Here is a 72,089-nt window from a genome sequence, read left to right on the forward strand (position 1 = left end):
AGTTCAAAGCCAGCCTCGGCTACTTAGTGAAGCCTTTTGCAACTTATTGATACTTTTTTAAAAAAACAAATAATATGGCTGGGGTATAGCTCAAAGGTAGAATGCCCCTGGGTTCCATCCTCAGTACCACAAAAAAAGAAAGAAAATTAGAGAAGCATGAGCAGTCACATAACTAAAGCAATGAGTACAGTCATTTAACTTATCAGAAAGAATGTGAGCAAACAGAATTGAAGTTAAAAAAAAAAAGCTAAAAGAAAAAGTTACCAATGAAGAATTCTGTATCTAGTGAAATTGTCCTGCAAAGATGAAGGAAGGTCATAAGAAACGTGTTAGGACATTATTTTGACATTCCATCCTGGCTTGGGTATGTCCACTGAGAAGGCCACATATTACTGCAAATGCCACAAGTCAAGGTGAAAGGATTATGAATTAAAGAATTTTTTTTTGGTGGTGCTGGGGGTGGAAGCTAGGGGCTTTCTACCTCCGGGCTATACTCCCAGACCTATTTTATATTTTATTTGGAAACAGTTTCTCACTAAGTTGCTGACAGCCTCACTAAGTAGCTGAAGCTTGCTTCAAACCTGTGCAATCCCCCTGTCTCGGCCTCCAAAGCGTGGGGATTACAAGCATACAGCACAATGCCTGGCGAGTTAAGAATTTTTAACCTACTCTAGTGGAGATGTGTCTCTTTAGCACTTGCCTAACATGCATTAATCCTGTGTTCTCCACACTAAAAAATTCACTTTTTTATTATTTCATGCCATGTTCATCTTTCATTCAAATAACCAGACTTATCTTAAGCTCTGGTAATATGCCGAGTACTATGTTAGTCCAAGGCTCTGTCTTACTCTGGTCAGGCTGCCATAACAAAATACTACAGACTGGATGGCTTCAACTACAGAAATTTATTTTCTCATCGTTCCATCAGCTAGAAATCCAAGCTCAAGGTGTTAAATAATTGGTTTCTGGTATGGAATTTCTTCCTGGCTTTCAGACAGTTGCCTTCTTGCTCTGTCCTCACGACAGTGAGACCGAGCTCTCTGGTGTCCCTTCTTGGATGGGTGTTAATCCTATTGCATCAAGGGCCATCCTTATGACCTCATTAAACTTTAATTTCTTTCCAAAAGGGCCCTGTCTCCAAATGTACTTTGGGGATTGGGGCTTTACCAGATGAATTGTAGTAGGACAAAAACATTCAATCTACATAGGCTCCAAATTGGATACAACAAATGAATCAATGTTCTATGAAATCTTGATGTGTCCAACAGAAAATGGATAGTATGCCTTGGTGAAGAAAGCTATGATCTATTAATTTTAACTTTAAATTTTGATAAAATAAGTGGGAAGAGAGAGAACATGGACCACATTTTGAAGTTTTCATTTATTCACTATAGACCATAATTTAGGAGCAATGAATGTAAAGGATAAAGAATTTCATGTCAACTCTTATTTGATATATGGTTGCTATCATTTCTATATGAAAATCAGTCTGTTTAAATTATAATTACAGGAGTAGAATATAAAGAAGATCCTAATATTGGCATCCTTTATCCTTGCAAGATGCTACCTGTAATATTTTCCTCACTTCTGGATGCCAGAATACATGAGGATTTTACATAAACTAGCATGTACAAGATGAGTGATCAGGCAGGGTAAGGTATGCAAAATTATATCATATAAGATAGAAGGAACTGAGAAATTATGCTATACACACACACACACACACACACACACACACACACACACACACACAATGGAATTCTACTCATCCAGTAAGAAGAACAAGATTATGTCATTTGCAGGAAAATAAATGGAATATGAGAATATTATCAGCCAGTTACAGAAAATGAAGGAGCATATGTTTTTATTTATATGTGGAAGCTAAAAAGAAACTGGAAAGCAAAAAGTATCTCACATAAATGAAAGGAGATCTGAGTAGAATAATGGAAGAGGAAATGGAAAGAAAAGTGGGGAGGTGAAAAGGGAGATCTGATAATAGAAGCAGTTTAAAAATCCTTTATTTGTACATGAAGTTATATCAATATTAATATTATATAAGGACAGGAAAAGAGAGTGGGATGGGACACAGAGGGAAGCACACAACTAATGCTGTGTATATGTATGTTTCTATCATTCTGAACCACACTATGATGTATAATTACAACACACCAATAAAATTTTAAAAATAAAGAATTGAAGAAACTGTAGATTTGACCCAAAGAATGGAAAAAATTAAAAATGATATAATCTCTGCTTCTAAATATCCAAGTGTTCAAACTACACAAATAAAAATAAATAAATTTCAAATACATAAATGAAGCAGTCCCCATTTGGAGACATAATCAGGTTAGTTATTAGGAAAAACACTTTGTCTGAAGATGGGATGGGTTGAGTGAGTTTCATGTTTATAAGAGTATGTAAGTACCAACTGGATGATTCCAACAGGAATGTTGTAGAAGAAATTCTAGTGTCAAGGGAAGGTTGGACTAGGAAACTTTTCAGGTTTCTTTCAACTTAAACATTCATAAAGGGTATAATTCTTAAGATTATCTCTTTTAAAAACTTCATTTATTATTTGTTACTGAGGACTTATTTTTTAATTTTGAAACAGGATCTCATAAAGTTGCTAAAGGTCTCAATAAATTACCAAGGTTGGCCTTGAACCTGCGATCCTCTCATCTCAGCCTCTCATGTACTAGGATTACAGGTTTGTGCAACCATACCTAGATAAGGATTATCTCTTCTACAAAATAATTTATTACTGATCCTTACCTGAATGTTAAATAATTCTGGTGATTTTCATGTGAATTTTAATTTTCTAATTGGATAACTAACAGAAGATGAGTAAAACTTTCCTACTGTGTTTATTCTTTGGACTTGATCTATTCTTTATCACTAACCATCTCCAACAGAGAAATTAAAGTTAGAACTGGATAAAGTGATATACACCTGTAATTCCAGCAGCTGGGAAGCTGGGACAGGTGGATCACAGTTTTGAGGGCAGCCTCAACAACTTAGTGAGGCCCTGATGCAAAACAAACCTGAAAAAGGCTAGGGGTTTAGGTTGGAGGTAGACTGCCCCTGAGTTCACTCCTCAACACCACAAAAACAAAAACAAAAAAGAAAAGGAAAGGAAAAAGTAAAAATAAGTATATGTATGCTATGGGGAGTAGGTTGAAAGGGCCTTTATGATGTGGAAAGAACTGTCTGGTCGTGATCAAGGGAAATGTTGGCAAAAAGGGTTGGAGGGACAGAGCAGGGCAGATTATGGAGGATCTTGAATGCCAGTATGAGGATGATTGGACAATGAGAGATTCCATGAACTAACATCTTTAAAAATCTGCTTTGGCCCCCTCAGATAACTTCTTCCTACCCTTCTCTTCTTGGAGCATAAGGAGAAAGGATTCAAGGAAGCCCACTATTAGGAGGTTGACCTTGGGCCAATTATTACTCAATAAATTGGTTTCTATATCTCAAGATTATTTAGAATTCACCAATTCTAAACATATAGCTTTATGAGCTATGACAAATTTACCCAGGCATGTGACCACCTCCACAGTCAAGATAAAGAACATTTTCTTTATCTCCAAAAGTTCTCTCATTCTTCTTTGCAAAAATCCTGTATTCCAAATCCTGACCTGTGGCAGTCACCAATCTGTTCTCAATCCCTGCAGTTTGCCTTTTCTAGAAGACCATATAAATAAAATTATAAAATAGACTTTGGCATATATAGCCTTTGGGTTTTCTCATTTAACTTAATATTTCTTTGAGATTCATTGATGTTAAATTTATCTGTACTTGACTCCCTGTTTTGGCTGAGTAGTATTCTTTGGTATGAACATAACACAATTCATCCATTTACCAACTGATGGGCAGTTGGAGTGTTCCAGTTTGAGTCTGTTATGAATAAAGTTACTGTGAACATTTAAGTAGTGGTGGTTGTATGCTCACTTAGTCCCTCAGTGTGGAACAAAGATATCTGTCAAGAAATGAGTAGGTCCTGAGAGAAACTATTGGACCAAGAACACATCAAGAACCACACCCTTCTCCCCCTCCACGAGATCTAATTCATCACTAATATAAGAATATTGTTATTCTTAATTACAAGTTGTGAAACCTGTGATTTTTCACTCTTGAAGATTTTGTAAGCTGGGCATGGTGGTACTCATCTGTAATCCCAGTACTTGGGAGGCTGAGACAAGAGAATCTCAGGTTTGTGGCCAACCTGAGCAACATATGGAAGACCCTGTTTCAAAATAACATAGGGCTGGGGGTGAATAGCTTGGAGATATAATTTCCCTGTATTCAATCCCCAATACCTTCACACATAAAGATGTTTGTAAACAAATATGCACTGTCTTCACTCAAATATCTGCTTCTTCTCTCTCCCTCTCCTGTTTTTCTACTTAAATATATTTTATCTCTGTGCCACTTGTTTCCTTTTTTTCTCCCCTTTCTTTTCATCTGATATTTTCCATTTATCCTTCCCTTTCTTTTTGGCTTCTTCTTTTCTATTTCCCCTTCTCTTCTGTCTGTTATATGCTATGATAGAGGTTTATATTTACAAAATGTAAACACATCAAAATTGTGGCCAATTTTCATGAGCTTCAAGGCAACATAAGCATTCTCTGCACTGCCAGTGCATTTTATTTACTTGTTTTAACTATGAGGATTCTAAGCACTCGGCCCCATTTCTATTACATGAGATCACATCAGTCAATTAAAGCTAATTTCCTATAGTGATTCTGAGAATTTCAGCCGGATAGAGCATTTATGTTTTGCTTTAAAGAACGCAGTTGTTGATTCCTATGCTGCATACCATTGCCAACCCTCACTGCCCCCATTAAAACTCCTATGTTTTGACAAATTGGAGTCATTAGTATTTTAGCCTTCTAAAATAGGTTTAATCATTCAGATGGCAATGTTCTATGTTCAAACTTTTGTAGTAGCAAACTCTTCTTTTCTTTTTCTTGTTAAATAGGAACCTGATATTTAAGCATCCTAGATTAGCATTCCAGGTGCAGTTCCAGCCCACCCATGAGAAGTGGCACTCACATTCCCATGTCTAATGCTACAGAGCATTAGGAGGACTAAGGAAGTTCATTTTATAGCTTTATTAGAATTGCTCTTTTTGTACGTAGACCGTTTTTCACAGGGCCTTGGCTTAGTGGTCTTAGCTGGTTAATTCATATTTTGTTTCCTTTCCCATGGACATGAAGCTATACCTAAAAGAGAAATGTGGAGTGTGGCAGTAGCAAGACAGGGAGGTATTTACTGTGATTCAATCTTGCTCATTATGAGGAGGCATAATGACAGGAGAAATTAAATAGGACTGCAGGAAAGCATGACATTTCAGATATGTGTGAAAATAATGCAGGGATCAAGGAACCAAACTGGAATTTCACTATTTGGGTAGATTTATTTATAAAGGAAGAAAAAAAAAGAGAAGGAAAGAAAAAGGAAGGGACAAGGAGAGAAAATGGTAGGAGAAAGAGAAAATGGCCAAAACAGTTTCGAAGACAACTTTGCCTCCCATTCCTCCTCCAGAATTCTTATTTCCTAGCCAGGTGCAGTGGCCCATGTGTTTAATTCCAGTATGTGGGTGGGTGAGACAGCAGGAACACAGGTTTAAGGAGAGCCTCAGCCTTTTACCAAGAGCCTCAGCAATTTAGCAAGATCTTTTTTCAAAATAAAAACTTTAGCCAGGCATGGTGGAGCAGGCTTGTAATCCCCGCGCTTGGGAGGCGGAGACAGGAGGATCGCACAGATTCGAAGCTGGCCTCACTGGCATAATAAACCCTGTTTCCAAATAAAAATATAAAATAGGTGTCTGGGAGTGTATCCCAGAGGTAGAAGTGTTTCCAGGGACCCTAGTACCACCAAAAACATTTTTTTTTACTTTAAAATAGGCTAAGGGTATGGCCCAGAGGTAGAATGTCCCTGGAACCAATCCCTAGTACTAAACAAAAAACAAAAGACAAACAAACAAAGAAATTCTCATTTCTAGGCTAAGCCTAAGATTATCAGCAGCCTTCATCAATCTGGTTTCCAAACTATTCTTATCAATGCACCATAGCTTGTGGCCACTACCAAAGTGTTCTTCCCAATCCTTCTGTTCTCACTGAATTATTTAAGTGTAGGTTTGCTAAGTGAAGAGCTGGGCTGTGCTACCACTCCCTTGTTTCTACTCTATATTAATGCAGATGAAGATGAATTTAGTTTTTGTGCAGACACAACACACAACTAAATTATATTGAACTTGCAGTCCCTTGAATGGCCCTAAATCTTTCTTACGTATATTGCTACTTAGCCTCATCTCATCCTCTGCTTGTGTGGCTGGTTATTTTGGACCCCAATGTAAGAGTTTACATTTATATTCCACATTGTGAACAAGTGAATTTTGAGGCATTCTTAAGCTTATTTGTGAATACTTTGAAAACAGCTTTCATTAATTTTGTAGTCAAATAAAGGTCTTTATTTTGTTCTCATTTTGAAATTTATTTTTTCAGAATGAAGAGACAGATAATTAAGTATTCAAGAACATTTAGATTCTTCATAATTCATCATTAAAATGTAAATGTCTTTAATTAATTTGTTGACAAATAATAGATTTAAAATTGTTTTGCTGTCTGTTTCAGCCTAAGGTGGAAAAACAAAAAGTGGCATATGTTGAGATGGTCCTCAGACTCCTAAAATGGTGTAATGCTGTAAAAACAACCATAGTCCCTTGTTGTTGGGCAATGGACAACATCACAAACAAAACACCCTTCATTTTTGCATCTACTTATCTATGTTCATATTGAGGCAGTCATAAACAAACAAGGTATTTGCTATATAAATGAGATGGTTAATGTATTTCAGAAAACTTTTATTTATTTTTATTTGTTTATTTATTTATTGTGGTACTGGGATGGAACCCAGGAGCATTCTAACTCTAAGCTACAATGCCAGCCCTATTTTTTAGTCTTTACTTTTAAACAGGGTCTCTCTAAATTGCTGAGAGCCTCACTAAGTAGCAGAGGTTGGCTTCGAACCTGTGCAATCCTCCTGTCTCAGCCTCCCAAGTACTGAGATTACAAGCATGCACCACCATGCCCGGCCCATCAGGAAATTTTTAGATCTTACTTAGTGTTTAATGTGTACTTTCTGTGTCTTAAACCTTAGAAAATATACAAATTATTTAGAGCCCAAATTAAAATTATCTTAAAAGAACTCAGACCAACCTAATTACCTTTAGATAAACAAGACGAGTCTTAGAAAACCCTCTTATTTTCCATTTGAATTCTTCCCAGAAGCTGCCATCAAATTATAAGGTGACAGATTTGTAAAAATCACAGAATGGTCTTCTCATTTTAAAAGAAAAAATTGGTTGTTGTTACCTTTTATTTCTCTTCCCAAATTCTGAGGGAACACAAATTCAAAGAAAACTTTATCACTGTAGGACAGATAATTATAGATAATTAGTATATTTTCAGTTCTCCTCAGTTTATGCCTAGTCCTTTATAACTGCTAAGAACATTATTCAATAGAATTTTTCTGAAGTATCATAAGCTATTATGTCCATTACCAATTATAATGGCTATATTATGTATGGCATATCAACATCCAGTCCAAAAGCACCATTACCTCTGAACAGATTGTTTTCCTGCAATTAGATACTGTATACTAAGCTAGCTAAGAAAACAAGCATCAGTTCTTGGTACCCAAGCTCTATTTAACAGAATTGTTGCAAAGGTAAATGAGCAAAAAAGGATCTACAAATCTACAAGCACTGTGTGTGGAAATAAGCAATGATATTACACATAGATAAGGAATTATAATTAAAATAATAATAGTCATTACATCTGAGCTAATTAAAACTGAACAGCAGAACCAGAAACAAATTCACAAGCTCTTCAAAACTTTCTTCTCTTCTTCCAGCTTCTCCTCCTTCATTTGTTGTTTGTTCCCATAGCAATCAGCATTTACATAAAAGGCTCAGCATGTGGATTAATTACCACCATTAATCCAGCCATTCTTTTCACCTCACTCTCCAAACGCCCCTTACTAACCAACCAACTGGGTGCTTAACCAAACACCTAAGTTGATTAAACTATCCAGCTAGTTAGTGCAGTAAAATAAGTGAGCAACATTAAGACAACTATTTTAGATGGAATCTAAGAGGCTGATCAGAAGCTAGCATTTGAAATAATTTTGTAGGTAACAGGACCAATTATGCAAAGTAGTAATGGTTTTCTTTGGTACAATGGCAACTTTAGGAAGAATGGGAAGATTGACAGAAATAAGTACTATGAGAAGATTAAGCATTTTATCATTCCAAAGATATATTTTAAAGTTATATATGACACACATGAAATAATTATACAACCATTTTCTTATGGCTTTTTTTTTTGCTTTACCTGTTAAAACTAGTGTGGGTCTTTTGCTAAATTTTACATAATTTGGACTTAAAAATGTTGGGCCGGACGTGGTGGCACACGTTTGTAATCCCTGCACTTGGGAGGCAGAGTCAGGAGGATCGTGTATGTTTGAAGCCAGCCGTGCACACTGACTCATGAGACCCTGTTTCCAAATAAAAATGTAAAAATAGGTCTGGGAGTGTAGCTCTGAGGTAGAAGGGCTTCCAGGAACCCCAGTACCACCAAAAAAATTTTTGTAATATTTTTCACATTCCTTTCTCTCTCTAACATATATATTATATATAATCACATTTCCCCTATATATTTCTTTATGATATATATTTTGAACCTCTTAAAAATAAATTAAGGCCAGGCATGGTGGCACATGATTGTAATCCCAGCATTTGGGAGGAGGCAGAGACCAGAAGAACATAGTTTGTGAACAGCCTCAGCTACTTAGTGAGGCCCTTCACAACTCAGTGAAACCGTTTCAAAAAAATAAAATGACTAAACAAGAGGACCAGGGGTGTAGCTTGGAGAGAGAATGCCCCTGGGTTTCATCCCCAGTACCACAAAAAATAAATTAAAATGTAATATCCATGTTACCCCTAAATATTTAAATGTGTATTTTCTGACAAAGACAGAATTCTATTTATTTTAAAATCTTCCCTAAATTATTACCCACCTTTTAAAAAGTTGTTTCTTAAATTATAAAGTATTTATTGTCACAGTAGAAAATGCAAGGAATGAAGAAGATAGACCATCACCAACCATTCTCCATCACATAAAAATAAACACTTTATGTGTTTTATTTGAAAAATTTTAAGGACACCTTTATGATGTATTACTCTATATCCTTTAAAACACCATAATGATTCTCTAATGGCTCATAAAATAATTTTTAAAGTCCAGAACATAATAGTTTATCATTTACAGAAGAAAAACTTTAACATCTCAGCTTAGACTGGAAATACAGTGATAGTTTGTTACCCCTCATCCCCCACTACCTTGCTCTGAGCCTTGTTCTTTCTCCTCTAGTGCAGTAATTTCTAGCTTCACTATATCTCTCTTCCTTCCTCATTCTATTTTCATTCACTTATTTGCAAGAAGTCATTGTAACACAAGTTTGGGAGTCAGATGACCTGGGTGCAAGTCATAGCTGGCCCTGTAACTTGTATGATCTTGGTGAAGTTGCTTCCCTTATATTAGACTCAGTATTCTCAACTGCAAGAAAAGAGTGCTAACAATGAAAGAAAGTTCTTCAAAATAGTCCGTGGTTCATAGTCAGCATGTAATAAATATTGTTGCTGTTGTTTTTGCAGTTGCTGTTGTAAGTATGACACAGGGATATTTTGAAGGTAGGTATGACAATGTGTGGAAAATACTTAACAATGGTACCAGTGAATATGAGCATGTAACAAATAGTAGCTGTTGTTAGAGTTATTTCAGTATTAGTAGCAGGAGAAACATAGATGTATAAATCACTCTCTTTTCTCTTGGCAAACTAACTACATAGTATGTACAGTTGCCAGATTGATCCAACCCCATACTTCAAAGTTCAGTTCATTTGTGACCTTAACTACAGGCTTTCAGGAACTAACCCTCACAGCTAGCTAGAATATTAGCCTTCACTAAACTTCCATGACCTGGAAAGATAGTAGCCTTCACTAAATTTTCATGACTTGTTTGTTCTTCATTTTTCTTATAAAATTTTAGCATATTGAACTTTTTATTTTTGTTTACCAGTCTGACAAGGGCAATGGAAGTATTCATAACATAGAAATTAATAAAATGATTAACTTTTAATTATCAGTGGACTAATTTGTTCTATTTTTTTACAGTGCTGGAGATGGAACCCAGAGTCTTGCAACATGTTAAGCAAGTGCTCCCCTACTGAGCTATATCCTATATCCCTAGCCCTTCTTCCATTTTTTATTCATTTTATTTCACTAAATGAGGAATCCTTGTTTAAAATTGCCATTCAATAAAAGTTGGTTATGTGAATGAGGAGTGGAGTTAACCTTTGAAATCCCAGAAAGCATGTAATGTTAAGTTTTTCATATATTTTCCAGAGAGAATAAAATTTCAACTGCTTTTAATTTAGCTAGAAGTTATAAGCATAATTGGGCACTTCATTCCAAGTTTGTGCTAAGTTCAACTTGGTAACTTTTTGGCACCATCTTACAACTATTTCAAGTGGGAGTCTTTCATGGTGCACATATTTTTAAAATATTGTCATGCTGTGCCCAGGATAGTCACAGAACTTCCACAGCAAGTGCTCCTTGTTGAAATCCAGGGTTATTAATAATGACAAGTCATTTGGATACTTTAATTAGTGCCTAGCAGTATTTCCATTAGTTAATATGTATTTTTAACATCACAGTGCCTAACAACAATTGTGTAGATTTCCTTTGCATTGCAATTTCCTAACTGGATTATGCCATCCTGTCTTTGGAGCTCTTGTTAAAAATATTGAGAAGAAAACTTCTGTAGATAAAAGTCACATAGTTAATCAAAAGGATCTTTTTTGTCGTGGCCAAACCTTTTCCTCTATCCCTGTATTTAAATTTTATTTATATGTGGAACATATTGAAAATGGTATACATTTAGACTGTGCTTGGTGAACTCTTTCCCCCCATTCCTCTTCCCCCCTCCCAATAATGAGTGTCCAGGTAAACCAAGCTACATTCATACTCTTACACATATTCGTATGTAGCTCCTCAATTAATCAACCTCAGCTTTCTTCCTCTCCTATCCTTCCATTCTAGCTTTGCTGAGATTTCCCCTCCATCATCTGGAGTCCCTCTGGTAATACCAATACACCCTATCTTGGGCATATTAGAGAAAACATATGTCCCTTCTCTTTCTGTGCTTGACTAATCTCACTTAACATAATGTTTTCCAGGTCTTTCCATCTTTTTGAGAATGACATGATTTTGTTCTTCTTTATAGCTGAATAGAATACCATTGTATGTATTTGTCATAATTTTGCAATCCATTCATCTGTTGATGGAGACCTACATTGGTTCCATATTTTGGCTATTACGAATTGTGCTGCCATGAACATAGGTATGCAGCTTCTTTTACATTCTGACCCTTGTAGCCCTACTCACACACTTGATTCTAAATAAATTGATTCAAGGAAAGAAAATAAGATAGGGACATTCAAAAATTTCTTCAGAGTTATGAACATTCCAAACAATCTCAGATAATATTAAATGATCCCCCAAATTCTGTTGTCATAATTTATAAGCAAAAGTTAGTTCTGTATCTTTAGTAAAAGTAATGAAAATATCTCCTAATAATAAAGCATTAATAATGTGTTTAATATCTCCTTGTAATAAAGCATTAAAAATGTGTTTACCCAGACACTTAGGGAAAACATTCTTTGAGTAATGTGCAGTTTTTGTTGTTTTTTCTGTTTTGTTTAACAATGCATCCTCAAAACTAGAAAGCAGACTTCTTCCGGGAAGATGGCGACCAAGAAAAGCGGGGCTTAAGAGCCCCACTAACAATCAATCTCTATTACCACAAAATCAGCACCTTTCATAGCCAGGAAACAGCATCACCAGAGAAACAAAAAAAAATGTTAACTACAAGGGACAGAGAAAAAGAGGGCTGGAAAAACGGGACACCAGAAAGAAACCAGACTACAGTGCTGTGGCTGGAGCAGCGGCATGGAGCGGCGGGCGCCATCTTTTCTTGCAGCACCAGGCCCCAGATAGGAGGGGGACTCAGAACGGAGCTCAGAGCCACAGAGGAGGTACACCAGCCTCATGGCCAAGGACGCGGCAGCAGCATCTTACTGCCGGCGGCAGCGGTGAATTCACCTGATGGCTATGGCTACAGACCAACGCACTCAACAGCCCACCAGACTTCAGAGAGAAGCGATGGAAAGCGAGCCGAGGTGAGCTGCTGCAGAACAGCCGGGCAGGATTCGGCAGATTTTTCAGTGCAGGGAGCATCTAAAGTTCCCAGTGGCTGGGCTCAGCACACGCTGCAGGGACTCAGAGTGGAGCTCAAAACCAGAGGAGAAATACACCAGCCTCACGGCCGAAGGCGTGGCAGTGGCACCATATTGCCACCGGCAGCAGCAGCAGCGAATTCACCGAGTCCACTACAGCTCCATCTATGCACTCAACAACAGTGAGTCAAATTGCGGGCCCAGGAAGAGAAATCCCAGTACTGCACTCCCAGAGACTTGACCCAGTTGGGGAGTGGTGGTGGAAGAGATATCACACCATAGGATAACGCCCAACCTGGCACCCCCCATAGTCTAAAGCAGCCACTATTGACTCCCTGGGTCTGCGACTCTGTGATACAACCCAGTAAAGGAGAAGTAGAGTCTGAGATACCACAGACTCGAGATCCACAGCACCTTAAGTGAAGTCGTAGTGACCCGAGGGAAGAACCCAGAGAAGGCACAAACTTCTAAAATCATGGGAAAGAGGAATAACAATGGAGCAATGAATGCCCACAACCCCACTACATCAGAACCTGATAAAACAGAAATTCAGAGATTTCTAGAAGATCAAATCAGGAAAATAACTGTAGAAATAATAGAGGTGTTTCGAAAAGAATACAGAGAGAGCCAAAGAGAGATAAAGGATGTAATTAATGAAGTAAAGGCCTCAATTCAAAGTACAAACAACCAATTAGACCACATGGAGAATAGAATCTCGCTCTTAGAAGATGATCAATCCAAAAATGAACGCATAGTTTCTAATCTAGAAAAAAATATTCGACAACAGGAATCTAACATTGAAGAAATATGGGCCCATTTTAAGAGAGCTAACCTAAGAATAATTGGAATAGAGGAGGGAAAAGAAGGTAAAACCAAAGGATCAACAATCTCTTCAAGGAAGTAATAGCAGAAAATTTCCAAACATAGAGCAAGAGGTCAATACACAGGTCCAGGAAACTTATAGAACTCCCTTTAGACAGGATCAGAAAAGAGGATCCCCATGCCACATAACTGTCAAAATGACATTGTGGAAGCCAAGCAGAGAATCTTAAAGGCAACAAAAACAAAGGGCCAAGTGACATTCAGAGGCAAACCAATTAGAATCACTCCAGACTTCCCAAACCAAGTCATGAGAGCCAGAAGGGCTTGGAGTAACATATTCCAAACTCTGAAAGAAAACAACTTCCAGCCAAAAATTTCCTACCCAGCAAAACTTTATATCAAATTAGATGGAGAAATAAGCTTCCACAATGAACAGAAACTGAAGGAAATTTATGTCTTCAAAACCAGTGCTAGAGAAAATACTCAAAGAGATTAACTACAAAGAAGAAATAGGTAACACACACCAGAACCCGAGAAATAAGATTTTCCATCCAACAGACAACTAAGATTGGTTATCTGTGGAGATTCATTATTTATGTTAGTCTTTTACCTATCTCTAAATTGTATTGTTTGCTTTTATTGTTGCTAATTTTTAGGATTTCTAGTTGGAATATTAATATACCTTCAGATATAGCATTTGGAAATATTTTATCCCATTCTATCAGTAACTTTTAACTCTGTTTACATTATCTTTGGATATACAATATTTTTTTATTTTTTAGGGAGTTTGTATACCCTTCTGTTGCCTGTGCCACTGAAATCACATCCAAGTAATCACTGCCAATTTCAATGTTGTGAGGCTTTATGACCCAGATTTTCTTCTAAAAGTTTATAGTATTAAGATTTATATTTAGGTCTTTTATCTATTTTGAGTTAATATTTGTATATGGGATTAGGTAAGGGTCCAATTTATTCTTTTCCATGTAGTTATTATGTTTCAACAATATTTAGTTAAAAGATTATTATTTCCACCACCAAATGTTCGTGGAAACCTTGTCAAAAATAACTTGACAATATAGGGAAGAATTTAGCTCTAGGCTTTTATTTAACTCCAATGGTTTATATATCTGCCTTTAGAACAGTACTACACTGTTTCAATTATTGTAGCTTTATATGGTTTGAAATCAGAAAATATATATCTTCTAGCTTTGTTCTTTTTCAAGATCGTTTTGGGTATGTAGAATCCATATTCCATATTAGGATAGATTTTTTTCTGAAAAATAAATATATAAATATATGATAGTTTCACCTAAAAAATAGAAAAAATATTCTCTGGTAAGAAAGAAAGCAAAAAGAAATATTGAAATGTTATCTTTAAGTTATCAAAAGCTTGGTATCACACAAATGAAACTGTTATGTTAGATTATCATTTTTAATTTTGGATAAATTGCTATAATACTAGATGTCAACCACTAAGCAAAGCATGGGAAGGAGGGATGGGGAGGGAATGGGGTGGGGATCAGGTGGGGGCTGACTGGGCGATGTGTGCATGTATGTCCACAAAAGTTTTTTGTATCCCACTATGATGTATGAATATAGTGCACCAATAAAAAAAAAGTAGAAAGCAAAGTAGCCATGTGATAAATATTTAAGAACAAAGGCACTAATGAATAAATTCTATTTGCCTTGGATCTCAGAGTACCAAAACACTCTTAGCACCACAGACTATTTTTTAGTTGTTTTGATGGTAAAAGTACCAAGCATCTGTTCTAATTTTTATTAGGCAAATCCCATCAGGTGCTTCTACTAATTTTTCATAACAATTCTGGGTATTTCTGAGAATTTATATGAGAATCTGATGAAATCACCTTTTGCACTTGAGTTTGTTAGACCTTATTTTGTTTTTCTTTTCTTTCCACACCATCTCCCCCTCAAAACTGTTCTCCTACAAAACCCATTTATAGCACCTAGTACTATGCCCATGTATGTCTCTATTATGCTAAACATAATCAAGGGATTGCGTAGGGGATAGCTGGGCAATGTGTGCATGTATTTCTAAAGTTTTTTTTTACCTCATTATGATGTATGAATACAATGCATTAATAACAATTTTTAAATAAAAAAATAAAAATAAATTATATAAATTGGAAATCAAAGATGTATGATTATAATGCACCAATAAAAAATATCTTTTGGGGAACACTGGAGTCTAAGACCCTGATTTTAAAATCACCAGGCCTCTGAAAAAGGCCAACATTCTTATACATGGGTATTTAGTTATGTGTAACTCTAATTGCAAACTGCCTATCTCTAGTTTCTAGTTTGTTTTCTTCCTTTTTTTTTTTTTTTGCAGTACTGGGGATGGAACTCATGAGCATTCTACCTCTGAAGGACACTACTACCCCTATATTTATTCTTTATTTTGAAACAGTGTCTCACTGAGTTCCAAAAGCCTCACTAAGTAGCTGAGGCTAGCTTCAAACCTACACAATCCTCCTGTCTCAGCCTCCCAAATGCTGAGATTACAAAGGTGGCCACCTTGCCTGGCTTCTAGATTTTTTTCCCTTTGGAATAGAAACATGAACTACTAGGAGCCTGAATTAGATTAACAGATAGACTTTCACCCTCTGAGACTTGTCTCTGAAGATCTGTGCCCAGGATAGCATAACTATCATCAGGATGAGCTAGAGAAGGTCATATTTTACATGGTTAGAAGCCCTCCTTTTCAATTTAGATCATAACCTGGTCTTTCAATTTTGCACAAATAGAAAATTTTGCTTTAAAGTGCTATTGAGTACACAGGGTCCTTAATGACCTGGCTCCTATCAACGTGATTGACCTAATTTTCAGGCATTCTTTCCACAAACCATCCACCACCATACTTTGACATTTTTTTGCCTCACACTCTCAAAAAAATGAGGCATATGGTGGGATATCTTAGGGAGACATCAACTGGGTAAGGCAGTTGTTTGGAACAGGAAGCCCCACTGGTGCTCCCACCATGCCCAGTGATTGGAATGCAAGCTTGAGTTGGGGGACTTAAATAAAGATCTCTTAAGTGCTGTTGATTCAAATTAAATGCTTTCTCCTTCATGCTGTGATTTGTTTGACACTGATTTATTTGACACTCTTTCTTTCAAAGTTTACCATGCTCTGTATCATATTATCCTTTGCTGTGAACATGGATATATCTTTCACTGGATTATAGTCTTCTGAGTGTGTTGTGCTAAAGATGGTCTTGCAAAATGTCCACTCTTCCACTCAGCTATATTCCCAGCCCAAGATTTTAATTATGAAGACATAGTTGATTTCCCCATCTTTCTACAATACATGGGTACAATCAAGTTCAATATTTACTCTTTAGTTTTTCAAAAAGGAAGGTCTTGTGGTGGGACCTGAGTGTGTAGCCTTTTGGGAAGGATTCAGGTCTCACCCTCCATGTGACTGTCCTCCACTTCCAATCTAAATTCAAGGTACCACTGGAAAGAGATATATAAAATATGAAGATATGCAAGCAAATAGATCTATATTCAGATTTAGCTCATGGTTATTGAATACTCATTTGACTGATGAGGAGATGGAGACTCAAATAGCTTTCCCTAGCTTGCCAAATGTCACACAATTACACAGCTAGTAAGTGGTTCTGCCAGGACTGAAATTCAAGTACCCTGACACAAAGTCAAAATCTCTTTCCACAAACACCGAAACATTTGCTTAAATTCCTCTTTTCTTTTTACTGTACCTAGCTGTTAAAGAAGCAACATTCTGTGCATTCCCAATCGGAAAGAAGCTAAATATTCTGATTATGTGAGGCACATTTTATGCACAATTTTATTTCTTTATATATATATATATATATATATATATATATATATATATAATTGTGTGACTACTTGTATGTTTGTGACTTTTTTGTATGTTTGTGTGCTTTGTGTATTCATGTATTTAAGTGCTTACCTATTTATATGTGCATGTGTTTATTTTATTTTATCAATGCACTTATGTATTTATTTTTATAGTTATGAAATTCTTATCCTCAATGCTATTAGATAAGAGCACATCAGTTGATTATACCTTAATTTCCTACCAGATTTCTGAGGATTTCAGCTTAAAATGGGTTTTGCATATCAATTAAATAGACCTCAGCTGTCAGCTCTTGAGCTTCTAGAGGAGAGGACAGAGAACATATCTGTGAGAAGAGACAAATTGCAGAGCTTCAGAAACACCTCCAAGCCAACAGAAGCCTCAGCTACAAGAATGGGGTAGGGGGAGAAAAATCCAAGCTACCTAAGCTTAAACGAGAATGGTGTAAACAAGCTTGGGAGCAAGCGAGAAGTACTGTGATGCCAAGAAAGAACAAGGGGCTTCAGAGGTTTCAAGAGCTAAGGCTGGCTGAGAATAATAGCAGCAGAACTCAAAAAAGAGCCAACATGAAGGAGCTGAAACTTACCACCCTGAAAGTGATGCAGGACCAGTGGACCTTTACAAAAGCACACAGGAAAACCTCATTGAGGCACTGATGGCGTAGCCCAGAAACTGCAAGCAATCCTGAGAGGAAAACTGCTGAATAAATATCATGGAGCAGAGATTAAGTACAAATGAGGACGAAAATTGAGTTTTGGCCTCAAAAGATTAAAATAGCTTTTTACAGTGCAAGAAAAGGTACCTTTTCTTCAAAACATATCAAGGCAGTATGATATGCAAGTGTCTGACATCCATGATGGTGCCAAAATGAGAGTAGCCTTGAAACCATTATTAAGGAAATTTTGGGGGGAAAATTTCCAATGTTAAACATAGGTCTCAACTTATATGCAGGGAGAAATTAGAGATTCCCCACTCAAATATACCTCTCAAACTAAAAATCCATCACACCAAATTATACAGTTCTTAAACTTAAGAGAAAATCATACTTGAATCAACCAGAGAAAAGAAATATTTTCAACAAGATAAAGATCGGGGAGACTGAGACAGGAGGATTGCAGGCTCATGGCCAGCCTCCACAACTTAGTGAGACCCTCTCTGAAAGTAAATAATAAAAAGTAGGGATGGGGGTGTAGCTCAGAGATAGAATGTCCCTGGGTTCCATCTACAATGCTGCAAAACAAGCAAACAAACATATAAATAAACAAAATAAAATAGGGCTGAGTGTGTAGATCAGAGCAGAATTCTCCTGGGTTCATTTTCCATTAACCCTTCCAAAAAATAAACCATGTAAAGATGGGCATTGGAAACTCTGGAAAAACAGCTGAGTTGCTGAGTTTAGAAAAAATCTGCTGAAGCTTTTGGGTTTGAAACCTTACACAAACACCAAACAGAGCAAACAAACTTTTTTAATTTGGAGAGAAGAGCCAAGTAGTTGACAGTCAAGATAAGTTCAAGGCATTTGTCACTAAAACTTCCAAGCTACATGCTTTCCCCAAAACAGCCACAGCCTGTGAGAAGGTGCTCCTAAAGATAAAGTGACAATATTGACTTGAATGCCAAGTTTCTTTATAGAATATACACCTAACTTTTATAATTGCAGTTTTGCCAGGGTGATTAATGGAAATGAAAGTAAAAATGTAACATTAGACTGAGTTGTTATACATATATGCTAATATCTATGGCTACCCACACATGTCTCTAAACATATACATGTATATGTATGTATACATTCATACATACATAGTACATAGGAAAGTAGCATAAGAATAATTAAAAAGAAAATTGGGATGAGAGAAGGATAATGAGAAGGAAGATGTGAATACAGAAAGATAGCAACTCAATGTGGGGGGTAGGAAGACATTGCAATATTATGGGTTAAATAAGAAAAATAATTTTGTCATCAATCCAAATGCAATTAACTATACAAAGAGAAAAGGAAATATCCCAAGTGCTGCATGCATGTGTGTTTCTATCACTTTGAGACTTTCTAAAATGTATATTTAAAATGAATTAATAAAATTATATAAAAAAATGAACAGGCTTGTATACAGAAAGTTGTTCCCCATCCTTTCTCATGGGCACCTAATTTTTTTTTTACTACATCCTAGGGCACAAAAGAAACAGAATTCTTCGAAGATGTACATGTACACTGAAATAAATGTCTGTTAACTGATATTTTTAGAAACAAATTGTAAGCTGGCATGGTGGTGCATGCTTGTAATGCCAGTAATTGGGAGGCTGAAACAAGAGGATGGCAGGTTCACGGCCAGCCTCAACTACTTATTGAGACCCTCCACAATTTACTGAGAACTTGGTTCAAAATAAAGACTAATATAGGGCTGAGGCTGTAATCCATAGGTAGAATACTCCTGTATTCAATCTCCGGTATCACAAAAACAAAAAAAAGAAAAAGAAAAAGAAAAGAAAAAGAGATTTTAAAAAGCAGGTTATGTTGCAGGGTTGCATTTTTAAAATGCTAATTTGTGTTGCTCTTGCAATTTAGACCTCTCTGTTTCACTTTATATTATTTGTTAATCATACAATAAATAGGATAAAAGAACCCAGTTGTTGACTTCTATACTTTTTTTGGACAGGTGACTAAAAGAAAATAGAAAGAGCTCAGTTGTACATTCCTGAGTGGAATACACTCTCTTCCTCCTCATCATCTCCCATACAAACCCCTATGATTCATACACACTGGAGGCAAGTCAGACTCAGAAACAGAAAAAGGATTTCCTGGCACTGGCATTTTGAGGCATCCTGCCCTGTGTGTGTGTTGGGGGTGGGGGTCATATGTAAAGTACTAGAAACGTCTCTGACTTCCTGGAGCTGAGACTACCTGCTTTCCTTCTGGAGTCACTGAGGTCATTGAGTATAGGGTGAGTGGATATGGTAATATGGTGCAGGCCACCATCAGAGCCCTCCTGCATTTTATAGTTCTATCTCTGAATGTCCCCTCCACCTGCCTGGTATTCAGGAGCACACTCTTGCTCATGTAAACACAAAGTATTTTCAGATGCCAGAAAGATTGTTATTTGGAGACAGTACCTTATCTTGTTGGTATGTGGTATGTGAGACAAACAGAACCCTGTGGTCCTGCTAGATTGGAGCACCAATACCCCATTCACTCTATGTACCCATTAACTTTAAGTTAAATTCACTCAGGTAATTGGAATGTTCATTTGCTCTAGGACAGACACCCAGAAGTCTGGTCCATTCAGGCCTCTTACGGCTCACAATAAGTGTTTTGATTAAATAATTTCTGATTCTGGTTTATTATTTGCATCTGATTTATTCCAAGAAGCTTCCAGCAGTCCTGAAAATACCCTCAATGTTAGCTTCTGCGAGTCTTTTAATGCCCAGACTGCCCTCTTCATCACTGAAATGCTTGACAAAGCATATGTTGAAACCCAAGCTAAGTAGAGTGGCCTCAGCATTCTCTTTTAGTTCTATCTTTTACTGCTTCAAATCTCAGCTTTCTATTCAGTCTCACTGCTGGAGTCTAATACTCCTCACTGTTCCACAATACCACTCTCTTGTCCCAGCTAAGGGCTCCCCTCATCTTCTCTATACCCTCTTCTCTCAAGCATAGTGGCTGTGACTGGCTGGAAAATGGAGATGGCAGTAAAACACATCATTAACCTTTGAATATAGAGAGCATTCCAGATATCTAACACATACCTCAGGTGGACTACCATTACTTTGACATGGGGACAGGGAGCAGAAAGTGGGGGCTTTCCATTCTCCTGACAGTGTCTTAAAATGATCAGGTGTCTTGGGTAGTTTGGAAAGTGTACTAGTGAAATTCACTGTCCTAAAGCATAAACCAGAAGAAAGTGGTTTGCTAGTAAATGTTTTCCTAAAAGGCTTTCTGGGGAAGGAGGGTGTCTGGTTTGTAATATTTGTTCATTGCATGGTGAAAACTTTCTGACCACGGCCAATTTCAAACTACTGCTGTGATGCCATTGAATGCTGGGTTAAGGTGAAATACATACATTTGGCTCTCCTGAGTCAGAGTTGATGAGCTCCAGCATTTCGCTGAAAAGAGGCCAGTTTTGTCCTGTACATCTCTTATTTAGGATGATATAAGACAGAGTAAAATGAATTTAAACTTCCTGCTTCCCTTCTTTACTCTGAGCTCCAAATTCTTAAAACTCTGATGCACTTTCATGCTCCCCAGGACAGCTTTGTAAAAGAGTTGCTCTCTTCTCTTTAGGCTGAGAGTTCTGGAGCTTAGAAACCCTGTTTGAAAAATAGTTTAGTCTCTACACTCTAATACACTCCCTACTCCAACATATACACTGTGTGCTCAATAAAATCTAGTGTCTGGTTGTGATCTCATAATCTGTAAGGGATGACGTTTTTGACAGGAATCTTCTTTCAACCCTAGTGCTCAGAGTCTGAAAGTAAGAAGGATTATGGTTCAGAAATATCTTCTGGTTCCACCACCTCAGAAGTGGGTGGTGAAGGTGGAAGATCCAATGGAAATGCAGATCAAGGTAATGCAGAATCAAAGGAGGCCTGGCCATTAGGAACAAGATTGGTAATTCTCCAAATAATCCCTGAAAAAAGAAAAAAGAGTTCTTTAATATCAACTAACTCTACAGTAATTAATCAGGAGAGAAAGCCAGTAGTGTGTGTGTGTGTGTGTGTGTGTGTGTGTGTGTGTGTATAAGACTTAGAGTCAGAGAGCCACAGGCCTGCTGGGTTCCTAATGGGGGAAGACCAGCAAAGTCAATGTCAAGACCTTCATTCCTTCAGAGTTCCAACCCAGCATTCCGCTGGCCTACACTCCTAGATTTAGAATATTGGGCCACTCAGCATTTCTTCAGAGAGTCTGGCCAGAGATCATTTCTCTTTCTGTAGGCTGCAAGGTTCAAAACCTACTAAGGCAGCCTACAGACAGAGGATCTGGCATCTTAATTGTCAGACATAGTTTGAACGAGGGGCTTCAGTGAAACCTGAATAATCCATCCCTTGAAGACTCTGCAATGTCCCAGAGAAAAATGAGAGAGTAAGAATACTCACCCACACAGCTCCAGGACCTTCTCAGGCTTCTACAGACAGATAAGGAGATTCTGGGCTCTAGATTCAGGCTGTTGGTCTAAGAGCACAAGCTTCCACCAAAAAATTTGCACATTGTTAACAGTGCATTTGATTGGTGCTTTTCCCATTTACGAAGCATTTTCACATCTCTGTGGAGTTTTCTTTGCTTTTTTTAGTTTAGTCGTATCATCCAAACTGGCCAATGCTGAGGCAGCACAGGGTAGCCATTCAGAATGCGGGACAAGATTTACAAACTTCCTACATTTTAATTCTAACTCTGCCACTTTCTGACTGTTTGGACCTTGGGCAATTTGCCTAATGGCTCTGTTTCAGATTTTTTTCTGTAAAATGGGGCTAAGAATGATAAGCTACTTGGAGGTGTTGCTATAGGGATTAGAGTTAAGATTTATATAATACTTAATCTCTGGTACTATCATGGTGATTTCTATATAAATGTTTTGAAAATCAACATGGATTATTCCACTCTGACAGATAATAATTATCACTACTATGTTAGAAGCAAATATCAAGTTAGTCCAATTTTGCTTCCTCCACATTACAAAAACACTTGCTCTACCTTCTTTCTATTCTATTGCAGTCCTGATTTAGACACATGGTAACAACAAACTAGTGCATTTTTCATACTGTCATGGCCTACTCACTGGTTTTTCTTATTGCAGCCCTCTCTGACTTTCAAGGCTCTTCTTTTACTGCCTCCTACTCATTTTCCATCATATGTTATCCTTAGACTACAGATCCTTTAAGAGAAAGAACCATCGTCTTCTCTGAATTGCCAGCCTCCTGTACAATGCCTGCACAAAGAAAGTACCAAGAAACATGTGTTGAATTAATGGCTTCTTGCTGAATCCCAGCTCCTAACATTTTCAGGGAAGTTTTTATTCAATCCTACCCCAAAACCTGCATGATAGTAAGTGCAACTATTCTGAGGTTTTAATATAAGCAAATGAAGCTTGGAGAGGTTAAATAAATTGCTGAGAAACACATGTTCATATGGCTATTCTAATCATATCATTACACAATAATATGCAGTGTATGTGGGAGCTGAGAATACCAGGAAGCCACAAGTGGTATCACCTGGTGCATGAAGATACAATATTCAATTGGCCCATTGAAAGAGCTGTGACTTTATTTTTTACAGTTTGTTGTTGAGTTAATGTACTTGTCACTAAATGATCTGCTTTTTTTTTTTTTTTTTTTTGGTGGTGGTACTCAGCTTCCTGGAAAACCTTCTATCTCCAGGCTACACTCCCAGACCTATTTTATATTTTTATATGGAAACAGAATCTCTTAATCCAGCAAGGCTGGCTTCAAACCAGCATTATCCTCCTGTCTCTACCTCCCAAGTCTGGGGATTACACGTGTGCGCCACCACGCCTGGCTTATCTGCTATTATTATTATATTTTTTTGCGGGTCTCGGGGTGGAACCCAGGGGCATTTGACCTCCGAACTACACCTCCTGCCCTATTTTTTATTCTTTATTTTGAAACAGGGTCTCACTGAGTTGCAGAGGGCCTCACTAAGTAGCTGAGGCTGTCCGCGATCCTATGGTCTCACCCTCACAAATGCTGGGATTACAAGCGGGCACCACCACACCCCACTTTATCTGCTATTTTTTATGAAGGTAAAAAATTCACATGTGCATAGAAGAACAATTGGCTATTTCTTAGCCAGTTGGTCCTTGATGTGGATATTTCTTACCAATTGGCCCGTGAGTCCTTTGGATCTTATACTTTACTCCCATCACATATTATAAGTCAGGAGCTTTGATTAGTATCTCATCCATACATTATCTTTTGTGTGTGTGTGTGGTACTGGGGTTCCTGGAAGCCCTTCTACCTCCGGGCTACACTCTCAGACCTATTTTATATTTTTATTTTTGGAAACAGGGTCTCTTAAGCCAGCGAGGCTGGAGTCAAACCTGCGGGATCCTCCTGTCTCTGCCTCCCAAGTGAGGAGATTACAAGTGTGCACCAGCATGCCCGGCCATACATTATCACTTTTAAAAGTCTTTGTGGTCAACAATTTGTGAAAGATTGGTCTATATTTTAAACTCAGGTTGCTTGCTCTACATTAGTCAAGGAAGGCTTTACAGGTTAATTACAATGGTTAGTACTATTAGTAGTACAACAGAAGCAGTTATCATTAATTGAGTATTTATTATGTGACAGATCTACTCTCCACTGAGTTTTACCTGTATAATCATGTGAATTAGGTTCTACTGTCATATTTCAAAGATGGAAAAAAGCACTCAGAGAATTTAATTCACTTCATTGAGGTCACACAAATATTGAATGTGGAACTGGAACTGAAATCTAAATTTGTAGGTCTCAAATTCTGTGTGCTTTCTTTTTTTTCCTGCGGTTCTGGGAATTGAACACAAATGCATTCTACTTCAGAGCTACACCGCCCCTCAGTCAGTCCTATTTTTCATTCTTTTTTATTTTGGAACAGGGTCTTACGAAGGTGCAGAGGGCCGCACAAAATAGCAGAGGGTGGCTGCAAACCCGGATCCTCCTGCCTCAGCCTCCCAAGTACTGGGATGACAAATGTGTGTGTCACCACTCCCAGCTCAAGCTGGACTTTGAAGATTGGCCAACTTATTTAACCCTTTCTGAATTTCAGTTTCCTAATCTGTAAAGTCAAGTCGACAGAAGAACAACTTATCTTGCAGGATTGTTGTAAGAATAGAAATAAATAAATACTATGGACTGGAAGCACATAGTAGGCACTTAAACAGTGGGGGTGATGTTAATGGATGCTCAAGGCGTTCAATGAGCACAGGATTATCTGAGATATCTTTAAAAGCACTGGGGAGGTGGAGAGGAGGATGTACAGCTCTGGCTGATTTTAGCTAGCCCTCTCCCCTCTAGCATACAGTGACCCAATGAGCCTCTGAGCGACAAGTAGGGGGCAGGGGCCTGAGTTCAGCTCAGATAACCTCTGCAGGGAGAGAGGTAAGGAGCTGGGAGGGGCATAGGCCCTCTGAGGTCTGCAGGTGAAGGGCTGAGTTGGTGGACTTAGGCTCAAGCAGCCCAGCGAGGGAGGGGCTGGGGCCGGGGCGGGCCGTGGGCAGGAGGGGGCGAGAGGGAGGCGGGGCTCGGAACCAGAGAGGCTGTCCTTAGACAGCTTTGCTCATGCCGGGCAGTTTGCTGCATCTAGAGGAGCTCACTGGAGAATCTCCAGCCTCCGAGCGGGCCTTCAACTACCGTAAGTACCTGCAAATGAGCGCATAGTCCAGTGGCTGAAGATTAATTACTGGCCACCCGATCCTAAACAAAAACCCGAAAGAGTCTTCCTGCTGTAATTAATTGCTGCAAATCAAATTGCTCTTCAGCCTGTCCCCCAACCCCCTTCATTCCTGCCTTTCTCCTTCTCTCCCCGATCCCAGCCCTGCCTCACTGGGAATCTCTGGGCACTGTAAATTCTTCCCTTTTCCTTCTCAGTCTTCCCTCCCAACCCTCACCGGAGCAGGTACCCTGCGGCGCCACTCGGAGCCCAACCGTTTTGATTGCTGGAGCCCTCAAAGCTATGCAGGGGGCGATCCATTAGACATTTTGGATATGTCACCCTCACAAGCACTGCAGCACTGCCTAAGGGTGGGGAAAAGTGCTTGGAATGTAGTGGGAGGGGAGGCTAAAATGGTTAAACAGACCAAGTTGGGGATGGGGGTGGGGTAGGATGAAAGGGCAAAATGGGCGTGGCCAATTAACCCGAAGCTTAGTGCTGTTGCCATGTTCCCTGGGCATAAAATTCATCATTTTGGCTGCATATAAATTGTACTGTTTCTTTAGTGATTGAAGAATGATCAGTTATGCTGAGAAGCCCAGTTTTATTGACTCCACTAAAGCCCCCAGGAGGCAACGACCCTGGTTTGGGGGTCCATGTGGAAAGGCTGGAACCTCAGATGGCATTTTTTGGGTAGGATCCCAGGGTGTACCTTTCCCTTGGCAATGGAACCTGCCTTCTCCCAAAAGATCCTGGCCCGGAGCCTCAGGGGAACAAAGCAACAGGGTGGCATCCAAGCCTTGGCAGGACCCTTAGAGAGGTGGGAAGAAGGGGTTGCAGGAATTGAGATGGCAGAAACATCTCAGGGCCTTAAGCCATTTGGATCTCCCCTTGGAAAAGCAAAAGAAACAACCATCTTTTCACATAATGTGAAACATCACAACAAAGTAAATAGATATTATTCCCCCTTTTAGCTGATAAGGAAAGTTTAGAGAGGATGAATGAGGCAGTCTTCAATACTGAGTGAGAAATGAAAAGTAGAACTCTGTCCACCTGTTCTCTATAGCCTAGATGTTTTAAAAAATGAATCCTCCCCCCTTGCCCCTTCAACCTGCTCATATTAGTACAGGACAAAGTTTGAGGCTCTGAATAGAGACTTAGCAGAGGAGAAATAGCTCGAGTTTGTAGGGTAAAGATACATCTGCCTTGAGGAAAGTTTACTGGAGGGGGTACAAAAATCAGACATTAATCATATATATATATATATATATATATATATATATATATATATATATATATATACACACACATGCAAGGCCTGTGGTTGATAGTGACTAGTGACTTTTGGAAAAATCAAGAGGCCTCCCTGAACGCAGACATTGTTGCTGCTATATTTCATAAAATTTCCAACAATTCTATTTCCCTTAGTGACAATGACCAAAACTGCTTAGAGGTAATAGGCACCAATGAATCATTTACACCTTGTATTAATTAAGTATAAGCAGCTTGACTGGCCAGCACCTATTTGAGTTGGGAGTACTGAAGTTTTGGGGGTAAGAGACAAGATGAAGAGTAATACCAAATCTGAGACATTTCATAGAAAGGAAAGTTTTCATGGCTGAGACAGCTGTGGGAGGCTGAGGAGGAGGACAAGGGCTGCCTTTGGAAGCTGAAACAGTAGTTTTAAAGCATAGGCCTTGGAGCTAAACATGGACTTGAATTTCAGCTTGAATATTTAGTGTTTTTTGATATAGGGCAAATTTCATATCCTCTCCAAGCTTCATTTTCCTCATCCACAAAATGGGAATAACAGGAATACCTCCTTTGCTAAGTTTTTGGAGGACTTGGGGTACATGTGTGTATATGTGTTTGTGTGTGTATGCACACCCATGCAAAGGCTTTGGAAAGGTGACACACCTCTGCCATATCCCCTATCCCATGGGGTTTCTGCCAGCCTATATCAGTTCACCTTTGGAGTTTCTGAGATCCCAAGGACAAATAGATATTTCAACAAAAGTGACATCCTAGATACCAACAAAGACCTATGGTTCAGGCATGGGGAAGTGAGGAAAGGGGACAAGGAGATGGAAGAGCAAGTGGTTTGGCTTGGCTGAAAAAGTAGAATGCAGGGTGTCAGATGCACTTAAGCAAACTACACTAAACCTTAAGAAGCAGGGCAAGTCCCCTGAGTAACAACAGTTCTTCTTTTAGATTCCACCACCTTCTGAGGGTCAAAAACCTTCAATACGTGGGGTGCATATCCAGCACCAGAGACCTGCGATCCTGGGCAGACCAGGGGAGGGGCCGTCATGCTGCGGTCATTCACTGTCTTGCTCTTTTGCATTCGTGAGTACAACAAATGGGTTGAGGGACAAGTGACTCTGTCATGACTTCCTCTATGTGCATATACCTTGGGGAGGGACAGGAGAATTGTAGGGCAGGGTGGAGACGAGGGGGCCCTCCTTCACCAGAATCTCTCTTTTCAGGGCTGAGTCTGGGCTCTCCATCCATAGGTAAGTGAATCCCACCCCCTCGAGGAACTTCCTTCCTGAATGACCCAAGGCACTGGTCTGCCTGAATGGCCCTGACTGTAACTGTCTTGATATCAAAGAATACAATTGAGCTGCTAGGGAACCAGAGCTTTTGTGACTCAGTTTTCAGTAGAAAAATGAAGAGCTGAAAGAAAGACAGTATACTTGCACTTTAGTTACCAAGTCATTGTAACCCCTTCAACAAGTCTGGGGTCCCTGACTTATACCCCACATGAGCAGACACTCCTATACTCAGGGAAGGGTGAAAGGAGTGATACGGGTTGGGGTGATTTTTAGGAACCCTATAGGATATTTTACAGGAGGGAGAGGGCTGGACTGCTCATATCTTTGTGATTTCACATTTTTGGGAATGACAGTGATGGAATCTCAGCCGGAGCTGTGGATAGAGTCCAACTACCCCCATGCCCCTTGGGAGAACATCACGCTTTGGTGCAGAAGCCCCTCCCAAATATCAAGCAAGTTCCTGCTGCTGAAGGATAAGACACAGATGACCTGGATCCGCCCTTCCTACAAGACCTTCCAAGTTTCATTCTTCTTGGGGGCCCTTACCAAGTTGAATACAGGTCTTTACAGGTGTTGCTACTGGAAGGAACCGGGCTGGTCAAAACCCAGTAAAATTCTAGAGCTGGAGGCACCAGGTAAAATATAGAGATACTCAAGAATAATTCCTAGCTCCTGGGGTTTCCAAGGAAGGGTTCACTTCATTCATTCATTCATTCATTCATTCATTCATTCATTCATCTCCAGTACAAGCAAGTATGCATTCCACAGTTAGTAAATTAGTGAAATTAGTGCCTACTATGTATTAGGTAATGTACAGAGAGGATCTAAACTCTGGAAGTATGTGTTGGGGGATGCCAAATAAGAATCATGCAGGGAAGCCTCATTTAAAACAGAAATCTCAAATGCTGCTTCCAGGGCAAGACTAATTCCAGATCATTCTTTTCTTCCAGGTCAGCTGCCCAAACCCATCTTCTGGATTCAGGCTGAGACTCCCCCTCTTCCCGGATGTAATGTTAATATCCTCTGCCATGGCTGGCTGCAGGATTTGGTATTTATGCTTTTTAAAGAGGGGTATGCAGAGCCTGTGGATTACCAAGTCCCAACCGGGACAATGGCCAAATTCTCCATTGACAACATGACACCTGAGAATGAAGGGGTTTACATCTGCCGCACTCACATCCAGATGCTCCCTACCCTGTGGTCAGAGCCCAGCAACCCCCTGAAGCTGGTTGTAGCAGGTGGGTGTGGCCATGGCTGCTGGCATCTGACAATTGTTATCCCTGGGATCATGGCTGGTTGAGCCAGGGTTTCTGATTTTGCTTTCTTTAACCAGTTCCTATACCCTGAAAGGTCCATGAGGTAGAGCCATTTGACATTTTACTGAGACACAAATTAGAATCACACATGCTCGCAAGGCAACTGTATGGGAACCAAACTTTTGGCTGGCAAGTGAGCCGAGGCAACACTCCAGCAACTTCAGCTCATCATACCTTTGTTGTTCTCTACTTGTTAAATATCATGCATTCATTAATCATCAGTATTTATTGAGCACCTAATATGTGCCAGGCACTGCAACTGCAATCTTATAAAGAGATTTTTTTTCAATTTTCAAGTGTGCATTCATTTGTGTGTGGTATAGAAATGTGTGATATGGAACAGATTGCTAGTGTTGGTGATTAAAAACAAAACAAAGATCAAAGAAAGTGACAATTTTCACTTTAGAAATGGCTTCATAAATTACTCTGGTCTTACATTAATAGAATCACTAAGGTAGCATAAAGTTCTAAACACAGCCAAAGGCTCCCAAAATGTCCAAATGCCAGACATATATTCCAGTCCAAACTCCTGCACCCCTTGATCTGGATGTTTCTAGATGTAATTGGCCATATTTGTTTTAATTCCTCCATCAAGTTAAATAGATTTGGGGAAAAAACATATATTGCTATATAAAAGTGCCCTAGATTTAGAAGTAGTAATCCTCGTTTCTGGTTTCACCTCTAACAGTGCCTCCCTGTGTGGTCTTGAGCAAGTCACTTTGCTTCTCTGTGGTTTGGTTTCCTCCACTCTAAAATGAGATAACATCTTTATCTGACCTATTGTATAATGCCTCTCTATGCCTCAGTTTCCTAATCTGCAAAGTTGGTATAAGAATAATGCCTACCTCACAGGGTTGTTGTGAGGATTTACCTAAATATAATTTGTACAGTGCCTGGCATATAAGTTCTCAATAAATGGTAGATATTAATTTTAATAATATAGCTTTTTATTGAGGGACAAAGAAAAAAAGACTGCCTATTTGAACTGTGTATATGGATTTGTTGTGCACATACCTTTCTGGCATAGATTCCACCAACACACACTTCTGCTGATACCTGCTCAACAGTATCCCCCACTAGGATCCCCACTAGTCTGTGAGCTTTTTTCAGGATGGGACTGTGTTCTTTACTCTTAGTACCCCTATATCTATCTGATACCTGACACTTCCTAAATGCTTCATGAGTGTATGATGGAGCTGATCCTTTCACAGTGGAGGGTGGGGGGTTACCTGTAATTGGGTGTGGGGTATGGAATGGCATGGGGTGAAATCTGACCTCATATTTTTCCTACAGTCGCATGAAAGAATGACCCACAGAAATGAGGATAGGGTATCATTAGTAGAGATTTCACTGGGCTGCAGATGTCTTAACCAAATCCTCTTTATTGGCTTCCTCCAGCTTCTTGGTGAAAGTCAGAACTTAAGTCTTTATTGGCTTCCTCCAGCTTCTTGGTGAAAGTCAGAACTTAAGTGAGCTTAATGTGTTCAAAAGATTTCCTTAATATGGTAGTAACATTCATGCTCTTAAAAGATGGAACCGAAGTCATTTTCAAAGGTTCACTTCTGCAGATGGTTGGAATAACAACATTTTTCACTTCAGGCACCTGAAGATAAAGGGAATTTGCATGTAGCTATTCTACTGAGACACATACATACACATAATTAGAGATCAGTGGAGCAGGTAGGTTCTGGCAAGTGAGGGGCATACATGAACCTACCCCCTTTGTTACATCCTAGAGGAAGCAGAAACTCAAGAAAGGGAGAGAGAGGAAAAGGCAAACTTCAGCTACTACATCTTGTCCAAATAAATTAGGAATGTAAAAGAATAATAAGGCATCATCCTACCTCTAACTTCGAGGTCTCTTCACTTTCTAGGACTCTACCCCAAACCAACTTTGACAGCCTATCCTGGGCCCATCATGGCACCTGGAGAAAGCCTGAATCTCAGGTGCCAAGGGCCAATCTATGGAATGACCTTTGCCTTAATGAAGCTTGAAGACTTGGAGGAGTCCTTTTACCATAAGAAGCCAATAAAAAATGAGGCATACTTCCTCTTCCGTTCTCTGAAGATCCACGACACTGGGCATTACCTCTGTTTTTATTATGATGGCTCATATAGGGGCTCTCTCCTTAGTGATGTCCTGAAAATATGGGTAACTGGTAAGAGAGGGGTATGCTATGGAACCTCTGTTAGGGGATAAGGATATAAAACTCCCTCTAGAACTCCTAGAGAAGCTAATCATGCACTCAGGGCCAACAGTGGAGCAAGGAGTGCAATTCATAGACAAATCTGGGCTTAGGCAGGGATTTGACAAGGGTAGACTTGAGAAAAAGAACTCTAAGTATCAGGAAGTTGAAAAGCAGACCATGTCTTTATTTCGGGTCTCATCCTAGATACTTTTCCCAAGACCTGGCTACTTGCCCAGCCCAGTCCTGTGATCCAAAGGGGTCAGAATGTGAGCCTGCATTGCCGTGGACCAGTGGATGGAGTGGGGTTTGCACTTTATAAGAAAGGAGAAGACAAACCAATTCAATTTTTGGATGCCACCAGCATCAGTAACAACAAATCATTTATCCTCAACAATGTGGCCTACAGTGATGCTGGCATCTATAGCTGCCACTATCTTCTCACCTGGAAGACCTCAATTAGGATGGCAACACACAACTCAGTGGAGCTCGTGGTTGTAGGCAAGTGCTAACAATTTTTTGTTTTTTTTTTATCACTGCCCTATTTGTTTTTAAACACAATTACAATATTCTAAGAAGTAGCCCCCAGTACTTGGGAGGCTGAGACAGGAGGATCACAGATTCTAAGCAAACCTTAGCACCTTAGCAAGGCCCTGTTTCAAAACAAAAAATAAAAAAGGGCTGAGGGTATAGCTCAGAGGTAGAATGCTCCTGGGTTCAATCCCCAGGACTGATGATAGATAGATGATAGATAAATGATACATAGATAGATGATAGATAGATGATAGATAGATGATGATGATGATGAAGATGATAGATAGATAGATAGATAGATAGATAGATAGATAGATAGGAACAAACTTGTGTCCCTTTACATGGTCTTGTGTCTGTGAGCATGGTCAAGTTTGGAAGCCCTAATGAAGTAGAAGTGGAGAGGGAGAGAAGATGAAATAAAGGGCTCAGAAGCATTTGGTGAGAGAGAAGGTATGTGGTCTGAGGTTGCATCTAACTCTTGTCTCTGGATTGGTTTCAGATCAGCCCCCCAAACCTTCCTTGTCAGCTTGGCCAAGCACTGTATTCAAGCTAGGCAAGGCCATCACCCTCCAGTGCCGAGTGTCTCATCCAGTGCTTGAATTTTCTCTGGAATGGGAAGAAAGAGCAACATTCCAAAAATTCTCAGTAGATGGCAACTTCATCATCACCAATGTTGAAGGAAAAGGCATAGGGACCTACAGTTGCAGCTATCGTATAGAGGCACACCCTAACATCTGGTCACACCGCAGTGAGCCTCTGAAGCTGATGGGACCGGCAGGTGAGAGGGTCACTCTTCCTAGAAATGTCCCTCCAGACTTCTGGCACCCCAGAGCAGTGCCCCAAGAAAGGTGTGAGAAGGAAAGTAAGGGACTTGGAAATCAGGCTTCATAGATGGGGGCACCTTTTCCCTGGAGTGGTCTAACAGTCAATTGAGCCAGGCGTGGTGGTGCACGCTTGTAATCCCAACATTTGGGAGGCTGAGACAGAAGGATCACCGTTTGAGGCCAGCCTCAGCTACTCAGTGAGGCTCTTTGCAACTCAGTGAGACCCTGTTTCAAAATAAAAATAAAAAATAGGGCTGGTGGTGTAGATCAGAGGTAGAATGTCCCTGTGTTCCATCCCTGGTACCATGAAAATAAATAAATAAATAAATAAATAAATAAATAAATAAATAAATAAATAAACAGTCTAATGAAAATAGCCATCAGGATACTTTGAGGGCTCCCCTTCTCCTTGAAAAGAAAGGCCACTTCTATCTCGCCTCTTCAATAGGAGCACGCTTGATGACGAGCTCCCTCTCCACTGTGAATATTTTCATGTTGCTCTGCCTCCATCATCCCCCTATCCCTGATTCTGGTCTTCTCTGGCCACAGGTTTTCTCACCTGGAATTATGTTCTGAATGAAGCGATCAGGTTGTCCCTAATCGTTCAGCTCGCTGCCTTGTTACTGGTAGTGCTGTGGATAAGGTGGAAGTGTCGGAGGCTCAGAATCAGGTAATTGTCTTGTCCCATCCCCCCGTTTTCCACCCTGAGACCAGGTTCTCCCAGTCTCAGAAGTTGGTTGTGTTACAGTTGAAATGAGCCAAAAGGGCACCCCCAAGTTCCATCCCCCTCTACCTTTGAGGCTCAAGAGACAAGACATTCTCACCCCAGATGATTCTTTTGCCGTACAGAGGGGTTCATCACCCAAGCCACAGGGTGTAGAAATTCACAATTCTCAGAGGCTGGAGAACTGCAATTGCTGACCTACCCCTCCTAAAAGTTGCCCCCAAATCATACCACCCCTCCTGCATGATGCCTGTGTACCTGAGTTAACTCAGTCTGAACTTTTTCCATTATAAGAACCCACACTCTCTCTCAGGTGGTTATCCAACTTTCCTCCCAACTTTTCCCCTCCCCCTAACTCTTAAGGGCTCAAGATGATTGTGGCCCATTCTAGTTGCCTTAGAAATCAGTCTCTCTGTCATTATGGCCTCCAACCACCTGTGGAGGGCATCTTAGGAGTATAATTTTGATCTGGCTGAGCATCTTATGAGCCAATGGATGGAGCTAGGGGAGTCAGACCCAAAAATAGCCGGTCATATAGGTTCTCCTATCATTTACTTTGATCCTTCAGCATCTTCTGGGCCATCCACCTCCCTCCTTGATCCCTTGGCTTGTTTTGGGCCACTCCACTTGAGAATGAGAAGTGACAGCTCCTAAACTGGTGGTGGCCTCACCTCCCAAATGCTTTGCCCATTTCCCTGAGTCCCTGCTTCTAGCTGTACCCATCTGCCACTGAGATCACAGCCCTTTGTGCACCTGGGAGTATTCAATACACAATGGGTGATGACTATGATTATGTGTGTCTGTGTTTTCCCCTGGTAACAGAGATATAGAGTGCTTGGGTAACGACACAACAGCCACCTGAGGCATCTGCACAAATCACCACCTTTCAGTTTTCAGAAGGCTTCAGTGGAGTTCAAGTTCTAGTTCTTCCGAGCTTCTGTCCTGTGTCTCACACACATTACTATGACCTCTAGGCCAGGGGTTAGAAAAATGTAGCAGCGTGTGTGCCACTCCAGCCCAGAACCATTGCATCAAAGAATGAGATCAGAAGTCAGATTTCATAGAAAGCAGCTCAAAAGGCATATAATCTCCTCACAAGTAAGGGGGTGGAAGCCAACAGTGTTTGCTAAGTAAAAATTGTCAAGTAGATTTTGGCTGCATATCATCTAATTCAACAGGCCCTGCGCCCAAGCTCAAGGCTGCTGCATATTTGCAGTGATTATCTGGCTTGGGGGAGGGGGGCACCACTCTCTGACAAGCTTAGCTCAGCAATGACAGTCTTCCAGTAATTCATCACGGCTGCCTAGGCAACCCTTCCATAACAAAGGCAGGTGAGGCAGGTCGGTCTGAGGACCAATACTGCCATAATAACAACTGCTTCCAAAGTTAAACTTGATGAGTGAGAAATACTCAAGATTTCTCCCTCCCCCCACAACACCCACCACCCAGAGCTGCCAGTCACTCAAGCTGAGCTCCAGGGGTTCTGAAAACTAGAACAAACAAAAGCAGTTTCCCATCTGACATCTCAATTCCAGCAACAGCCCAATCAGGAAACATGGGGAGCTGATATATGATATAGGCTGGGGAGGAGTGAGGGGCGGGGACACAGGTCATGAAAGAGCAAGGAGTTTTAAGGTGGTTAGGTCCTCAAATATAAAGGCCACCGATGGCAGAAAAGATCACATCCCATTATCCTGGCCATATCCAATCCCCATTGGGTAGAGAGTGAGCCAATGACATAAATTGCCGCCCCCTTCTCTCCGCCCTCCCTGTAATCCCAGCAACTCCTCTCATCTCTTTTCTGGTCTCGCTAGAGAAGCCTGGTTGCTGGGAACAGCTCAAGGCGTCACTATGCTGTTCATAGTCACAGCCCTTCTCTGCTGTGGTGAGTACAAGGGGGTGGGGAAGGGGTCTGGGTAGGAGGCCAGGAAGAAGTTCCGTGGAGGGCAACAGAGCCCTGAAAACAGTTTCTATTGCAGGACTATGCAGTGGGGTATTGACAGAAGAGACTGGTGAGTTTTCCCCTGCTCCAGACTGGGACATTCCTCTCTGGAGATCTGAAATAACTACAGAGTGTCAGTGTCAGTGGCCAGAGAGTGACTTGTTGGGAGGGAAGGACAGCCAAGAAGGGGTACTTGCTAAAGCTGCTGGCAAAATTCAGCCTCCAACTCTGCCATTCTGCCTACAATGTCGCTCTGCTTCTGCACTTTTCTGAGGCTCAGCTGAAACCTCTTCTTTCCCCTTCCCTTGCACCTGAGAAGGGAAAGACGGAAAGAGTTGGGAACTGGGTAGAAAGGGTAAGTGGGCATTGTGATCTGGGTAGGGGGTTCAAGGGCAAGGAGAGTAGGGAAAAGAGGAGAGAGGATGGCTTTATTAACTCTGCTGTTTCTAGAAATAATCATGCCAACTCCTAAGCCTGAGCTGTGGGCAGAGACAAACTTCCCTCTGGCTCCCTGGAGGAACTTAACCCTGTGGTGCAGAAGCCCTTCTGGCTCAACTAAGGAATTTGTGCTGCTGAAGGACGGCACCGGGTGGATAGCTACTCGGCCGGCCTCAGAGCAGGTCCGGGCTGCCTTCCCCCTTGGTGCCCTGACCCAGATCCACATCGGGAGTTACCACTGCCATTCATGGGAGGAGATGGCTGTGTCGGAGCCCAGCGAAGCTCTGGAGCTGGTGGGGACAGGTAAGTAAAGGCAGAGGGTCCCTCTGAAGTGACCCCCAGCGCTCCTGGGCCCCCAGTACTATAGAGGGAAAGAGAACAGGCACTGGGCTGGGGGAGGGGTGAAGGGAGAATGAGAGGAGACTGACAGGAGGCGAATGGCTGGCCCAGGATAAATTTCTGTTTTGCTGATACAGTGACTCTGAGTGTTCCCTCTGGACATCTCCAAACTTCTGACTCCTCTTCCACCCCTTCTTTTCCAGACATTCTCCCCAAACCTGTCATTTCTGCTTCTCCCCCAATCCGGGGACAACAACTGCAGATCCGGTGCAAAGGATGGCTGGCAGGCATGGGGTTTGCTCTGTATAAGGAAGGGGAGCAGGAACCTGTCCAGCAACTTGGCGCCATTGGTAGAGAAGCCTTCTTTACAATTCAAAGAATGGAGGATAAAGACCAAGGCAATTACAGCTGCCGCACACACACTGAAAAGCGCCCCTTCAAGTGGTCTCAGCCCAGTGAGCCCCTGGAGGTTGTCATTAAAGGTAAAGCTGAAAAGAGTGTTGTGAGGAAGGAGGAGAAACTAAAAACTAAGCCCGGTCAGACACTCCTTTCCCCAGGGCTAACTTTGCTGCTGGTTCTAGAGCCTGTATCCAATCTTAGAGCCAGGCAGGCGTGGCACTGGGAGTGCCAGGGCCTCTGGCTGCATGATATTAATAGCCATAATTGTTATTAATAGCTTGGGTTTGTGGAGGGTGATTTAATTTTTCTAATTATTTACCCATCAATTCTCTCATTTAACTATACAGCAATTCTTCAGGGGAGGTAAAGCAGGTACCATTCCTCCTTTCATTCAAATGGGCAAACTGAGCCTCAGTGAATTAACAAAGCTCCAGTGAAAGGTCACCTTTTTCATGAACTTTGATTGTTTGCCACAGTGATCATGAGGACTCATTTACAGGCAATGAAGGACATGGGTATTGAGTCCCTGTGTGTGAGAATTTTAATTGTGCAGGGCATTGTGGTGTACTCCTGTATCACAGGACTTGGAGGCCAAGACAGGAGGATTGCAGGTTCAAGGCCAGCCTCAGCAACTTAATGAGGCCCTCAGCAACTTAGTGAGTCCCATTTTCAAGAGGAAAATAAAAGAATGGCTGGAGATTTAGCTTGCAGTTACAAAGCCCCTGGTTTCAATCCCCAATTCTGAAAAATAAGCACTGTAGAAGGCCCAGCAGTTTCCTAGAATCATTATTTTCTTGCTTGCTTTCCCCCCCTGACTTTGGTTTTGTGTTGTGTGTATGCACGTGTATGTTTTCCTTCTAGAAATGTACCCCAAGCCATTCTTTAAGACACGGGCCAGCCCTGTGGTCATCCCTGGAACCCGAGTGACTTTCAACTGCTCCACCCCCCACCAGCACATGAACTTTATTCTTTACAAAGATGGCAGCGAAATAGCATCCAGTGACCGCTCTTGGACTAATCCGGGGGCCAGTGAAGCTCACTTTCTGATCATCTCGGTGGGCACTGGTGATGGAGGAAACTACAGCTGCCGCTATTATGACTTTTCTATCTGGTCTGAACCCAGCAACCCTGTGGAACTCGTGGTGACAGGTCAGGAAGAGAGAAATCCTGGAGGAGGTGGTGCCAACCTTGCAACAGCAGGGCTGTTGTGGGGAGAGGAAGAAATGTTTCTTCTGCGAGACACTGCAAAAGTGCTTAGAACAGTGCCTGACACATGGTGGCAAGTTCAAGTAGGATAGTTACTCATATTATTATTAGAGAAAGAAGAGAGAGGGAGACAAAGGAGAGAAGGGAGGCAAGTCATTTGCTTCTGAGGAAAGAAGTGAGATGAAATGTTAGAACCAAAAGCCTAGCTCGACTTGCCCTATTTCTGAAATCTTTGTGGCTTGGCCTTGAGCATTGGGCTCAGTGTTCACTTTTTCTTTTGCTAGATTGTCAGAGATTGGTGGGATGGATGGCCTTCAGAGGACAGGAGAAGACCTTGAAGTGTCATTTGCATGTTATGCAGCCATTACAAATGGTTGTTTTCAAAGGCTCCCAAATATCATAGAAAATATGTAGAATATAAAATTAAATGAAAAATATCAAACTACCTATCTGTGAATACAACAGGATGACAGTTATCTAAAGAGTTATAACTTCATAGAACTGGTCATTTACAGAAAAAAATAATAGAAAATATGTTAAATAATTATCTTTGAGTTGGTGAAACTGGTTTCTGAATTTTTTTACTGTATTTTATAATTTCCTACAATAAATATATTGTTTCTTACAATAACAGTATGAAAGATATTTGCAGAACACAAATGGGTGGACCTCTCTCATGGTGTTATCTCTTTAATTTCAGAATTCTACCCCAAGCCCACTCTCCTGGCACAACCGGGTCCAGTGGTACTTCCTGGGAAGAATATAACCTTGCGCTGCCAGGGGATTTTCCAGGGTATGAGGTTTGCCCTCTTACAGGAGGGAACCCAGACTCCCATAAAGTTCCAGAGTGCCTCAGGAGACTCAGCTGACTTTATCCTCCACGCTGTCAGAACAGAAGATTCTGGGAACTACAGCTGTATTTACTACGAGACAACCATGTCAAACAGGGGCTCATATCTCAGCCTGCCCCTTACAATCTGGGTGACTGGTAAGGACAAACAAGATAGGGGACTGAGTCATAGGCAATTGATTGGGACATGAATTAAGGAGGGTAATCCCTCCTGAAGGCTCAGCTAAGACATGGAGGGAAAAAATCATATCCAGGAAATAGAAAAAGGGTTAATTCAGAGAGTTACACATTGCCATATTCACCACTCTCCATCTTTTTTTCTCTTTCTAGAAATGTTCCCCAAACCATGGCTGTTTGCTGAGCCCAGTTCTGTGGTCTCCATGGGGCAGAATATTACTCTCTGGTGTCAAGGGCCAGTCCGTGGAGTAGGGTACATTCTGCACAAAGAAGGAGATGCCACCTCAATGCAGCTCTGGGGATCTACCAGTAATGATGGTGTATTTCCCATGACAAATATATCTGGCACTAGCATTGGGCGTTACAGCTGCTGCTACCACCCTGACTGGTCCAGCTCCATCAAGATACAACCTAGCAATGCACTGGAACTCATAGTCACAGGTAAGAGCTGGGGCTTTGTAGTGGGCATGGTAATGTAGGAAAGAGGATAGACTGACCCTTGGAAGATAATTTTCAGGAAGCTCAAGGCAAGCAAGCTACAGTATTTTCTCCTTATTAAACAGAGACTCCAGAGCTGATGCCCTGGAAATGGGTCTCTTATCTCTGACTAGGAGTTCATTTCTTTCAGGCTTACTCCCCAAACCCAGCCTATTAGCCCAGCCTGGTCCCATGGTGGCTCCAGGAGAAAATATGACTCTTCAGTGTCAAGGAGAGCTGCCAGACTCAACATTTGTCCTGTTGAAGGAGGGTAACCGAGAGCCCTTAGAACAACAGAGACCAAGCGGGTACAAGGCTGACTTCTGGATGCCAGTGGTGAGAAGTGAAGATTCTGGAATCTATAGCTGTGTTTACTATGTGGACTCTGCTCCCCTTGCAGCTTCAAATCACAGTGACTCCCTGGAGATCTGGGTGACTGGTAAATTCCTGAAGACTTTATTAAGCATTTAGTATAGCTTTTAGCAGTTTCTAGTAACAGAACAAAAAGCTGGGGTTGGGACTACTTTTATTTAACTTTGTATTCTTTTTGGTTTCAGATAAGCCCCCAAAACCCTCTCTATCAGCCTGGCCTAGCACCATGTTCAAGCTAGGGAAAGACATCACTCTGCAATGCCGAGGGCCCCTGCCAGGTGTTGAATTTGTTCTAGAACATGAGGGAGAAGAGGCACCTCAGCAGTTCTCAGAGGATGGAGACTTTGTCATCAACAATGAAGAAGGAAAAGGCATTGGTAACTATAGCTGTAGCTACCGCCTCCAGGCCTACCCTGATATCTGGTCAGAATCTAGCGACCCTCTGGAACTCATGGGGGCTGCAGGTAAGAGTATAATTCCTCCACTAGGGGTATTGGCATGGCACATCTGGGATCCCAGGGACAGCTTCCATAGAGACAGCACAGATCTGAAGAGAGGAGGATCTGGGAAGGTTGGACCTCAGGTTCACTTAAAGATAGAGAGCAGGATTCTTTCAAGCACCTCCCCCCTCCCCTTAAGAAAGTAAGGCTGCTGGCCTCTGACCATACTTTCTGCAATCCATCTGTGGCTCTCTCGTGATTCTGGAAGAGTAAGGAGCAACATGAGAGGAAGGGGAATATACAGTTGCTCACCTCCATAGCTGTTTATTCTCCTCTTTTCTGTATTACAGGGCCTGTTGCTCAGGAGTGCACTGTAGGTAACATCGTGAGAAGTAGCCTGATTGTGGTGGTTGTGGTAGCCTTGGGGGTGGTGCTGGCCATAGAGTGGAAGAAGTGGCCTCGACTTCGAACCAGGTAAATGCTCATCTCAGTCTCCTTCTGGACATTGAGTGCAGCTGGACAAACAATGGTTCAAATATTCCTCTATGCTTTGTGTTATCCCCTGCCAACTCTCAACTTTTTTGAGGTCAAATTTCTGGATCCTCCCTTACACATGTCTTTTTTTCTCTCTACAGGGGCTCAGACACTGAGGGGAGAGATCAAACCATGGTCCTTGAAGAGTGTAACCAAGAAGGAGAACCTGGTACCACCAACAACTCTCCCTCATCAACCTCTCAGGGAATCTCAGTGGAGTTGCCAGTCCCAATATAATAATCTCCTTTACAAGAGATTTCCTTTCCTCCCTTTTACCCTCAGACACCTGAAACTCTAATTGGTTACCCTCAACGTTCGCACCATCTACTGCCTCTGACTTCTAATCACCTGAACTGAATGAAGAGTACTTTGGGAGATGCAAGCTACCCCTGGGGCAAGATGTTTCCAAAAGAAACATCTATATTAGCGGTTCCTAACCCCTAAAGTTATACTTCTCATTGTACTGATTTACTGGTGCATGATATTCTATTAAAATGTATTCTTTTGAATAAAGAGAGTATTTACTGTTTAACTGCAAAAACTATGGCACTGGTTGTCCATTTATTGCTTGTCCACTTACGACTTAGCAGAAATGGAAGATTGGAGCCTATCTTCATATCAAGAAAATAAGACATGGTCTACTAATATAAAAAAGGAGTTCAAGTTTGGGGTGGGTAGAAGGAGGGCTCCAAAATTGCACTTCACCATTTGGTTTTAAGAAGTGATCCCTGAACAGATTACCCTTCTGTTCTTCCATCCTATCATTAAATGAATGAGTTAATTAATGGCAATTTCTATCCAAGTTGAGTCCTAGGAGGACAAACACCAAACTCACACTATTTTCACCATGGTAGAACATTTCCTCTCATACAGCATGTTTTTTTTTTCCTGCAGAACTTCAAAACCAGAGAGGTGTGTTTTGTGACTGTTACTAGTAATCACAGGGTATAAATTAATTCATTCTTAAGTGTGAATAGTTGATAAAAGCTTATCCTTTGTCCCCCTAAAGAAGGCTTTATCTTCCCAAAGGTATGGACCTCTAGTGACAGGACCTCAGAGAGTAAGTAAGTAACACGTGTGGTTTAGAGCAATAGACCTCCTGGTATCCCCTGTCAGGATCTCAAAGGGGGGACTTCTTATTCTCCGCCTCTGACCCTTCTACTTGTATCATGATGCCCTTTGATCCATGGGTAGGAATTCAGAACACATTAGGGGGGGGTGGATTCAGGAGGTAAGCTTACCTTATTCCTTGAACCTTGTACAAGACCTCAAAAGAATTAATCTATGGCTTCCAGAAGAGGTCATGACCTCTATAAACATGACCCTAAAGTTCCTTGCTGTTTAAATCTAAGTAAACACTGTTTTTAGAGTAGAACAATATGCCAGGGTCTAGAACACGATAAGTTATCTATACCTGGTTACAGTAAAGTTTAGAAAGCAATTCCTATATTCTTGCATTAGAAAGCTTATTTACCCAGTATATTAATGAAAAAATGCATCCTATTTCTCTTAATCCTTAGAGAATGAAACACTTTGAGTATTATAGATTAAGTTATATTAATCTCTTTGGAATGTAGAAGTACAAAGTCTCACTCTCATTTCCATTTGATGAGATTCTATTAGTTGCTTATACTAATTTATTTTAGCATTTCTAAAAATTACATTTCAATAGTGCTTATACATTTGAATTTATCCAAGCCTAATTGTTGCTTTGTGCCAAATACCATTCTCTGCCTTCGAACTCTGCAACCCTAACCTTCAATCAAACTGTACATTTTGACCACTGGAAGAAGGCCCATCCTTGGTCCTTGATTTTAGGTTAAAATTTCTTTGATCAGGTCCAATCTTTTTTTCTGATCTTTGGATGTTGCAAAGTATATATTTTCAAGGCTAGTGATAGGGCCCTACAAAATAGTAAGTCATTGCTTGGTTGCTGTAGCTGTTCACCAAGGGAAAGAGAAATGCAAGAAAATATCAGAAAGCCAAGGACTGGAGTTTAGAGAAACCTCGTAATTAGGAAAGCAGGAGAAATACTAGACAAACATTACAGAAAAGACACTTGTAAAATCCAAACATTGAACCTGGGGTCTCCTGTGTCAAAAATGGTCACAGATATACATTCAAGCAGAGAAAACTGATAAACCAAAAACAAAAATATCCTGACTGGTCTGTTATTTACCTTTCAAAAATCACATGATATATACCGTCTGTTCACTTAGAGAAGTGAGTTATACACATATTAGGAAAAAAATAGTTGTCAATTAACTGCGAAATACTTAAAGACAAAGAGTGTTTTTTTAATTTAACTTTCCTACTTGCTGTCAGAGATATCTCAATGAATTAAGTATCTATTTATAATGCAGAAGTCGTCACAAACTATCTCAGTGAATTAAATATCTATTTATAATGCAAACGTAGCTTGTTGCTGACAATTCTCCACATGGTATGTTTTTTTCAACCTGGTTGCCATGGGAATCAGTCCCTTTACCCCTGGCTGGCCTCTAATCATCAGCCCAGCATCAGGTAATTTCTGGAAAATGGAATCTCAATTAGAGTGGAATGAACCTTTAAGAGTAAAATTTGTTTCAGGAACTCCAGGAAGAAAGGACAAAGGCCTCACATAAATTTTAGAAAACAAATGTGAATTCCCCTGATCCTTGCGTTCCCACGCCTTTAGCTTCAGCATCTCAGCTACAAAGACCATCAAAATATCACAGTAAAGGATCCATCCACTACAGGATCTCTTTTATAGAAAAGCTGACAGGTAAGCACACAGCCTCTTCTGGCACATCTCCAAGGACAGGGAACTCACCACTTCATGAGGCAACTTGAAAATCACAAATTGTCCTATTGATCCTACATTGTCTCCGTGTTTTTCCTTCTTACTTACTGGTTCTAATTCTACCTGGTTTGCAACCAAGATCAAACCTACTTCTTATGCATAATGATTTCACAAAGTTTGGCCAATGGAGATTGTTCTTAAGTCCACAAGATTTCATGCAGAGGCACTCTCAGAGTTTGGCCAACATTTGATTGCATTTTTATTGTCAACTCTCAAGTATCCAGACCCAGAAATGGCAGAATTTATGCCTAACCCACTCTTGCCAAATTCAATGGGAGCAGCACTTGGATCCATTTTTTATATCTATTTATTCCACAAATATTTGTTGGCTGGCTTCCATGTGGCAGACACTGTTGTGGGCACTAGAGACAGCAGTGTGAGAAATGAGTACCAACCCTTGCTCTTCTAGTGTGGGAAACAGATAAGTAATATAATTGGGAAATTTGATATGGAATATTCTGTGGTGACAAATGCAAGGATAGAAAATAAATCAGAGAAAGAAGACACAGAGGTACATTTTGTGGTGATATTGCCAAGATTTTAGAAGAACAGGTGAGAAGACCTCACTGAGAAAGTGACATTTGAGTTACAATTTAAAGGACATGAAGGAACATGTCGTGCAGATATGTAGGTTGCGGTCAGAGGTAGCAGCAGGTGCAAAAGCCCTGTGACAGAAGAAGTGCCAGCTGCTCTTTGGAGCTATGAGTGGGCTAGTGCGGCTGCAGCAGAATAAGGAAGGAGGAGAGGAGAAAGAGATGAAGCCCTAGAGGGGATGGGCTCTAAGCCAGGAAAGACCTCGAAGGTCTTGTAAGGATTTTGATGTACACGCTGAATGAAATAGGAAGCCACTAGAGTTATATTTAAATCGGGCCATGTACTCTTCTCTGTGGAGAGCAGCCTGAGGGGACAAGGATGGAAACAGAAATCCACTAAGAGAGTGCTATAAGCTCTGCCTTGCAGAGGCTGTGTCAGGCCAGAACATAGCAGAAGAGGCAGTGAGAAATGATGGGTTTATTGATATAGTTTGAGGAAAGAGCCAACAGGATTTGCTGACAGATTGGTTGTGGGGTGTGCTCTGTAAATGTTACCAATTGAAGGACGAATGGTTTCAAATATTCCTTTAGTGTTTCCCTCCCTTGATTCTCCTTATTTCATTCACAATAGATTTTCAGTGCTTTCCAACACAGATCACCCACCACTTCTGCAGTTTGTCAATAAGTATGTCATGATACATGCAGAAACATCACAAGCAGAATACAGTCCCTCATTTCTGCAGGTACCTGGCCAGTCTAGAGTACAGAGAACAGCAAAATGATTACTTTCTGAGATCTCTATCCACTATTGCTAATGCGATGTACAATTATATTAGTCCTTGGACAGCCAGATCACACTATTGGCTCATAGGAAACTTGTGGTCAACTAAATCCCACAACTCATTTGCACACCATCTCTTGCCAGTTTAAATTCGTTCTTGTCCTTTACTTGTGTAAGCAATGTGTTATTTTGCAATTGAATATGTGTTGGTTTTTTTTGTTTTGTTTTGTTTTGTTTTTGCGGTACTGGGGATAGTACTCAGGGGCGGTTGTACCTCCTAGACACACCGCCAGCCCTATATTTTAGTCATTTTTTTTATTATTTTAAGAGAGTTTCACTGAGTTGTGAAGGGCCTTGCTAAGTAGCTGAGGCTGTCTGCGAACTTTGATCATCTGGTCTCCACCTCCCAAATGCTGGGATTACAAGCGTGCACCACCACGTCCAGCTGCAAATGAGTTTTTAACTAAATTGTAGAACTTGGAATCTATTCCAGTTAGGTTTTGTCTTATATCCCCCAGCTTATGAAAGTCATATATGACCATTAGTCATATGTAACACCTATATCTTTTACTTCTAACAACCACCTTGTGCGACGCTTCTTGCCATTATCCCAATTTTATGCATGAAGAAACAGAGACCCTGAGAGGCTAGAAAAGAGGGGTCATGTAAGTCGTAACTGAGGGAAGAATTAGAATAAAATTCAATTTTACCTTCTTCCAAAGTTAGACTTTCTCACACAGATCTGAAATGCACAGTGCTTGGAACACAGAATATATACAGTAACGATTTACTTGATTGGCCACCTTTTTCCATAGTGTTCTTTTATTTATTTTACTAAGCAACACATGCATACAATTAGTATTTGCAAGGTTCTGTTCAAGTGCTTTACATTTACTAAGCACTTTAATCTTTACAACAGATCTATGAGGTAGGTACAATTCTGTGTGTGTGTGTGAGTGTGTGTGTGTGTGTGTGTGTGTGTGTGACTGAAGATTGAATCCACAGATGTTCTACCTCCAAGCTATACCACAACTCTTTTCTATTTTTCATTTGTAAACAGGGTCTTGCTAAATTACAGTGAACGGATCTCAAATTTGTGATCCTCTTGTCTCAGTTTCCCAACTACTGGGACTACAAGGGTGTGCCACCATGCCTGTCTCATTATTCACAGTTCTTCCAAAGAAGGAAACAGAGACATATAGAAGTGAAGGAAAATGCCTAGATCACATCACATAGCTAGTGTTAGGGACAAGACCTGGACCCAGGCAGTCTGGCTCCATAGTTTGTGTTTATAACCACTAAGCTATGCCATCTCAGGTTTCTGTGAGATCCTGACCTTGCAATCTCAAGGGAAGGAGATTCCCTGTCCTAATTCACTGTCCAATGCCAATGCAAAGCCTGCACCCTCCTGTGGAAATTTAATTTGTTCCATTTCTTTCCCATTTTTCTTCCTTGTGTACAGAAACTGGCTGCTGAACTTATTAAGAAGAATTGTTTTTGTATGTCTCCAAACTTAACCTTTTAGAAATAATTTTGTAGCTAGATGTAGTGGCTCACACTTGTAATCCCAGTATTCGGGAGTCTGAGACAGAAGGATCATGGTTCGCAGACAGCCTCAGCTACATAGTGAGGCTTTCTGCAACTCAGTGAGACCCTGTTTCAAAATAAAAAATAAAAAATCGGGTTGGGGGTGTAGCTTGGACGTTGAATTCTCTTGAGTTCTATTCCCAGTATTGCAAAATAATAATAATTTTCTTAGTGCACTGTATTTATGCAATATAGTGAGAGTCACAGTTATACATTTATATATGCACATACCTTTTGGTGTTTCCTTCTTAATCTCACTCAGCTACCCTCTTCTACCTCCCTAAATATGTTAGTGAGTTTGGTAGTGATAGCTTTATATATGGACATAACATTATTTGATGTTTCCTTCCTCAAACTTCCTTTCTTCCCTCCCCTTCTCTATTCCATTCCATTCTATGATTCTATTAATCAATTTTTTATCTGAAGTCTACTTTGTTTTTAATTTACTCTCTCTCTATCGTCCATATATGAGAGAAAAAATATGATCCTTGACTTTCTTCAACTGTCTAATCTCACTTAGCATAATATTCTCTACTTCTATTCATTTTCCTACATCTGACATATTTCTGTTCCTCTTTGGAGCTGAGTAAAATTCCATTGTGTATATATACCATACTTTCTTTACCCATTCATATATTGAGGGACACCTAGGTTGGTTTCACCATTTGGCTATTGTGAATTATGCTGCTATAAACATGAATAAAATGAAGAAATAAAAATGGCCACAAAACTTACTCTTGACTTTCCTCCTTTCCTTTCAGGACTCCATGCCACTATGCTCTGGTGTACATCAAATTTTTTTAGTTTCCTTCTCTCAGGGAGATAAAGTGATCCTACAGGTGAGGAGGGAGCTATGGTACTGAGATGGTTTCTATTCTGGGAGATTTCCTGAAAAAGAAACCCCATTATGGGGGCAGGAGGCCTAGGGAGAAAAGATATTCCCCGAAGCCCCTTTCCTGCCCCAACAATGGGCCTTTAGCCAGAGCTATCATACCATAATGTGGTAAATTAACTCTATGTGATCCTGGTTTGAGTCATATTTCCAACTCATTGTAGTTAGGATTTGTGGAATAATTAAAGCCATTCACATGAATTATCCACCTGTCAAGGATGCTTTTTGTGGTAAAAATCCATTGTTATTTCAGAAGGTTGTCTTTGGCACCATATGCAAAAGGTCCATGAGCAAGCTACATGAAATCATAGGCTATTAGAAAATGTAGTAGGAGTCAGAATTAATTTTCAGCTTAAGACAAATCCTATAACAGGTAGCATGTGGCAGGAAACTTGTCAAAACTAGCCAAAGTTCTCTTCATCTGAAAAATCATTACTCAATACTTTGTTCTATTTTGACCATAGCAGTCAGTCCTGGGGAATTAATCAACTGATACCCCAAAGTTGGACTTGATCATATTAATCCAAGCACAGGAAATGAATCTCAGAGTTAGAGAATGTTAGAAGTGAAAGGGCCATTAGAGATGATATAATATATAAGCTTTATACAATACACCAAAAAATGGCTGACTGACCTCTGCTTAAATATTTCTAGAGACAAGAGGTCTTAATACCTATAAGGAATGGTTGCTCTTTAACTATCAGGTATCTGTTATAGTAAAGAAATTCTTTCAATGTCTGAGAGCTTCCTTCTTCCAGCTTTTATACCCATTGACCTAGAGAAAATGTTTAACACAAAATTCCTCTTTAAGTCTTTGCTCTTCCAAGTATAACATTTCAATTTTCTTCAAATAGAGATGCAGACTAAAAGTGATATACTCTGATTAACTTTGGATGACATGATGGACATTATACTTGCATTAATAGATCCTTGTGATTTGATTTCAGTACCATAAATAGTAACCATGTTATATTCGTACTAAGTAGGCTTACACGAAATGTGAAGTTACTGGAAATCTCATGCCATCTATAGATGCACTGCTAATTACTGCCTTCATTCTGAGTTTATGTTGTTGATTTTGCTTTTAAAGACACAACTTTGTACTTTCCCCCAACTACATCAGAGTATGATTTTAATGCTTTTTTTTATAAGTCTCTGTCCTCTTAGTAAATTACTGCATTTTTCAACCTCAATTTCAATTTGTAAAACAGCGATAATAACTAATTTAATTTTTCAAGTTGTAAGGATTAAATAAAACACACTATTGTAATGGTGCTCCAGAATTAGAAAACTATCAAGTATAAGGCCCGATAGTGACAACAATAAACATTTATATTGTCTTGTTGTACAATGTACACAAATATCTCTTCAATCTTGGTCTTAGCCCCAAATTTTTTCAATGCCTCACCTTTATCCAAGTGTCTTTTAAGGTTTACACTAATTAATTAAATCCATACATTTTGTATGATTATTTAACAGGTTAAGCATTCAACTGTCCAGACTATCAGCTAACCCCCATTTCTCCACCTTGTCTGGAAAGACATCACAGAAGTGTTTGTCAAGATCTTTGAGGTCTAGGTAAATGATTTTTGTAGCTTTTCTCTTGTAAACCCATCCAAAAGGAAATGAGCTTAGTCTGGCATGACTTGTTCTTAATAAACACATGCTGGTTCTTAGTGATTAGTAAATCTCTTTTGAAGGGCTCAAAATCATCTTCTTAATAATTCATCTTAGAAGCTTGCTGCAGATAGACATCAAACTCACCAGGCTAGCATTTGTAGGCTCTCCTTGCTGTATGAGAAAAAAAATCATTGATGTATTTAGTCTTTTGGCACCTTTCTCTGTATCTACAAGTCCTCAAAGACTACTGAGTTTATAAGACATATCCCCTATATCTGACTAGTTTCTCTTTAAAAGGACTCAAAATTTAGCCCTAGTCTCATACAACCACCCAAGTATAGATTCCCATTTACCTAATACAGTTGTATGCCTAAAATATGCTTTTAGCCAGACATGGTGGCACACACCTATAATTCCAGTATTTAGGAGGCTGAGACAGAGGGAATCACAGGTTTGAGGAAAGCCTCAGTAACATAGTGAGGTCCTGTTTCAAAATAAAAAAATAGGGCTGAGGATGTATCTCAGAGGTAGGAAACCTCTGAATTCAATCCCTAGTATCACAAAAAAATAAAATAAAGCAAAAGTAAAATTATAAAAGGGCTGGGTGTGTAGCTTGTGGTCTCAATCCCCACTGCAAAGAAGGAAAGAAAAGGGAAAATAAAGAGGAGAAAGAAAGAAAGAAAGAAAGAAAGAAAGAAAGAAAGAAGGAAGGAAGGGAGGGAGGGAGGGAGGGAGGGAGGGAGGGAGGGAGGAAGGGAGGGAGGGAGGGAGGGATAAGAAAAGTAGGACATGCATTTTGGTAAAATGTCATTAATCCAGAATATTGGAAATGTAAGCCTTAGGAGGTTCTATTTCAGTGTTGGTGATTTCTAGGGTTAATTTTGCTTTCCTACTGCTGCTGACTACAATAATTGAGGGGCCAGAAAAGTGGCAAGCGTGGGAGAAAGGTTAGATTAGAAATAGTTTTGTAGCAATAAAAACTAACTTTCTTTCCCAGTGGAAAATTTTATATGACACAATCACTTGTACAAGTTAGAGAGTTCTATAGAAACAGCCAGGTTGCAGTTTGGCTCAGATATCCACTGAGAACTCCACTTTCAGTAAACACCTCTCTTTTGATCATAGTGAATAAGCACATAAAATGAAATATGCTTTATTATCAACCAAACCCTATGTTTATAATACTGGATCGATGAGATTGGAGGTGGGCTAGGTAGGCAACTAAAAGTACTTCTGATGCAGAATATTAAAGACTCAAAGGCAAATCATTCAAAAGCAGACTCTGCAGTGAATATTGTCTGACCCAAAGTAAAGAAGGGGATTGCTATGGAGAACAAGTGCCAGAATGATCTGGAATTCACAATTTTTTGAGAAATATACTTTAATTGGTGAATTGTAGTCTCACATCATGTAGTTAAGAGTGATAGTGACATATATGCACACAATACTTGGTGAAGTTCCTCCTTCCCCCTGCTCCTTCCTTACTCCCTTTCCTTCCCCATACATATTGAGATTGGCATTGGTATCCTCACATTTGTATATAATGATAATGGAAGTGTTTCCTTCATTAATTCTGTATTTCCCCAACAACACCCTCTCCTAGCACACTTCCCTCACTCCACTGGGGTTTCTCCTCCATTATCTATGTATCTCCTGTAGCATCCACCTATGAGAGAAAACATATGACCCTTCATTTCTCAGTTGAGCAGTCCTGATAGAAAGGCTCTCCTTGGCAGTCAGGCAAAGGAAGGAAGCATATCGTTGTGCGAATGGGGTAGTGAATGGCAGTAGCTTGGCTGGCACCTCAGCTAGGGGCATACCAGAGGGAGAACAGCCCAATGATACCAGGCTCAAAGAGGAACAAAGAGCAGACTGGATGGTGGCAGGTCTCAAAAAAGTTCTAGGCAAGATTCCACCCTCGGTAGCAATTCTTGTTGGTGCCAGACGTGACAATCAATTCTTTGGGCTACTTTGAGGCCTGCTAATAGGGTTACCATTATTATACTGCTGACCAATCTACAACATTAGAGAGTCAACTTTCATTAAATCCCTTCTCTTTACACACTTATCACACATAAGATAATTTTAAAAGCAAAGACTTAGTGAGGAGAATTTGTGGATTTCTAAGTACTTTTCAGTAAAGGCCCAGTCAGATTTTCCAGTCATTCATCCACTCCTGCAGAGCCTCAGGAAGATGATGGGGAGATGAAACTTCATTTTCCTTCCTGTCCTTCAAGAGCCAGTTTGTTTCTACAAACTCATCCCCTTTGAACCTCATACACTTCTTCCATCGACCTTTCCTTTGATCAGCCTAGTAGGCTCAGAGAGAATAAAAGAAAACCTTACAGAGTAGGGTGACTATACATGACAATTATTTCACAAAACTAGAAGAAAAGACTTTGAGTGTGTTCACCATAAAGAAATGTATCTTGGCATGATAGCACATATCTATAATTTCCGTACTTGGGATACTGAAACAGGAGGATCACAGGTTTGAGGACAGACTCAGATATTTAGCAAGGCCCTCTGCAACTTGGTAAGACCTGTTTCAAAATAAAAAATAAAAAGGTCTAGAAGTGTAGCTGAAAGGGAAAATGCCCATGGCTTCATCCCCAGAACCTACCCCAAGGAAAAAAATGTTAAACTTTTAAAACATTAGATAGGTTTAGCCTGATTTATATATCATGTAATGTATGCATATTGAAATATCACATCGTATCCCATCAATGTGTACATTTTTATATTTACATATATCAGTTAAAGGAGAATAAATAAAAATAAATTTGTAAAACAGTTTCAGGTTCCACTTAGTGGCTAAAGGTCAACCTGCTAAAAGTCTAAATTCGGAGGAAAGTTGGTAAAATTTCTTGGGATATTTCTTGGTCAGCCAGCTACTCACCTTTCCCTTTTTTCTTCAGTGGTTCTAAGCATTGTTCTGGTCTACCTGTTAAAATTCTTCTCATCTTCTTTCTAAAGGCTAATGCACAAAGAGAGTTTTCTCTCTTCTTTTCTGACCCAAAGCAACCCAATAACACTTTTGAAGTAGCATAGCACACGAAGAGTTAATTCAATAGGAAGGTAAAGAGCATGCTTTGGGAGTGAGGAAGTCCCAGAGCCCTGTTTTCCAATCTTCCACTTTGCCACTTAGCAGCTACATATTCTTGGACAAACCATTAAAATCCACTGAAACTTAGTTTTTCCTTATGTAAAAGTAATGCAAATAATAATAGTACCCTATCCTGAGAGTTGTTATGAGGATCAATTTTGACTATGCAAAGTGTCTAACATGCTGAATATGTAATCAATAAATGATAGCTTTAAGTTTTTTTCTAAGGACTTTTAAAATACCATATAAAAGACAATAAATGAGGTTCAAAAGATGCTAATCAAAAATTTGAAGGCTACAATGCCACAAAAAATTTTAAAAGAAAAAAACCACAAGAGTAAAATCACAACTGAGATAATCACTGAAGCATGAATAGAAATAACCTTGAGCTGTCTCTGTCCTAAGCTTGCTCAACTTCAAGGTTTTTATTTATTTATCGTTAAACTGCAATATAGGGTACAAATTAAAGTACAAATTAAAGTCCCTGGCCTAGGAGTCAGACAAGACTGTCACCTCGTACAAGTCCCTTAATTTCTCCTCATTTTCAGAATAAGAATAATAGTAGTACCCAATTCCCAGTGCAGTAAAGACGTAATGTGCGTAGTAGAATATGAATACTCATTATATCATGTTCCCAAAATGTCTGGATCCTTGGTTCTTAGACTCCATCTACATCTAAAGAGTTCTTTCCCCTTGACTTTATGCCTAAGTCCTCCTATGCATTCTGCAAAAACTTGAGTTGATTTATTTCCACCCACCAGTTGAGCTTAACTTGCTTTAATCACCCTCTCAAGGAAGAATAAAGGAGCATAGAAAGCTGACTTCCAAAATGTAGGAGACCCTTGGACCTTGGGGAGGGGAAGAGGAAGAGGTAAGATGGGAGACAGACATTAAATTAGAAAGCTTTTCATTGTGCCTTCTTGGCCCCATACTACACAGGCTTAAAGTAAGCCAGGCAGCCCTAGAAGGAAGACCAGGTGTATCAGCTCTGCTGTGCCCTCCAGTGGTGGGACCTAGAGAAATCTGAAGGTAAAGAGAATGAAGAGTCAAAATTTAGAAGGCTCATGAGGAAGAGCAAATGATAAGGTGAGTGATTGCTTTAATAGTAGCAACAAGAACAATAATCTGTAATGAGCTGAGCATGGTGGTGCATGCCTGTAATCCTAGCACTTGGGAGGCTGGAACAGGAGGGTGGCAGATTTGAGACCAACCTCAGCAATTTAGCAAGACCCTGTTTCAAAATATAATAAAATCAGGCTGCAGGTGTAGCTCAGAGATAGAATGCCTCTGGGTTCAACCCCCAGTAACACCCTCCCCCAAAAAAGGTGATAGTATGCAATGGGATCATAAGGAAGAAAAATAGTAATAATAATAATAGTAGTAGTAGTAGTAGTAATATTTGGTAGACTTCTGAAAAAGAGTACAAAAATTCTGGGAGGAATCATGGGTAAGAATGGATAATGATGATTTAATTAATATGCCCAAGGCCATCAAAATATTTAGTGGACTTAGTGGAAGATGGAATATTCATGACTGCAAAAGCTAATAGTTATCACTTGCTCCCTGCACATTATGCACTGTGCTAAGTGTTAGTATATACTGTATTATTATACACAAACCTATAAGAAACGTGTGAATCCAGAAGATTATGGAACTTGACAACAGTCACAGATCTTGCAAGAGACAAAGCCAGTATGAAAACCTAAGTCCCAGACCTATGCATTTTCCCTTGTATCACATGGTGACAGTAGAGGGAAACTAACTGACCTAGATGGTTAGAATACTTGCCTATCTCCCAGTCCTTTGGCAACAAATGTCTGTGGGTTCTGGGCACAACAGACTGGTTACCATGGGAGCCCCCTGCTTTCCTTAGCCCCTTATTACTAGCCCTGGACCAGGGGGCTTCTAGAAAATAGCATCCTCCCCCACCTCCACTAGGGTGACAGAATCCCCACAGAGTAGAACAGTCTGATACCCAGACAACCAGGTGTGCCATCTTCTCATAAATGTGTGAATTGAGAGACATGAGGGAAATTCCTTCTCCCTAATTACTAATGCTTGAAATTGGACCTTTGGAACATTTTGTCCTTTATTAACATGCAAATACCTGTTTTGATTCATTTACATCACAGTGTGAATCTTTTAGTTCATCCTTTTCAAGAAAAGTAGTCTCTGAGACTTTAGTCTAATGTAGTTAGCATTTCAGGCAAAGCAATTCATAATCTCGTCTCTTTCCAACTTCAATTGCTCTTACCTTCCATCTCAGAATCGCTTGCCATATTCCATCTCAGAACAACAACTTATTTGTGTGTGTGTGTGTGTGTGTGTGTGTGTTCCTTGAAATTGGCTATCTTTGAGCTATACCCCTAGCCCTATTCACTTCTTATTTTGAAACAGGATCTCACTATGTTTTTGAGGTTGTCCTTGGATCTGTAATCCTCCTTTTTCAGCCTCCCAAGTACTGGGATTACAAGCATGAACTATCAGCTGCTCAAACCAGTAACTTCTATATGTATTTATCTCTAAATGAAATAAGTAGTTATCAATCAAAATTCATTACAGATGCCACCCTCTTCCAGAAAACTTACCCCCAACCACAACCACAACAGCTATGTAGTTGGCTTAGATGACCATCCTTTCTACTGTTAGAACAAGCTGTGTATTTTTGTAGCTCCTTATCTATTATACACTGCCTATATGCTATAAGTATGGTATAATTTTAGTTAGCATGTATTATACTTCACTTATAAAAATAGTATTTCCTTAATAATAACAATAGGAATAAGTGCATATGGTTAAAATATGAGGAGTGCAAGATTCACATTGCTTTTTTTGCTATTAGAATCAGTGTATAACGAACTGTCTCTTACAGTTAGTTGCTCCTTTATGTGAATACATCCTTAGGATATATTACTGGAATTAGAATTGCTGGGTTAAAGGGTATGTTACAATTTTGATAAATATATCAAATTGACCTCTAAAACCATAGCTCTAAGTTTTCTCAAACATAGTATGCATCTGAATTACTGTCTCCATACATTCTCAAGAACATTACATCTTTTAAAATTTTCTCATATTGTAAATTGGGTAGAAAAATATATCTTATTATTTTGACTTTTCTTTAAACAATTATAAAAATCTTTTAGAAGAATTTATTTTCACTGGAAGTTTATATTTCTTTCTTTCAAAATTCTGTATCCAATTTTGTTTTTATTTTTCTTTTTGTGGCACAGAGGATTGAACCCAGGGGTATTCTACCTCTGACCTATACCTCCAGCCTTATTTTTTTATTCTGAAACATAGTCTTGCCAAGTTACCTCATGCTGACCTCAAATCTCTGATTGTCTTGTCTCAGGTTCTCAAGTACTGGAATCAAGCATGTGCCACTCTGCCTGGCTTTATCCAATTTACTTTTATAATTATTTTATACTTTTATTGGTACAGTGTAATTGTACATAACAGTGAGATTTAAAGTGATACAAACATGCATGCACATGGCACTTGGTGTGTTTCCCTTTGGATCTCACCCACCCCCCTGCTATACATGTTTAGTGAAATTGATACTGAGTCTTTTCCCCACATATATCTTTTTTTACAGTAATGAGGATGGAACCCAGGGACATTCTACCTTCGAGCTATGCCCCCAGCCCTATATTTTATTTTTTATTTTGAAACAGGGTCTCAAAAGTTACAAAGGGCTTCACTAAGTAGCTGAGGCTGGCAGTGAACCCAGATCCTCCTGTCTCAGCCTCCCAAATACTGGGGTTACAAGCATGCGCCACCATTCCAGGCCCCACATAATTCTTAAAAGGCTTCAGGTGTACTTTTTAAATAGCTCATTGCTGTTGGGCATGGTGGCGTACATTTGTAATTCTCTGTGCTTGGGAGGCTGAGACAGAAGGATCGCACAGGTTTGAAGCCAGCCTCAGCTACTCAGTGACACTCTTAGCAATCTAGTGAGACCCTGTTTCCAAATAAAATATAAAATAGGTCTGGGAGTATAGCCTGGAGGTAGAAAGCCCCTGGGTTCCACCCCCCCAGTACCACAATAAAAAATAAGCTAAAGAGTTCATTCCTATATTAGTAGCACATACTTCTTTCTTGGTTTGTCATTTACCCTTTGACTTATTATAATTGTCATGCAGAAATGAAAATATTTATGTAGTCAAATATATCAGCCTTCACTTTATTTGGATTTTATAGATGGTTAGTGAGAAAGTTAGCCTTTGTTGCAAAATTATACAATCACCATGTTTTTCTCGAGTATTTTGTGGTTTCTCTATTTCAATATTGAAAATTTTAAACAAATCAATTATTTGGTGTAAGGGTTCAGGTCAAGTGGCTGGCCATTATTTTTAAATGTTTATGTGTCTCTCTGACTAGACTTTGAGTTCTTCCAAGAAAGGAACCATACCTTATTAATTATTGTAACCCAACATCTAACACATGTCTGGCATATAATAGCACTTGCTGAAGACACAGAGAACAAATGCCAGATACTGTTTCAACTTCTATTGCTGAACAAAGCCTGCTTAAAGACAATGAATAGCCTATATGTGCTACATTTTGTTAAGTCTACTGATAACCCAGTGGGAGCCTGTTCTCATCAGCTACCACCTGGTATTCTATCACCTGCTACTTATAACCTCTTATCCAAGCTAAATGATTAAAAAGACCAGGTAGACATTAAGGGAGGCTAATTAAATATTTCAGGCTCATTGTAAAAGAAACATAAAATCTCCATCTGGCCAAGAAGCCCCCTACTCCTCAATTACTAATGCCTGAAATTCTATCTTTGGGACTTTATTTCCTTTATTAAAATGCAAATTTCTCATCTGAGCTGGGTTTTGTTATTTGTTCACATCATGGTGTGAATTTTTTATTGTCTGATTCAATACAAAAAACACACAACAACAACAAGACACAAACACACCTCTGTGAAGATAGGTTGTGAGAGAAAGTCCAAAAAGAAGTAAAGAACATCAGAAGGCTCAAGAAGGATCTCTAGGGAACAGAGGATCCACAGGGGTGCATGGAGAAGATAATTTATAACCTGTGTTCTAACCATGACACCTAATGTACCAAGCTGTTTAATCACAAAATAGATAGTCCCACTCATCTTTTCCTGAAACTCAGCAAACAAAATCCTCTAAGCTCATTGGACATATTTGTAGGAGACTATTTAGATTAGAGAAGAACAAATGAGTCAGGTAAGGGCTAATTTCTTTGGAGTTTTTTCAAGTATTTCACCTTAAAAGAGGATTGGAGCTGGGTGTGGTGGCGCAAGCTTGTAATCCTTGCACTTGGGAGGCGGAGACAGGAGAATTGCGCAGGTTTGAAACCAGCCGCACTTAAGAGACACTGTTTCCAAATTTTAAAAAAGTATAAAATAGGTCTGGGAGTGTAGCCCAGAGGTAGAAGGGTTTCCAGGAACTCCAGTACTACCAAAAAATAATAATAATAAAGAGCATTGGAATGTTAACACTGTCCTTTAACAAATCTATTTTAGTCCAATGTGCAACATGCCTTGTCACCCTCCATTAACCACAAACTTAACATCCACCTGATTAAAAATGTTTGACAGAACTAGGCATGGTGGCAAATGTTGGCAATTCCAATACTTTAGAGGTTAAGACAGGAGGATCATAGGTTTGAGGACAACCTCAGCAATTTAGTGACACCTTTTTTCAAAAAACAAAAATAAAAAAGCGCTAGAGGTGTAGCCTGGCAAAAGAATGTTACTGGATTCAATCCCCAGCACCAACAAAAACATGTTAGGGGAAAGAAATGGTAAAAGACAAAACCATGATAAATCTCAGAAGACTTGGGGCTATGACATGAATATCATCAAACCTCCTCTCCCCCATTTTGCCTAGATGAGAAGAAACCCAAAGTTTGAGACTCCTAAAATAGTGTGGCAGGTAAACTCTCAAGCCTGCTCAGTGTCTGAGCCTGAGTGCTTTGAGGTTTCAGGTCAATAAGAAATTGGGGCTAAGAATGTCATTTTCCTGCTTTATTAGAATCTCTATCTTTGGACTAACACATGACATGGTCAGATCAGTCCGAACTTCTTCCATTATAAGCTGTTTTTCATCTCCTAGTTTGTATGAAAAATTGACTATAAGAGTCTTCCCATGAGCCTCTTGCTTATTGCTAATCTATCCCTGGAGTTGAAGGGAATTGAATAAGTAACGGACTCTGAAATTAAAGCGTTGCCCTTATTAAAAGTATAAATTCAATGTATAAATTAATTAAATGTATAAATTAAATGTATAATTAATTCAAAGTATAAATTAATACCCATTCATATCTTAGCATGAATTAATGGTGTAGTCTTCCACTAAGAACTTCAATGTTTATGAAAGAGCAAAGAATATCAAGGAAAGAATAAAAAGGGAAATAGAGCATTGAACTTTTGAGTGCACGGGGGTACCATGAGGCACAAGAATCAACTGGATATTGATCAAAGACTTAGAAATTAGATGAGAGACTGTGAAGTTATTAGAGGTGGGCATAAGCTCAACACTCCAACATATAGGCACAGGCAGTAACTTTCTCAACAAGACCTCCAAAGCTCAGGAAATTAAAGCAAGAATTAACAAATGGGATCGCATCAAACTAAAAAGTTCTTCTCATCAAAGGAAACCACCAATAACCCAAAGAGGAAGCCTACAGAATGGGAGATCTTTACCACCCAAACACTCTGATAGGGGGCTAATATCCAGAATATACAAAGAGCTCACATTTGTTTTTCTCATTTAACACATTAACCTTTTAGGTAAAGATTGTCATCCCCATTTGACAAATCTGAAAACAATGGCAAAGACAGGTTAAGAAATATATCTAAGATGAATGACAATTTGGACTTGCATCTGCCTAACAGAGTTTAAGATGACTTATAAGAAATGAATATTCTCAGGAATATTTTCAGGGTAAGAGGAGACTTAAATTTTTCCAAAGGATTGAATGACTAATGTTGGGAACAGGCAGAGCCAGGTGTGGTGGTACACACATAGAATATTTGGGAGGCTGAGACAGGAGTATTGCAGGTTGGAGGCCAGCCCCAGAAACATACCTAAACTCTCATCACCCTAGTGACACAATGTTTTAAAAGAAAAATTTAAGATAGGGCTGTAGGTGTAACTCAGACGTAGAATGCCCCTGGGTTCAATTCCTAGTACCACGAAAAATAAAAAAAAGTGGGACAGGCAGATGACTTGCGTGCTTTAAAATAAGAGGTTTCTGTCCCAGGGTTTTCTTCGTATTAACTCAAGCAGATGTTTTAAAAAAAATAAAACAAATGGCTGGGGTGTAGCTTAGAGATAGAATACCTCTGAGTTCAATCCCCAATCACCCCCTTCTCTCCACCACACACACCCAAAAGCAGAGGGTCCAAAATACATTAAAAGAGTTGACAAGGATTAATATGGAGTTTGTCTATCCCCTCAAAATGGAACACAGATGTCCAGGAAGAATAAATGAGTTCTAGAAGTGTTCAAGTCATGGAGATTACCATAAAATGATGCCCTCTCCTTTGTCTACATAACACTGATGATTCATTAAGTTCTTTATTTCTAATTTCAATAAATTAAAACAAGGACTCAGACTTTCAAACATAGAAAATTATAATTATCTAGTCACCTAATGAAAAATGCATCATTGAAGCCTTGCAGTACCCAAGCACTCCGAGCACTGTAGATTAATTTTATTAAGTTGTTTTGCCTTTAGGATACCAAGCATATACTCTCAGTTTTATTAGATGGTTACCCATCAGGTTCATATATTAATTTTATACTGAATCTGAAATTTTCAGCTGCAAATCACTTCTCTCTTTGTAATGAAGCCACTGTGATATTGCAAAACATCTTTTCACCAGCTTCACCAGACTCCCTGTTCAGTACCACTTCTAATGTGAACTGACCACATTACAAATTCTTCGCTTTCACATACTGGCATCGTATCTGATCTTGAATATAAGATTTTAGATCTTTAGAAATAGTTGATTTTGTGTGTGTGTGTGGTACTGGGATTCCTGGAAGCCCTTCTACCTCCGGGATACACTCTCACGGGCTACACTCCCAGACCTATTTTTTAACATTTTTTATGTGGAAACAGGGTCTCTTAAGCCAGCAAGGCTGCCAAACCAGCGCGATTCTCCTGGCTTCACCTCCCAAGTGCGGGGATTACAAGCATGCACCACCACGCCCAGCAAAATAGTTGAATTTTTAAGACTTGAAAGTTCATTAGTTTTTATTTCAAAATTACTCTTTTTAATCCCTCACAAATAGTCTGATCAAGGAAACAGTAAATAGAAGTTAAGGAAGAACAAAGAAAATTGAAGGTGAAACTGATTAAAGAATGAAAAATAGTGTAAAATTTCTCAAAGTTAGGTAAAGAAAAAATCTTCAAATAAAACTCACACGTTAATCACTGAGAACCATAAATTAGTACATAATATTTACTGTTCCCAGCACAAAGATAAGATGTATGTTTAAGTTGATAGATATGACAAATATCCTGATCTATCACACACACACACACACACACACACACACACACACACACACACACATATATATATATGCATTATAAAATGAAATGCCACGCTGTACCCCATAAATATGTAAAATTACTATGTGTCAATTACAAATAAATGTATATAAAGATATCCCTACATAAGACATTTTACAGTGAAATTTCATAAAATGAAATCTACAAAAATTTCCAAAGCAACAAGCAGGCTACTTACACAAGAATGAAAACAAACCTAGTACAAGATTGTGCATTACCAGTACTCAGTGTTAGTAAATAGTAATGAATTAGCTTCAGATTTATGAGAAAATAATTTGAAAGCAAGTATATTATACTCTGAAAAGCTAACTTTTAATTTGTAAGAGTAAGGGATGTTTCAAAATGAAGATTTTTTTTGACATGCCAAGACAGTAATATCACCAACTTTAATTTATCCTTTAATGAATTACTGGATGATCATACTCTAGCAAAATGAAAAATGAATGCAAGGATATAATTTGGCATAAAAGAAACAATGACGAGCAAAAAAAATGGTCAACGTTATAACTATACCTAAATAAATATTATTGTAAAAATAACAGTAGAGAACTGAATCCCAGATGATATCAACATAAAAAATTATGGGGTTTAGGAGAAAAGAGAAGAGGAATTCAGAATATAACTATGATGGTATTTTTAAGGATAAGGTTATAGACAATTATAAATTCTAGAAATGTATGGCAAATCAAAATTACCCTGCGCCATCACCTAGCTCCAACTAGAACGGCAATCATTCAAAACACAAAAAACAACAAATGGGGACTTCCGGGAAGATGGCAACCGAGAAAAGCGGGGCTTAAGAGCCCCGCTAACAACAAATCTCCATTACCACAAAATCAGCGCCTTTCATAGCCAGAAAACACCATCACCAGTGAAACAAAAAATCACCAGGCTCCAGAGAGAAAGCGGACTGAGAACAGAGCCACAGAGGAGATACACCGGCCTCGCATCCGAGGACGCGGCAGAAGCGGCAGCAGCGCCATACTGCCGGCGGCACCGGCGAATTCACAGGACGGCTACAGCAAGCAGAGGTGAGCCACTGCGGAACAGCTAGGCGGGATTTCTCCGCGCAGAGAGCATCTAAAGCTCCCAGTGGCCGAGCTCAGCACATGCTGCGGGAATTCAGAGTAGAAATCAAAATCAAGAAAAAAAACGCCAGCCCCATAGCCGAGGGCGTAGCAGCGGCGCCATATTGCCACCGGCGGCAGCAGCAGCGAATTCAGCGAGGCCAGTAGAGCTACATCTGCGTACTCAAGAACAGTGAGTCAAATTGCGGGCCACAGCGGAGAAATCCCAGTACTGTACTCCCTGGGACTTGACCCAGTGGGGGAGGGGCGGTGGCAGAGATATCACACCATAGGAGAACGTGCAACCTGGCACCCCCCACAGTCTAAAGCAGACTCTATCGACTCTCTGGGTCGGAGACTCTGTGATAAAACCCAGTAAAGGAGTAGTGGGGTCCGAGATACTACTGACTCGAGATCCAGAACACCTTAAGTGAAGTCATAATGACCCAAGGGAAGAACCCAGAGAAGGCACAAACATTGGAAATCATGGGAAAGAGGAATAATACTGGAGCAATTAATGCCCACAACCCCACAACATCAGAACCCGATAAAACAAAAAATCAGAGATTTCTAGAAGATCAAATCAGGAAAATAACTGTGGAAATAATAGAGGTGCTTCGAAAAGAACTCAGAGAGAGCCAAAAAGAGATAAAGGATGCAATTAATGAAGTAAAGGCCTCAATTCAAAGCACAAACAACCGATTAGAACACATGGAGAACAGAATCTCGCTCTTAGAAGATGAGCAATCCAAAAATGAACCCATAGTTTCTAATCTAGAAAAAAATATCCGACAGCAGGAATCTGATATTGAAGAAATATGCGCCCATTTTAAGAGAGCTAACCTAAGAATAATTGGAATAGAGGAGGGAAAAGAAAGTGAAACCAAAGGGATCAACAATCTCTTCAAAGAAGTAATAGCAGAAAATTTTCCAAACATAGAGCAAGAGGTTGATACAAAGGTCCAGGAAACTTATAGAACTCCCTTTAGACAGGATCAGAGAAGAGGATCCCCACGCCACATAATTGTCAAAATGACCAATGTGGAAGCCAAGCAGAGAATATTAAAGGCAACAAAAACAAAGGGCCAAGTGACATTCAGAGGCAAACCAATTAGAATCACTCCAGACTTCCCAAACCAAGTCATGAGAGCCAGAAGGGCTTGGAGTAACATATTCCAAACTCTGAAAGAAAACAACTTCCAGCCAAAAATTTCCTACCCAGCAAAACTTTCTATCAAATTAGATGGAAAAATAAGAAGCTTCCATGAAAAACAGAAACTGAAGGAATTTATGTCTTCAAAACCAGCACTAGAGAAAATACTCAAAGAGATTAACTACAAAGAAGATATAGGTAACACACACCAGAACCAGAGAAACAAGAGTTTCCATCCAACAGACAATTAAGATTGGTTATCTGTGGAGATTCATTATTTATGTTAGTCTTTTACCTATCTCTAAATGGTATTGTTTGCCTTTATTGTTGTTAATTTTTAGGATTTCTAGTTGGAATATTAATATACCTTCAGATATAGCAATTGGAAATATTTTATCCCATTCTATTAGTAACTGTTAACTCTGTTTACATTGTCTTTGGATATACAATTTTTTAATTTTTTTATTTTTTAGGGAGTCTGTATACTCCTCTGTTGCCTGTGCCATTGAAATCATAACCAAGAAATCACTGCCAATTTCAATGTTGTGAGGTTTTATGACCCAGATTTTCTCCTAAAAGTTTATAGTCTTAAGATTTATATTTAGGTCTATTATCTATTTTGAGTTAATATTTGTATATGGTGTTAGGTAAGGGTCCAATTTTATTCTTTTCCATGTAATTATTATTTTTTTACAATATTTAGTTAAAAGATTATCATTTCCACCACCAAATGTTCGTGGAAACCTTGTCAAAAATAACTTGACAATATAGGGAAGAATTTAGCTCTAGGCTTGTATTTAACTCCAATGGTTTATATATCTGCCTTTAGAATAGTACTACACTGTTTCAATTATTGTAGCTTTCTATGGTTTGAAATCAGAAAATATATATCTTCTAGCTTTGTTCTTTTTCAAGATCGTTTTGGGTACCTAGACTCCATATTCCATATTAGGATAGATTTTTTTCTGAAAAATAAATACATAAATATATGATAGTTTCACCTAAAAAATAGAAAAAATAGATTCTCTGGTAAGAAAGAAAGCAAAAAGAAATATTGAAATGTTATCTTTAAGTCATCAAAAGCTTGGTATCAGACAAATGAAACTGTTATGTGAGATTATCATTTTTAATTTTTGATAAATTGCTATAATACTAGATGTCAATCACTAAGCCAATCATGGGAGGGAGGGATAGGGAGAGAATGGGATGGGGATTGGGTGGGGGCTGACTGGGAAAAATGTGCATGTATGTCTACAAAAGTATGTATCCTACTATGATGTATGAATACAGTGCACCAATAAAAAGAAAAAAAGAAAAAAAAAAACAACAAATGCTGGTGAGGATGTAGAAAAGTGGGAACTCTAATACATTGTTGGTGGAAATGCAAATTAATGAACATTTTTGGAAAATTGTATGGAGGATCCTCAGAAGAATGGGAACAAACTTACCATATGATCCATCAATACCACTTCTGGGTATCTACCCAAAAGAATGAAAAACAAATTACCAAACCAATGCACGTGTATCTATGTTCATAGTTGCACAATTCACCATTGCCAAACTATGGAACCCAGCCAAGATGTTCTTCAAAAGATGAATTGATTAAAAAACTATGGAATATGTACACAATTGAATTTTACTCAGCAATAAAGAAAAACACAATTACATCATTTACAGAGAAATAAATGGAACTTGAGAACATTGTATTAACACTGTGAGATTAGTCAGACACAAAAAATAAGAAATGCTCTCTCTAATATGCAGAAGCTAGTGAGAAAATGGGTCATAGTAGGGACTCTAGACAAAGAAGAAGATTCAAAAGATGAGCAAACAAGTTGTCCTAACTGAGAGGAAGGAAGGTGAGAAGAGGGAAATTCTCTAATGCATATGATGTACTTTATTTTTCATATTTTTTTTTGGTGGTATTGGGGTTCCTGGAAGCCCTTCTTCCTCCGGGCTACACTCCCAGACACCTATTTTTTAATTTTTTTTTTTGGAAACAGGGTCTCTTAAGCCAGCGAGGTTGGCTTCTAAACTGCACGATCCTTCTGTCTCCTCCTCCCAAGCACGGGGATTACAAGCCATGCACCACCATGCCCAGCCACGTGATGTAATTTAACAAATATATCAGTGTCAGTCACTAAGCCAAACATGAGAAGGAGGGAGGGTGAGAGAATGGGGGCGGGAACTGGGTAAGGGCTAATTGGGTATGCATGTATGTCTCCACCATCTTGCATCCCATTAAGAAGTATGAATTCAATGCACGAATAAAAAAATTTTAAGAAAAGAAAAGGTATAATTAGATTACAGAGATAATCACACATGTAAATAATCAAATTAAATCACAGATAATATCAAATTAAACAAATATGTAAGATATAACTATATTCTGTTTAATAGAAATGATTTTTTAAAAACTTGGAAATAAATGAATTTTGGAAAACACATGAAAAAAGCATCAACAAAATAAATTTTCTGTAGCAATGTTAGTGTCAGAAAAAAAAATCAATGACAAAAATTGAAAGAGATTTTGGTATAATCCATTAGGAGAATATATATACTAATATAATATTTAGATTAATCATAAAACAACTTTAAAATAAATGAAATAACATAGATAATAAAGAGAAATTGTCAATCCACAACACCAAAGAAAAATATTTCCATACTTTTCCATCAGAAATTCATCAGAAGATCAAGTAGAAAACAGGAATAAAGAGAATTTAGAGGACATGGTGAGTTTGATACAATATATATGTACTCATGTATCCAACAAGCAAACATATAGGTTATACCCAGAATTTGACTGTAATTGTGTATAAGGTTACAAAAAATATAAATAAATTTTGAGAAACATAAAACATTGTCTACATGCTCTGAACATATATCAATATGATTAGAAATTGGCAATAATAGTATATCAAAAATATTTGGAGGTTACTAGAAATTAAACCTGGGAGCATTCTACCTCTGAGCTACATCCTTCAGTCTGATTTTACTTTTGGGTTTTGAAGCAGGGTCTTACTAGTTTTCTGAGAATCTTGCTAAATTGCTGAGGCCGTCCTCCAACCTGCAATCCTCCTGTCTCAGTCTCCCAAGTTCTGGGATCACAGACATGTGCCAACACACCCAGCTAACCAAAAACATTTTTATAAACTTTATACATCACTTTTGAAATTTTAATTCTCAATGAATTTTTAAAGAACCTTAAAATTTTGATCCAGAAACATGATCAAAGAAAAACATCAAAACTAAAATAAAAAATATTTTCAAATGAACAAGAGTGAAAGCATTGTAGAGCAAAAGTCATGGCACATGACCAAAATGATATCAAAGAAAATATAACCTAAATAAACTCATAAGAAAACTCAAGATATTAGGGAAAGAATAAGGCTAACCCAGAGGAAGTAAAAGTAAATATAAATATAAAAGCATAAATTTAAAAATTATGACAAGCACAAAATAAACAAAAAGATAATATTTATTCATAAAAACAAATCAATTTATTGGAAAAGGCGACTAAAATAAATAAAACATTGTGGAAGTCTGAGAAAAAAAATCCAGATAAAAGTTATAAATAATGATTGAAGCAATAAAGTAACTATATGTACAGAAGATATTTATTGTTGTATAACATTTAGGTGTGCATAATTTTGTGACAATATAAATTTGAAAATAGATAATTAATTGTTTTCTAGAAAAACATTTATTGCTAAAATTGACTCAAAATGCTGCAAAACACCTGAACAGACCAATGATCAGACAAAGTAGTCATAGATCTACTCCTATAAAAAGACACAGGGCCCAAAAGTTTAGATAGACAAGTTCTATTACTTTCTCAAAGAACAAATCACTCTTATGCTATATGAAATATTTGGATGCATAAAGAAGGAAAGCCCTGTGTGGTGGCACCACCTGTAATCACAGGGATTCAGGAGGCTGAGGCAGGATGTTCACAAATGTGAGGTTAACCTGGGTAACTTAGCAAAACTCCAAATAAAACTTCCAAATAAAAAATAAAAAGGATTTGGGGGTGTAGTTTATGCAACACAGTAGTAGAGCACTTCTGGGTTCAATCCACAGTACAATAAATACATACATACATACATACATACATACATACATACATACATAAAACAAAGAACTTATTTACTAATTTTTCAAATCTAGCACCATTTTTATACCAAAACATTGGACAAACAAAAAGGAAAAAGAAAATTGTATGGGTTCAGTCTTGCTTATGAAGATATATGCAGAATACTAAATAGAGTATTAGCAATTCAAATTCAGCTGTATATTAAAAATAAGCCATGAATTATGATCAATAAGGCTTTCCCATGAAATAGATATGGTTTAATATTAGGCAATTTATTAATGCAATTAACTGTTTTAACAGATTGAAAGATAAAAATTATATAATCATTCAACAAATGCCCAAATTATTCCATGAAATTTGATATTCTCAACATGACACACACCATTCTAGCAGATTTCATCTTAATATTAGTAAAAATTACTGTTCTCATTAGTAAAAGCACATATATTTCAAGTTATATTCTTCCTTATTGATTGCACTGCATTGACTATTTGAATCTGGTACTTGTAGTTATTTTATCTCAAGGATATTCAGCCTTTCCATTTCTCTTTCTCTAATATTCTGTTTTTATTGTTTTTGAGGTTAGATTCTTTTTATAGTTTATTTGATGTCTCCAATGAAGTTTTATTAGCATTTCTTCTGTGGTTCCTGTGAGACCTTATATATAATCCAAGCACATTCATATTTTTACAACTGAAAACTATTGAATAAATTAACACTTAAATGCACATAGTAATGAATGTGTAGAGTAATGTTTGAAAAGTCACCTCTTAACAGTTTGTATCACTATTAATATAATCATAATCACTGAACAATTAGAAATTCATTTGCTGGCATGACTCCAAGAAACTTTAGGTTCAGCTGAATCTTCAGGAATATAAGCAGAAATGCAATCAGTTTAACACCCTTATTAGTAAAACACCCTTATTAGTAAAAAGGAAATAGATAGTTAGAAGGGGATGAAATATTCTTAATTTGTGCAAGGGAAACTTTTAATTTTTGCACATATAGAACAAATGTCACATTTAATGATTAAGCAGAAAATTTCCCATAAAAGTTAGAAGCAAAATCTTGCTTTTATTCAACATTATATTGAAGGTCCAAGACAATTCATGAAACGTATATGGTATGCACATATTATAGAGCAGTTAAAAAGAGTAAGATAGATTTTTATGTACTGGCATAAAAATATCAACAATACATGTTGTTAAATGGGAAAAAATCAACTTGCAGAAAAACAGATAGAGTTTAGTATATTTATTTTTAAAAATAAACCCCACAGAACTGCAAATGTCTTTATGTCTATAGACAGAAAACAATCATCTGGGAAATTACACTATGAACTTAATTTCTACCTTGGAAAAGTCATGAAATGAGACTGGAGGGCGATTTTGATATAATTTAATGCTTTTATAATAAGAAAAGATCCACATATTACTTGTGAAAAAATAATTTTAAAAAGGACCAAAAATTTAAAAATTGACAAGGACAGGTAGGGGCACTACTGAAACTCCCACATTTTATAAGTGAAAAAACTGAAAAGAAACTGAATGTCTCAAAGTCAAAAAGTTAATTAGTGGCAGAACTGGAAATGAAGTCCAGGTCCCTGTTCTCCCAGGTGAGGGACTGCCACGTTTCCATTATTAACTAGAATCCTACTTGTTCCATCCAACAATAGAAGTCATTTTATGATGTTACCAGGTTTGCCATTTGGGGTTTATTAGACCAATACTGTCCTTGTAAATGCTATATAGACCAAAACAGAACCTTTTGGCTCCTATAGGATGGAAAACAACAAAACATCATTTTCTCCAACCACCTATTAACCTGAAAACAAATTACCTTAGTAATCACAATACTGGATATTCTCATTGTGATGTGCATGGGAAAAACAATTCACAATAGACCTCATCTAATGCCTTCTGATGCTGAATGATTACTTTTATTAAGTATGTTTCTGTTAGGACTTTGTGTTTTATTTATTTCCAAAACATTGGTACAATTCTGAAAATATTTTCACTTCTACTTTCCAAAACCATTTTTAGCTCCTGAAACGTGGTCTTTAATAATTGGAACACCAGAGAAAAGGATAAAAGATACATTCTTTGGACCAACATTTGGACCCTCTTTAACGTGACTCCAGACAACCACTGCAGGAATTATTTTTCTACTGTCCCACAATAATTCTTGCTTTTAATCACACTGGACAGGGATATTCATTGTCCACGGGGCATATATTATCCATTTTTACCCCTAGGACATTGTTTAAACATGTATATCTCTCCAGATTGAAATGCTGGACCTCATCCATCTACCTACCCCCATTCAAAGAAGCACAGTCCCCTGGTTTTAAAAACACATGTTCTGGTTCAAGAATAAGGTTCAAATTCCTCATACATTTTCTGTGTGATCTGAAGCAGTTTCTTTAAGGGCTTTTAGGTTTGTTTTTAAAATGGTAACACTAATACTACCTGCCTCATACAAGGGTTTTGAGGATATATAAATCCTTTGGCCTAGTGTCTGAAACATGGTAAGTTGTAATTATTCATCATTCAGCAATCACACTATGACCCGCTTATCCTCAAATATGGACAAAAGCACATGTGTTCACCCTACATATATGGGCTGAAATATGAGCTTGCCCGCTCATGGATACTATGTCTGGGGAGATGCCAAGTGATTCTTGTCTTAACAACCAACAAAAATCAAATCAATTATCATACAAAGCACCATAATAATGTTTCCCATATCTTCACATCCAAAAGGTGATGGTGGCTCATATTTTTTTTTTACTTTTAACTTTTGTACAAAAAAGTAAGAGATGAATTGAGCCAAAAGCATTTCTGTAAGTGGGAAGAAATCAACTGTCACATCAAGCACCTGTGCCAGGATTTGGACTTGTTAAAGAAAAAATAGAGTTCCTTTCTACAATATTTCCCCAGTGTCAAACTTATTGTGCCCATTCTAATTTCCAGTCTACAAAATTGAGAATTTAAGTCCTTATGCATGAGTTTCTGGAAAATAGATTGATTGTGCACATGGAAATTTAAAAAGAAGGACATATGACTCCAAATCTAGTGGCTGGTCTTCATTAAAATGCAAATACCTTACAAAAAATATGAGCACTGGATTGTTTTTACCCATTCACACAGATCTGTTCCAAGAAAAACAACCTGAGAAAACAAGCTTTCAAAGGAGATGAGAGAAAAGGAAAGGTCACTTCAATGCACAGAAGTGTCCACCCCAAAGCAGAAGGACATAGGGAGAGAGTTGTCTAGAGGACAGCACTTATGGCTCATGTTTTGATACAGGGACAATTTATTTAGAAAGCAGGTTAATTTTTTTAAAATGCATCCCACTTACTTTTATGTACCCAGACAATCTAAGCTCTCTAGCCTCACTGGATGTATTTGTATGAGACTATTTCTGTTAGAGGGAATCACATTGGTTGGCTGCGGGATAATTTTCTAGACTATTTCCCAGAAATTCAATGGGAAAGCGCATTTGATCATTATATTTTTCTTGAAAGACTCCAATAGATGATTCACTTGATAAACATACCTTCCTGTCTCCATCCAAAAACAACAACCCTGTTTTTTTTTTAATAAAATAGTGAGTTTTAGATTTTGCAACTCAGAAGAGCTTGGAGAAGGAAACAGTGGCAGTGGGTGGGGATGGAGGCATGGTTAACTGAGAGCCAGAAAATATTGATTGCTACAAAGATAAACTCTTATTGCTGGCTTTGACACACTCTGGTCGGTTTCCAAACTGGAAATCAGTCCATAGCTCCATCATTACTCTATGTTGCATTGCCATTATCCAGGGAAACCTCTGAACTCCTCAGAAAACTGCAAACAACAGAAAATTAGAGACTCAGGATGCATCTTTAAAGGATCTTCAACCGTTTGCATAGTGCCTGACATCTAAGAGATACTCAATAAAGTTAGGCAAATAAATAAATTAATGAGCAGGTGAATGAGAGAATTAAAATCAAGAAACTAGAGTGGAAAGAACTCCTGGGTTAGGCCATACAAGACCTATGGTGGGAATGGGGTATTCTTCAATACAAGAATAAAAATGAATCATCATTACCTTGAGTGAAAACAGATTATAGGTCCCAAGTTTAAGTGCTACTGCGAAGCCCTGTTGCAAAAGCCCCAGGAATGTAACAGTCAAATAGAATGAGTCTGCAATGATTCCTGTCCCACCACTAATATCTGACACTCAGGCCCCATGCTCTTTAGTGGAGAGAATGAGAATTAGAGCCAAAAGCCCAGGTTTCAAATTCTGATTCTGTCACTTATAAACTGTAATCTGTTGGGAAAGTCACTGAATCTTGTGAGTTCCATCATGTGCGCAGTGGGAATGATGAAAACTCTGCTCTGCTAGGCTATTTTGCAGATTAGTGGGTCAACATAAATGAAAGCAGACAATAGGAATTTTCAAATGGTACACCGCATCACCTATTCTTGTCCTTCCTTGATGCCATTAGCCTAGATTAGGAATCCTGTATGGTCTTCAATAATTTAGGGGCATACAAACAGATATTTCATCAAATCTGACATCTCAGATTTTAGCCAAGGCCTTGGGAGCTTGCGAGGGAGGATGAGGGGGGCAGATAGGATCAGGCAAAGTAACAACATAAAAAGGAAAATAGCAGGGGAAAGAAAACAAGAATAGATCTTGTAAGAGTTTACTGATGAGAGGAGGGGAAAGAGAGCTCAGCAAAATAGACATTATTTAGGAGTGATCAGAGGAAGCTATAAAAATACAGAGTAAGAATAACTGTCTGGGAGGCTAATACAGGAGGATCACAGATTTGAGGTCAGTCTCAGCAATTTAGAGAGAGCCTCATCAAGTTAGGAAGATTCTTTTTCAAAGTAAGTTAAAATAAATTAAGGCTGGGAGTTCAGAGTTAGAATGCTCTTGCGTTCAATACCTGGTATCAAGAAAAAAAAAAAAGAAAGCTAAACAATGTCCCTTGGTTTTGATTGGACCCACAAACCCTGGTAGCTGCCATGAAATAAGAGGTTAATCTCCTAAGAAGGAGTAAGCAGAGAGTTCTCACCCACACCACTTTTGTGCAAGGAGGTTTACAGATTTCCCTCAGCACAAGCCCTGACACC

The 72,089-nt window shown here is 39.0% G+C and overlaps 1 protein-coding gene across 1 annotated transcript; it reads left to right on the top strand.

Annotated features, from left to right (window-relative positions):
- Positions 1 to 21,527: 21,527 nt before the first annotated feature.
- IGSF1 (immunoglobulin superfamily member 1) lies at positions 21,528 to 40,952 on the top strand (the record flags this gene model as incomplete). Its single annotated transcript, XM_080718940.1, is given in 21 exon segments — positions 21,528 to 21,608; positions 25,621 to 25,773; positions 27,614 to 27,704; positions 27,707 to 27,748; positions 28,311 to 28,592; positions 28,908 to 29,195; positions 31,148 to 31,432; positions 31,667 to 31,960; positions 32,493 to 32,771; positions 33,367 to 33,487; positions 35,356 to 35,426; positions 35,521 to 35,553; positions 35,934 to 36,224; positions 36,464 to 36,742; positions 37,521 to 37,808; positions 38,566 to 38,853; positions 39,046 to 39,333; positions 39,521 to 39,808; positions 39,927 to 40,205; positions 40,532 to 40,655; positions 40,817 to 40,952. Coding segments are annotated over 21 exon segments (4,281 nt in total).
- Between the last annotated feature and the right edge of the window lie 31,137 nt (positions 40,953 to 72,089).

The sequence above is a fragment of the Muscardinus avellanarius genome (assembly GCF_963383645.1).
Source record: "Muscardinus avellanarius genome assembly, chromosome: X".
In the NCBI taxonomy this organism is placed as follows: domain Eukaryota; kingdom Metazoa; phylum Chordata; class Mammalia; order Rodentia; family Gliridae; genus Muscardinus; species Muscardinus avellanarius.